Source organism: Esox lucius, chromosome 4 (assembly GCF_011004845.1).
Source record: "Esox lucius isolate fEsoLuc1 chromosome 4, fEsoLuc1.pri, whole genome shotgun sequence".
NCBI classification, from domain to species: Eukaryota; Metazoa; Chordata; class Actinopteri; order Esociformes; family Esocidae; genus Esox; species Esox lucius.
Window position 1 is genome coordinate 21,145,638 of NC_047572.1, and position 60,897 is coordinate 21,206,534.

The window sequence follows — 60,897 nt, forward strand, 5'->3', positions numbered from 1 at the left end:
ATACCAAGCATACCCAAATGATGAGGCTGCCACCACCTTAAAGATTAGTAGGTAGTTACTCAGTGATTTGTTTTTCTGGATTTGTCCCAAACATATAGGCACAAAGGTGTTTCCGTTGCCAGTATTGTAGTGGGAAGAATATTTTTTCAGTATATTCTTATAGTTATTTTCACTGCTTAGGTTGTTTTTGTGGTGTCACTCAAATGTTATTAATTCATCCTCAGCCTTCATCAATCACAGCATTTGAACACTGTAGCGGTTTTAAAATCTCCATGGTGACATGATGGTAAAGAGACCCACTTGTCCTACAGCCTAGAGCCAATTAAGACAACAACACTTGTTGTGACAACAATTTCATGTGAAATAAAATGCAGATAATATGTAAGGCGTAACACATACACAAACAGGGGATTTGCCAGACCGCTGACCTGGAAGAAATATGAACGCACAAACTATGTTATTTACCTGTTAATGAACATGGTGCTGTCTGTCGAATAAGTGCTGTTGGGGGTCTGACAGTAGAGGTTTTTAGATGCTCTCCCAGTGGCAAAATATATTTTTTCCTGATTCTGTTAATACATGGAGCAGAACCAGACTTCATACGCCATCGCTCATTCCACTCTAAAATAGACTGAGCGAGACATTGTCTTTGTGACAATGAACATAACCTCAGGAATGCAATGAGCAGCAATTAAAATGTTAATTTGTTTAAACAACAATGACTGCAAGTGTCATTCCTGCAGATACAACAAATGTAGTCTAAAAACAGTCTTGGCCTGGTGCGCACAAACTTTGGTCTAGACTGTAAAGTTGCAAGATCGAAACCACTGAGACAACAAGGTAAAAAAATTGAGCAAGGTCATTGAGCAAGGAAGAAAAGCCTAATTGTTTCTGAGTTGCAGTCAAAAATGGTTGATCCCCTGCTTGTGAACCCATTCACTGAGGGTCACGGATACATTTTCAATGTATGCGTACATAATACACCTGATGCATGAGTACATGGACCATGCTGACGTCGTTGCATTGAAGGGACAGTCATTTAAACCACCATGATACTGTGGAATATTTTGTTTTGAGTGAACATAAAAAAAAAAAATTCTATCATTTACACATTGACATGCAACAAATTTTCCAAAAACGTTCAAATGAGTCCTCATTATCCATTATACTGACTGTATGTAGGGGCTAGCCTGGCCTGGTTGTAATACATTAGGCCTGCTGGTCCCTAAGGTGCTCAGCCATGATACTTCAACTTGCAGATGAGGCTCCTCAACCTTATACAACCTGGCATGTTCTCTCACCGACTGACTGGAGCCTGGCCAGAATATTCCTCCATAACAAGAAGTTTCAGTCTATTGCATTTCACTGAATAGGGAGCATTGTTTACCATATACATATAGTCTCTCATAAACTTCAACTGGTTTATGAAAGAAAGGGTACCAATCCAGCAACATTCAACAACACTGTAAGCCACAAGTGGAGGCGGGTGGTTCCATTACAAACCTCTACTGCCTCCTTCTGGAAAATGATTGAATTTAGACTGTAACAGGGAAAGGAAATGAACCATCTGGACGAAAAACATGGACAAATTAATATTTCAGTGCTGTTGAAAATCTCAATATATCTTACATTTATATTTTCAAAGCTAATGAGTTTGAGTGTAACTTTAAGGTCTCTAGGTACATGTGTGGTATTTGTAAACTACGTCATAGTAATAAATGTGTACGGATGTATTGTTTAAATGAAACAATGACATGTGCTGTTACGTGCAGTCTGTGTTCATACATTACACTTAAACGTACCCCTAAGTTGCTATACACAGTCGATTACAGAGCGCGCTGGGTTTTCTGCATAACAAATGGATTGAGGTTCAGGCTAAGGAAGGGATGCTTCTACACAAAATACATAGAATCTCTTTTGACCACAACCTGAATGCCCTTGCGTACGGAACAGAGTGATGCACTGTAAGAAAACACCCCGCTAAGGGATAGTCTATTTGTCTTCAAATGTTCCATGAATATGAGCCATGCATGGTCAGTCAGACGACAGCTGTTTTCACTCCTGCAATCATTAAATAAATTATTAGGTCGGCATATTATTATAGAGGAAAAAAAAAACAAGATATGGATAAATTATAGCCACATGTCTTTTTTCCAAAGACCTCCACTAGGCCTTTTGCCGGGTCTGGAACATATTATTATGATTATACGCCATAGTCTATTTGATTATTATAAGAAAAAATTCAGGATGAAAAACCCATTTTGAAATAAGTACTGCAATTCGTTTTTTTTTTTTTACAATCCAGTCTGATCTGGGTGGCTACAGTTGTGGCTTCAATGGCCTGAGAGGACAATGGTGGTTTGGGCCCAATCAGGTCTGTGGTAGCCAACACTTTGTCATCCTTGAGAATCACTGACAAAAGAAAACACAATTCCTTTTAGCTAGCATAATGGACCATGACATAAAGGCTAAAGGTGCAGCCAAACTGGCACGTTGATTTTCTCTTGATTTCTAATGCTTTCTCAATGCGATTAATACATTGACTGACAGTGGGAGATTACTTTGACTGGCAGTGTAGCTGATGCATCAACATCCAGAAAACATCCACCCATTTTCATAGTGACCAAAAAGTCATAGATTCTCATTTGGTGTGAATTCTCTATTGATTAGTTTGGCTGTGGCCTAGCAGTTTCTATACTTTTCCATTTGTTCACAATGAAGTTGTGCAGCAATGACTGTGGGCAGACCAGCTCTGACCAAATGCCGTTGCAGTGAGTCTTCAAATAAAACATGTTAAACTCTTAGCATGTACACCTGCCAATGTGTTGTGTTTGAAAGGAAAAGATGTGTTCTTTATGAACGGCTTGGCTTGTTAACAGTAACTATAACATTGTCAGGTTTTGTGAGCTAGCTTAGAGTTAATGGTATCAAGGTGCTATTTCACACACAAATGCTTTACCTATTACAGAATATGGCCATATTCATACCCAAGTCTTTTTATAAAATGTGGTGTGAACACGGCCCTCGCTTGCTGCATCAGAGTCCCATATAGGCCCTCAAGAGAGAAAGCTGTTAAGTTCTGGAACATTCTGGAGGCAGACAGCAGGGCCTGCCCTGCACGTCAGCCTCCCATCAGGACTTTGTCAGAGGAGGTATATAAAGGCCCTTGCAGAGCAGCTATAGGCCCAAGCTGAGGAAGTAGAAGCTACAGAAGATGTAGTTGAAGCAGCTGGACCGGACTGGACCAGCTACAGAAGGCAAAAAATGAAATGTAATATATCATCTAACCCAGAGAGTGCAAATAGCAGTACAGATAGCCATCAGATGATGGGTACATGGTGGTCATAAAGGGATGGACATGGTCAGAATCAATGCTCAGGTAGGCTGTGGCATTTAAACGATGCCCAATTGGCACTAAGGGGCCTAAAGTGTGCCAAGAAAACATCCCCCACACCATTACACCACCACCACCAGCATGCACAGTGGTAACAAGGCATGATGGAGCCATGTTCTCATTCTGTTTACGGCAAATTCTGACTCTACCATCTGAATGTCTCAACAGAAATCAAGACTCATCAGACCAGGCAACATTCTTCTAGTCTTCAACTGTCCAATTTTGGTGAGCTTGTGCAACTTGTAGCCTCTTTTTGCTATTTGTAGTGGAGATGAGTGGTACCCGGTGGGGTCTTCTGCTTTTGTAGCCCATCCGCTTCAAGGTTGTGCGTGTTGTGGCTTCACAAATGCTTTGCGACATACCTCGGTTGTAACGAGTGGTTATTTCAGTCAAAGTTGCTTTTCTATCAGCTTGAATCAGTCGGCCCATTCTCCTCTGACCTCTAGCATCAACAAGGCATTTTCGCCCACAGGACTGCCGAATACTGGATGTTTTTCCCTTTTCACACCATTCTTTGTAAACCCTAGAAATGGTTGTGCGTGAAAATCCCAGAAACTGAGCAGATTGTGAAATACTCAGACCGGCCCTTCTGGCACCAACAACCATGCCACGCTCATTCTGACATTCAGTTTAGAGTTCAGGAGATTGTCTTGACCAGGACCACACCCCTAAATGCATTGAAGCAACTGCCATTGGTTGATTAGATAATTGCATTAATGAGAAATTGAACAGGTGTTCTTAATAATCCTTTAGGTGAGTGTATATACACACACACATATATACATATTTATGAAAAATGCCATGTCCAACATTATTCATACCCCTTGAAATTTTTTAGAAAATGCAAGTTTCTATACCATGAGAGAGCATTCTAATCACCTATACATTGTGAACAGCAGTAGTTCTCTATTACTAGTCAACAGCAAGTCAAAGATCAACCAGGTTATGCTCCCTCATCAGTGACCTGGTTAAACATTTCGAGGTTTAATGTTGGATATTTCACGGAAATTCTACTTTTAAAGTTGCATTTCGCCCTGGTGGACCCATATATGCTTTGCATCATGTTTCAAAGATTTCTGAAATTTGTTTCACATGTCACTGGCCACAAGAAATACTGGAATGGGATATGTGTGCTAAACAACACTATTACGGCAGGGTTTGTGTTGAAAGATCTGAGAAATAAATGTTGTCAGACTTCTCTATAAATCTTGTTTTGTTTTAAAATTTTCTAAAATTGCGAAGGGATCTCGTCTTTAGCTCAGTCCATAGATATTCTTGACAGAGTCCTGTTGTTAGCTCACGAAGTAAGACAGCAGGACTGTTGTTGCGGTTTTCTTAGCATTCTTACCTAGCAAAAATCTATACATGACCATTGTCCACGTAGATGTACCCTGATGAATACCCTGATAAAAAGGTAACCCACATGTAAAATATTTTGGCCTATGGTTTGTAGTGACTGAAACAATGAAATTCAGGATTTTTTTTTGGAAGATTAAGACAATAATGTGATGGAAAAAGACTTGAAGTGCTTTCAATTGTGATTTCATGGGTTTTAATGCCTAAGTTTTTTTGTGATCTGATTTAGTAAGAACTGCTTCGTTCACCTTAAGGCAGAGGTCTCAAACCGGTTCCACGGAGGGCCGAGTGTCTGCAGGTTTTCGCTCTCACTAATTGGTTCGTTTCTACCCCCACCTGGTTGTTTAGGTCTGAACTGGGAACCAATTTAAAGGAAAACCCAAAAACCTGCAGACACATGGCCCTCCGTGGAACCGGTTTGAGACCTCTGCCTTAAGGTGTTGGCTAATTTTGCTCCGGAACGGTTATTCGATTAAAATAAAAAGGCTTTTAAGCTGGAAAAGAAAAAGGCACAGACCACACACTATGGCAGGGAGGAATGAGCCACTAGATGTCACCATAGAACAAGTTATTGACCGACGTCCTTCTGTCAGGAGGTAAAGTTTCAACTTGCAACTTTATTTAGCATGTCTTACGAATAGCTACATTACAAACAATTCCTGATCCTAAATTTAAACACAACTCGTAATATAAATCACCTTATAAACACATTTAGTCTAATTGGATGACACTGACGTGACGTTTGCCTAGACTGGAGAACATATGTTCTTAGAAATGAGACAGGTAAAAGACGAACGGAAAGTGTCACGGTGCGCGTGGAATTGACATTTGTTAGTGCTGTAAAATGGAGAGGATTATTTGATCCTGTCAACATTTGGACTACATCTTGCTCAAGGAGGAATATAAAGGTCTGATGAACTATTTGTTTTGATATTTCATGTAATTCAGTTGATCTCACTGTGTAGTACAACGACGTAGCGTTTTGTAACCTGTCGCTGAGTTATTAACACATGTAAAATAATGTCAATATATATGTGGGTATCCATCTATTATATATGTATTATTTTTAAGCGACATACTAAAACAAGTGCGATAAGTTTCTTGTTCAAGGGCAAACATTTGTTTTCTTGGTCATGTCAGGCTCCTTGCCCAACATTGGCTGCTGCACTGTAGAATTAGATGATGTTTAGCCTGAAAAATATTTATATCCCTTTCATCAGCCATGCTGTATCCTTGAATCCAAGATTCCACCCCAAAGACAGCCCATGGAATATCTTAACACGTGGGTAAGATTATTTCTGTCATATTATAAAAAAATGCTGTGAACAGTATACAATTTAGTAAAATCATATATTCAAGCCTAGTTAACACAGGTTCAATGTTTTTCCTCAAACCAAGTAATTGGAATGTATAAATCAACTAAATAGTAAATGGTCCAGTTCTGCAGCATTCCTTGTCCCAAAGTTATCTATTCATCTTTATGTCTGAATCTTATACATTCCAGATTTTCATGACCCACCAATTTGTCTGACCTAAGTAGTTTGTGGTGAGAAGTTAATGTGCTATGTTTATCAGTCTATATATTACCTGTGGTGTAATGTAATGATCTCTTGCGTACACCTTTGACCATTATGCTTTGGATTTTATTCATGTGTAACTGAGTGTTGTCTACCAATTGTTATGCTTTTGGACGGGTTATCATTCTAAATGATAATTGGTTTTCAATTAGCACCTGGTTAAATAATGGTAAAATAAATAGAGTACATTTATCAACCAGTTAAAATATTGTTTCTTGTTGCCACTCAAATGTAGTCAGTGGATTGAATCCTCTGTAAATAACTGACAAATTATATTACCCTCAAGAATAACATTAGGGTTATTCCATATTATAGTTGTTTTCTTGTGCGATGATTTCCATATGTCCTACAGCCGGAAAATGTATCCAGTCACTTGGCCAGCGACTGCCATTGAATTCACTTGTAGCATTTAGTTTCCTTCGAGAAAACCTCAGCGGAGGAGCCGTGTCTCCACTGGCGGGCCAGCCTGTCATCTTGAATAGGAGCCAGTAAATGAGCTTCTGCCCGGGCAGGCGTCACTTCCTGTCGCCTGCTGCTGCTGCGGTCGAGCTGTGTATTCAGCGCACAGAGGGAATGTGCGCTCTGCTCTAACCCTTTTCACACCGCGATAGCCCCCCCTCCCATTTCCTTCCCCCTATTCCCCAAACAAACAGCCAAGCTTCCCCTCCCCTCCCCCACGAGCCTCTCCTCACACACACCCATGCTGCATGAGGCCCGGTTGAGTGCGTGAGTCAGTGAGTGGGGAAAGTTGCTCCAGTCATTTCTGTGTGTCGGTGTGTTTGCCAACCACTCGACTGAGGCAGCAGAAGCAGCAGCACGCCCCTCTGGAACACAAGCCCAGCCAGCCCTGCAGCATCTGATCCCAGGTCTCTTCGACAGGTAATAATGATCTTTAGCGCTTGTTTTTGTTTTGTTCCTCACCGCCGCTCTCAGTAAGAGCCTGTTATTTTCAGCCCGGAGGTGATCTTTTTGATGTCGCTACCCGCCTTCTGCTCTTCATTTTAATTGGATTTCTAAACTGGTAATCCTGTGAACATGAGTTGCTATTGTGGTGTGTCTTTATGTGGGCTCGTATATGTTGTTGTCGTTTTATCCAACTCATTCATTTACATGTTTGTTCTGAGTCACTGGATTCAGAGAACTTCTGCTCAGTTGTAAATCACAGCCAAGCCACAATTGAAAGTCAAATTTATGCTAAATGACTGCTGGTGTCCCCATGTTTCCCCATGATTCTTTTGGTTTGTTGGTATAGATCAGTTACTGTTTTGTTCGTAGTCTAGGCATATACATTCATTAATTGACTGCAAACACAATTCCAACCACCATAAAGTACCTTATGGATTTTCACCCTGCAAAATGTTCGGTCCTCTGTCAGTAAAATATATAACGCCAGACGGGTAACAAATATACTTATCCCTGCAAGAACAAGTGGTGGCAGGGTAGCCTTGCACCCTAGTGGTCAAGAGCCTTGGTTACTGGTTCTAATCCCAGACCAAACCCAGTTGTCCCCCCTGAGCAAGACCATTAACACTGACATTGCTCCCAGGTTGTTGAGGTAAATAAGGACGTGTCCTCAGCACATTTACCAGGTAAAAACCAATATATGACCATTGTCCATGTAGCTGTTCCCTGATTAAATCACTACTATTTGTTCTGTAGCTGCAACTTATTCAGAGTTGACCTCCACTAGTCCTCCAGTGTCCCTCCCACACGTCGCATCGTCCGCTTCCCTACCCCAGTTAACTTTTATAGAAGGGAATATTGTGACATTTTATTATTAATATGTCCAGTCTGACCACACATACAGTATGTGAGCCTGAGAGAACAAGATGGCACCAAGAACCCCACGCTCTGTGTTGAAGTTACATTCATTTTACCCACTATAACCATGACACAAATGACTCCCACAACGTAAGGATTTTTAGCGGCCAAATCTTATAACATTGATTGACATCTGTTAGAAAGTTGTTCAGTAGATGTGCCGGATCATGCTGTTTGAACGCATGGCGTTCCAGCTCAGAGGACAGACAACAGTGCTGAGAAGAGTGTCGCCTAATGTCCAAGCCATTCAGCCGCACGTTGATGGCCCTGCCATGGGCTTTTGCTGCTGGATGGGATAAAGACTCTGGGGCACTCAGAGGAGCTAACCCTCTGTTTCTCTGACAGACCACCCCGGCATGGAGAGACCCTAGGGGTCTGATCCTGCTTTCCCAATCCCAGCTCTGAGAACCTGCACCTCAAGTCCCAAAACTCAAGGCCCAAGGAGAGCGTGTGTGAATGGAGACTGGACAGCAGATGGCGAAGGATGGGGACACAGAGGAGGAACCTCTGCATCTCTCTGGGTGCTCGAACGAGTCCGTGTTCGAGGAGGAGCCAGCGGAGGATGCGGCCAAGGAGAAGGCAGAGAGGGAGGCTCAGAAACAGCTCATGGCCACAGAGGAACTGGTCTACACGGAGAAGAACTACCTGAGGCTCCTCCAGGTCTGCACCAGCACCATCAGGAGTAACCTGCAGGCGTTACAGGTACTGTCACTGCAACACTATATATGTGACCTGACCTGGAACAACTATGACCCCTGCCGGGGACCAAAGTCAAACCACCATTTTACAAGGAGTGGATCGTGAAGCACCACGCTTTATTTCCTTTTAGATCTCGGCGGGTATTACCATATAATTGAATGTCTTCGACAAGGTCATACTTAAAACGGGTCTCGTAAATATCGGATGGAATTCCGTTTTATGGGATTACAGGCAGGCCTGACTACGCATCAACCATTGGTAATGATGAGGGGGCTAATGTAATTGTACACGGAGAGGGGTGAGATGGAGGAGGGAGCCGGGTGGAGATGGAAAGAAATGGAGGGAGGAGGATAACGAGCCCGGCGAGGAATAGATAGTGGTGAATGAATGACGCCCTTTGTGGAGCAGTAAAGTCAGTATGATGTATGCCTTTCCCCCACCAACCCCACAGCTCCCTAACCTTGACAGCATGTTCCTGTACACTGAGGAGGTTATTGACGTTTCGGGGCGTCTCCTTAGTCTCCTGGACCAGAAGCAAGTGACTCCCCGTGATCCTCTCTTCGTGGAGACGCTGTGTAAGTAGCAGGACAGCACACACACAGACAGTAGTTTCACACCTAGCGATTCTCAGTCATGGCTACTTTGTAATGCATTCACGCCTACTAATACTACTGGAGTATTCAGGACTAGTTTCACATCTGCTTCTTCTCGTTACGTCTTCTACATGACTGTCTGTATTAATAGCCTATTGGCATATTTCCCAGCAAGGTGTTATAGACCAAATATTTCATACAGTAGTATCAATCAAATCAATCAAATGTATTTATAAAGCCTTTTTACAACAGCAGTTGTCACAAAGTGCTTTACAGAGACACTGGCCTTAAACCCCAAGGAGCAAACAACAGTAGTGTTGAATTTCAGTGGTTAGGAAAAACTCCCTAAGAAGGTCAAATTTTAGGAAGAAACCTAGAGAGGACCCAGGCTCAGAGGAGTGACCAGTCCTCTTCTGGCTGTGCCGGGTGAGATATTAAGAGTCGAATTGGAATAATAAATACATTTCTCCGGGCTAAATCCAGAGTCTATTTGATTTTAGACTAGGTCAGAAGTATGACCAGGTGGACAAGGACAGGGACAGCAACGGGCCCCCCTAACCAGGTAATCCGCAGGTGTGGACCAGGACCTCATCTCCTCCTAAAATGTAAAACTGGAGGAGACTGAGAAATGTTAGTAGTGCATTCCTCATATCCCCCAGCACAATAATATAGCAGTGTAACACCTTGGAACTGAGACGGGGGTCCGGCGACACTGTGGCCCTACCCGGGGGAGGCCCCAGACAGGGCCCAACAGGCAGGAAATCAATCCACCCACATTGCCAGGCATCAACCAAAGGGATACCCACCAACCGCAACCCCCCTGAATGAGGGCAGAGTATTGCCAGCAGAGTACAGCCCAATTGCACAAGTGCGCAACAGAGAGTCAACAACAAGCCAGTGACTCTTCCCCCGAAAGGCATTGGAGGGAGGGCATCCCAGTGGCGACGAGAGCCCACCTGGCAAGACAGCAAGGGTGGACAGTATCAAGCCTACTGGTCACCTTCACGCCCCTGGGCCAGGCTACACCTAATTATAAACCGTGCTGTAGAGATGAGTTTTTAGTAGACACCTGAAAGTTTGCATTTCTAACCTTAATTGGCAGGAAGGAATGGCAAATGATCAATTCTTTTTCTGAGGCCAATGTCCCAAATTCAAGCAGTGGATGATGCGGGCATCGATCCCACTACCTCTCGCATGCTAAGCGAGCGCTCTACCATTTGAGCTAATCCCCTCAGACTAGTACACCTGATCATTAAGGGACTAAAAGGATCACCCTGTAAACACTCCTTGGAGACTGATAAAAAAAATATATATATCTCACACACCCATGCCGCATATCATATAAAATCCCTATGTGATCTGCAAAGCCAGAATGATGGGTTTGGTTGCCATGACCGGCCTTAATAAAATGTGCAGTATGTACACAAGACTTTAAGGTGCTTTCAATAGAAGTGTCTACTGAATGACATACTGTGTATTAAATATGATCCCCCCCCCATCAGGTGATGCCTTCCTCAGTCTGTCAACAGACATCGAATCAGCCTACAAGGAGTACTTGGCCAACTACAGCAACGTCTCTGCGTTAGAAAATGTCTACAAGCAGAAAGAATCCCTGTGGACTGAGATAATTAAAGTCATCAAGTCATCAGCGTATGTTTGTGTCTCTCTACATTCCTCTTCCAGAAATACTTCCTGCCGTACTGCATTCCTGTTTCCACCCGGGTTTTAAATCGATGTTCATTTTCATGCCAAACACGCTCATGTCTCATGTTCTGCATTCCTGTTCTGGCCCGCGTTGTCTCGATTATACGATTGAAATACAATACGGAAATTGTCCTCAACATTGCATCCCATTTTCATGCTGTTATCACGAACCACCATGAACAGCTTTCTCACATTATACGTCAAGGAAGTTTAATGAACAATACTCTGTTGTGCAGGCCTGAGGTGAATGCCACCTCCCTGACCTTCTTCCTAGTGATGCCTGTCCAGAGGATAGCCCGCTACCCTCTGCACTTTCAGACCATCATGAAACACACAGACCCCGGCCATCCGGTATACCCTCTCCTGGAGAACACAGCCCACACCGCCATAGCCCTCAATTGCAGGATAAACGAGTACAAGCGCTTCAGAGAAGTTGGTGAGGACACGAGCTGGATGTCACGTCCTAAGCTGTCACGTTCTATGTAATCGCTCCTCACACTAGTTTTTTTCTCTGTTTAGATGTGGGATATGCAGTATATTGTTATATCGTACCAGAATAATTCCTAGATTCACTTAACCTTTTACTGAACGTCCAAATTGGAAATTGTTGTCTTGTCACCACAGCCGACAAGTACAAAAAGACAGAGACCCTGACCATACGAGATAAGATGAATCGGTTGAACAGCCACAGCATAGCAAAGAAGACGGCCAGACTGAGTCAGTTCATCAGACATGAGACTGGGATTTCTCCAAAGGTAAGGTGGTTTTCCACAGCACCTGTCCCTGTTGGAGCTGCATGCCTATTTGCATCCCCATTGGTTAATAATTAAACACAGGTTAGAAAAACCATGGTGAGATATGAACCTTGTTCACTTAAAGGTGCTGCTATATTAATCTTGCGTCACACCCTGGAATAGGCTTTTAAAACATGGACTAGTTAGAGAGGAGTTGGAGTTTTGAATTTTACTTACTCAATCATGTCTTGGACGAGGGTCTGCCTTGAATGATTGGGTTTGGGTTAGGGTTAAGTAGGTAAGGGTTAAGGTTTGGGTTTATGAGGGACAAGCATTAACCTTAGTCAAATGTCTACTATTTCTGCCTCAAAGAGTAAGTGAAACTCAAACGCAACTTTCATGGGGGTCGGAAACAAATAGGAATTGACCATGAGGGATCATTTTAATACCTTCTTTCTGTTCAAATACAGATAGTTGATGAGGAGTTTGATGCCTTGGAGGGCTTTTTCTATCTCCTTGAAGATGGTATAGCCACACTGCATGACAATGTGGAGATATATCTCCACCATCTACAGGTAAGCTTTTGTTGACCCATGCCCTTTGCTTTGGAGACCGGAATAGTCACTATGACAGTGCTGGAATGACTTTGTTTACGCTTGGCTTTCCGCTCAACCTACAATTAGTCCAATCCCTTTGGATTTCCTTGTGCAGCGGCAGTCCTCTACTCCGTAGATAACAGTCAGTGTTGGATCAGTGATCCTCCTCATAACTCTGATCGGTTGGACTCTAACGACTCGATCATGCGAGCCATTTAGAGGCCCTGGAACCGTAAAATAAGCTGTAGAAACTTTGCCGCTCATGGCCCCACCTATATTATGTGAATGCAGCCCCTTCCTACTGCCCGCAACCTGTGCCTTTCATTACCCGTGATTTACTGGCAGACCACTGCCTCTCTGAATTCTGTTTCTGTTTACCCGCTCTGGCTGAATATAGTTCATGTTCTAACTGTCCCTCCCTCCTTCTAATACAGAGGTTCCTTAGTTGTCGCCCGGAGGAGTTTGATCTGGACATGGACGGGGAGAAGCCTGCTATATGCTACAAGGAAATCACAACAGCATTGAGGCAATGGATACTTCCTACCTATGTGAGCAGGTTTCCGTGCCACTTTGTTGTCCATGCTGCACCGGTGGGCATAAGAATCCGGGTGGGCGCGGCTTCGTATCTGCAGTGAATTACGCCCCTGGATGTGTTACACTTCCCCCACGTCAGCTGTGTCTCTGAGGATTACGGTTACGCTGCCTGGACCTGACACTTCTATCCCTGTCCCCCACTCCCCCTTACTTCTCTTTCGCCCCTGTCTTTTTCTATCCGTGTCCCCCTCTCCCTCCAGGAAAAGAGGATGAGGTTGCTGGTCCACAAGCCCCTCTGTGGGCTGAGAGACCTGCTGGTGGGGCCTCGTAACCTGATCCGGAAGCGTCTGGACAAACTGCTAGACTACGAGCGGATTGAAGAGAAGCCCAGTCTGACTTACGACGACCAGGAAGTGGCCAACACCTATAAGACCATCAACACCCTTCTCCTCAATGAGCTGCCCAAGTTCAACGGCCTGGCCCTCAGCCTGCTCTGGGGCATGCTGGGAGCCTTCAGCAGCCTGCACAAAGACCTGGCTGAAGACATGGAGCAGCTATTCCAGGGCTTTGCCCAACAGGTACACAATGACCCCCCGTGCCACTGTTGAAGAGATTTGAGGGGACTGTGCTTCAGCAGCAGTTTTATATATATATATGAACTTGTCACTTTGCAGCTCCCGCACAGTTCCCTGGAGCCTAAGGCATTCTGGGAGTGGGCAGAGTGTTCGGTGCTGGAGGGTGCAGAGAGGCTGGAAAGACTGTGTCAGGATGTGGAGGAACAACTCAATGCTCCCATTGTCCAGGTCAGTCCCAACAAAAGCTGCATTATAATCTGTTGGTTGGTGGTGATGAGATTCGTTGTTGGGGGACATTGCTATGGATGGCGTGAGTATACGTCCACAACAGGTCTTGTTGTTAAGTAGTAGATGGACCATTATAGTATACCTATTCTGGTTGCCAGCTGATGTAGCCAACATTCCACTCCCTGTTCTCTAGGTCTTATGTCATGTGAGTACAGGGATTGGAATGTCAGTGAAAAAAGACAGGTAACCAGTGTGATGGCAATTTTGACACCAGACACTTTTACCCATTCAGTATGAATGTTTTTATTGCCGCATCATGTGTTTGGAGTAACATTAATTGGTGGTTGATGGCTGTTTAGACTGGTCTTGGGATTGTGGTACTACCTTTAGGTTCAGAGGAAGGTGTGCTGCCTGAGGAGAGCGTTTTTAACACATTAGTTAGTAAGACACTAGAACACGTCATATGACTAACAACAACCTGAATTTCTTGTTCAACAATGGCCTCATCAAATATAGCATTCAGTAAATTCCATTGCCTTTTTACCCCAGTCAAAACAGAAACTACGTATCATTTTGATTGTGTTTTGTTTGATGATACAATTCGTCACCACATTCCTACACTTCAACTGATGAGAATGTGAAGACCGAGAGGAGAGACCTTTTGTCATGTGACGTCTCTGACTAGTCAGACAGCTCTGTGAGGCCTAGTCAAAAGTAGTGGTTTCTGGAAACGGAGTGCCATTTTTGATGCCTCTGATGTTTGTATGTTTTCTACATGTCTACAAGATGGTTCAAATGCTGTTAGCTGTTGGTTTCCCAGATACATATTAAGTGTAGTCCAGGATTTAAAGTAAATTCCTGTGATTTTTTTAAGGTTAGGATTAACAACATTACGGTTTAGAATAGGGACACGTGTTTAACATGGTCAGAAGCTCTGTCAGAGCATTCAACAAATTTTAAATGTAAGCCAATCACAATTCAGTCTGCCGATCACAATTTCTGACTTCAGGGCAGATCCGCCTTATGCTTCAGTATGTAAAATGTCAAAAAGCACGGAGGCACAGTGAAGATTGTAATATGGAACTGTTAGCAGGTATAGTATTTGTTCTGATAGCTCTGTCAAGGTCCTGTTTACGAGGCCAAAACATTTTTAAATGTTATTGGATGATCCAGTCATCCCTCCCTATTTAAATCAATAATCTCCCATACCGTTTGAAATGAACACTGCCCTGTTCTGGTCATGTCTGCCCAGCCTTTAAGTCCTGGGTCTCAGAAGCGTCTGAAGGTCCTGTCTGACAAGCATGGGTCAGAGAAGATCTACCAGCTGACCGGTCCTGTTGTCGGTACCAGAGACCTAGAACTGAGCCTGAACAAAGGAGAGCTGGTCTCCGTCATCAGTGAGATGGATACACGAGGGGACAGACGACGCTGGCTGGTGGACGCAGGGGGTGAGACTTCAAAGACATTTCACCTCAATAGAGGGGCTGATCTGTACAATGACTTTCTAACAGTCAGTCCTCCAGTCTTTCAATGTGTTGTGTTTTCAGTTCAGTTTAGCATGAAACACTTTACTAGAAAGTGCAGAATTCTGGTTAAGCCAGAGGCATCCAGTGGTTGTTCAATTTAATTGATCAATTGTGATTTGAAGACTGGGGGGGGACTCTTTATGTCATTGCATGTCTAGGAATTAGTTTTGCCTATGGGGTCTGAAGAAACCTACTGGAGACCTTGCAGAATATTGGTAATCTCACCCAAATGTGACAGACTATTTTGACTCTGTTTTTGTCAATATCAGATTCTCAATGTCTTGAATCCACCACTAACTTACAGTGGATATAAAAAGTCTACACACACCGGTTAAAATGCCAGGCTTTTGTGATGTAAAAGAATGAGACAAAGAGAAATCATGTCAGAACCTTTTCCACTTTTAATGTGACCTATAAAGTGAACAATTCAATTGAAAAACAAACTGAAATCTTCGAGGGGGGAAAATAAATAAACAAAACAACCTGGTTGCATAAGTGTGCACACCCTTAAACTAACTCAGTCACTTCCTCTTCATCTTTCTAGTGGGTACAGATGCACATACTTCAGGCTTTCTTACCAGGAGGAAAATAGTCCTTAAAAAGCTTTCCTGTTTCTCCTGGTGTTGTGCTGCGCAGGTCATTCACCATGACAAATGCACTCATGTCAAAAACCTCTGTTTTGTTTTACTTTGGCCTAGCTGCTGTTCATTCAATAGGCCTGTTGGGAAGTTGCTAAAATATTTTGGTAGCCTGCAGACAAGCAGGAACCATTGCTTTCCATCTTGTCTTTTCCCGATATTGTATTTGAAAGTTTTTAATGCATGTTCCTGAGTGTAGGCTAAGGTTTGTGATTGGTCTACATTCAATTCACATTTAATCTATTTCATTAAAAGCTAGAGTGCCTTCTGTAAGTATTGGGACAGTATGTCCAAAAACAAATTTTTACGAAACACTCTTTGTTCGAAAATATGATTTTAAAAGGTGAATATGAGGCCAAAGTACAGAATGTCACCTTTTATTTCTGTCCATTTAAACATGTTAAACCAACTGAGAATAACAACACTGTCGAAGTTCCAATCCCCCCATTTTATATGAGGATATATACTGGGACAATTCAAATTGAAGTTTAAAAGCTAGTATTTTGTCACAAATCTGTTGCATGCAAAAACAGCAGTGAGTCTCTGATCAGTTTTTATTATCAGATCCTGGCAAACTGGTTTTAGAATAAAACATCCTAAAACTAAACTGTGCCAAAATGAATAGGAGTTTGTGTCCCCGAGTCTATTTGCCTGTCTATTGTTACCAGTGCCAGCCCTAGCCTTTTTGGGGGCCTAAGCAAAATTTGATTTGGGTGGTCAGGGGGCCCCCTAGTGGTTAGGGGGCCCTATGTCGCTTATGCATAAGGCCGGCCCTGATTGTTACTTCTCCAATCAAATCAAATTGATTGCATTTTCCATTTTATATCAGAATCCCCTTAATTCGCCAAGTACAATTTCACTTGGTGCTGCTTGTGCTAGATAAGATACTGTTCTCACACAATTATGGATGTAGTTACGATTTTTAATGGTCAATTTCCTTTGTCCAGGACCGAGAGGATACGTCCCTTCCTCCAAACTGGTCCATTACCAACCGGTGACCATGGACATGCCGCCTCAGCTGACTGCCACGACTACGGACCGAGCCGAGGGGTTCCGACGACACTCGTACACCCCTGACATCAGGCCACGCCCCTCCGACATGCCCAGAACTCAGCCTGTGAGGACCATGTCTGTGACCATGCCCCGCCTTCAGGTCAGCGACACGCCCTTGGGTTCAGAACAACCATCAGTTTCCTCTCCCCAGATCCTGTCACACCTCATAGATAGTCATGAAGTTTCAAGTTTAAATGGCCGTGACGTTGATGACATGGGGCGCATCTGCAAGTACATACGACAGATTGCAATGTTTGGTCTAAAACACATGTTATTTTAGTGACATGGAAATTAATGGTGGCTGTATGTCAGGAGGCGGTTCCACAAACCCTTTGGTCCCACACTGTGTCCGAGGTGTGTGTTAGGGCTTTAACGTAAAACCCCAATCCGCAGTTTACCATCACAATGGAAACGTCTTCAAACCCTCTAAAAGTTTGACTTGACATCAGTGTCAATTGTTGGAGGAGCCGAACATGCACACAAGTTCACATGCGCACCCGCCCGTGTGTTAGGAAGTGTGAAGTCACACGTTTATCTAGGCTGAGCCTGTGTGTGGCTGCGGTATTGAATTACAGCTCTCCTGGTTGTAAAATTGAAGGATTCTCATCCTGACCTTCAGGATACATTTATCATGCTCATATAGCCAGCCTTCTGCTCTGCTGGAATTACAATCACCTTTATAGGCTGCTGATATCCAATCCAGCTATGACGCTTAGGTGGTCTGTGTCCATTTGAGTTTCTACTTTCTGTCCGAAATCCGTCAAGAGGGGAGGTAACTAATAGTCCAGTACCATCTCAGGCCACAAGGAGGAGCCATTAAGCTACACTGAATGGATCAAAGCAGCAGTTCACAACTGGTTTTTCTTCAAGACCCTTATTTAACAACGATAGTTCAGTCACAACCCTATACTGCATGCTTTGAATGGTATTGCAATTTTCATTTTGTAATGTTGTATTGATTGTTGCTGCCTTTTTGACAATTCTCTTGCAACGAAAATGTCTAAGCTTTTTATTCTTTGATAAGGATAACATGAAGTATGAACTAACATGAATACAGTAAGTTATAATTCCGTTCTGAAAGGAAAAACCAAGAGATCCTTTTACTATCAGAAAACATGATTTGTTTGAGAGAAATGGCCTAGACCCTTTGAAAACCTCTGGAGAGACACAAATTATGAGGGACGGATTTGGTGTAATGTTGTTCAGAGTTTCGCTGGTTTAATAATAGCATTGACCAGCCTACTATGCTAAATACAGCAGTTGGCCATGATATGTTGCTAAGCTAAGGCATCAGTCTGTTACACCAGCTCAGTAATAACACCTGGTTTTGGTCTGTCTGTTCTGTCCACCAATGTCGTTGCAGGTGTTTGCTGGCTATGATTTCATGGCCCGAAGCAATCATGAGGTCTCTCTGAGGGCGGGGGAACCGGTCAAAGTCATTGAACCCCACGACAAAAAGGGCAGCCGTGATTGGAGCCTGGTGGAGGTGCGGGGGCAGAGGGGCTATGTACCCTCCAATTACCTGGTAGCGATGCCCACAACAACAATGGCCACCTCCCCCTACCACTAGGGTTGCCCGGGGCAACTAGCCACTAGCTGATCAACCTTTTGCTGCCCAGGCACCTTATCTCAACAGGATACATTCTGCCTCTCTCTAAAGACTACATCCACAGGAGGGAGAGGGCGGGAGTGTGTGATTATAATGGGTGACCGGTGTGGGAGTCTACGAGTGACATGGAGAACCTGAAGCTCTCGACTGCAGCTCCAGTTAAAGTCACGGAAGTGTGAAGTTGCCTCCGTCACTAGCAGATTTTATTTTTTATTATTCTTTTATTTTTTTTGGAGGGACTAGCATTGTCTCAGCACGGCGTTGGGGATGAAGGAAAGCGGGCTGTCAACCACCTTCTCTTAAAAGTTCATCCGTCTCTCCCTTGTCTCTCATCTGCTACGAAGTCTGGATTGCTTGCTGTTAAACGGACGGAAATATGTGCTAAACCCTGACGTGCTCTAACCGCTGACGTATCCCTCTCACAGTGAACCTGCCACAGAGGTTGTCGCCAACGCAACCGACGCTCTGGCAAAGTGGTGTCATGATTCTGAGGGTGAAAAATGTTGGATACAAGATGAACTGCTTGACTTCATTATCAAATGAATGAATCGAGCTGCTGTTCATCTGGATGGAAGCGTAGCTCGTTTGATTCCAGATATGAAATGGCAGCATAAAGGTCTGTTACTGAAGAGATGTCTCCGTTTGGTTGTCATGGCTTAACCGTTCTTGCATTGCTAAGTGGCACCTTCTCATTCACTCAGCTGTGAGTGCGTTGCTTAGAGACTAAATGGTGTTTACTGCTGCTGTGCCTGAGCTGATTGGGCCACAAACTGGCCACTAGGGGGAGTAGCACACCAGTTCTTAGCCAACAGACAGCTTTGTGTGCTTTAGCATCTTCATTATTACCTCAGTGAGTAATTGGTTCTAATGCCTGGTGGATGTCGCAAACCATAAACTCTCAACAGTGTTGTCACATCCATTTGACTAGCTGCTTTATAATACTGTATGATCTAAACAAAATATGTTGGCTCTGTGAGGTTGCTTTCAAAATATCTATTTCATCATTTTTTTTAATGTGTTCTTTGATTTAATGTATTTAACCCAGCTGGGCCTTGGGTCAGGCTTTTATAACGGCTCTTCTGATAGGAGATATGAAGAATGAAATGACTCAGTATTGCCAAAAATGGCTTCAAAGGAAACAGCTCTGTTCTGTTGGTGCAGCATTGTCATTGTTATGCTGATTGCTGCAGAATACTGTGTGCCCTGGATAATACAAAACTCGAGCTGGGTATGCAGCTTTACATGAAGTCACCTCCATTTTACTGTGTTGGCTCAGAAGAGGATCTGGTGCAGTTTCGGAATGTCTTTAAAGGAATGGCTGCAGATGGTGGGCCATTTGAAAAAGCTATTATATCAGATCTCTTATTCTGAGAGCACCATAATGGAGGGTAGTCAAGTGTAAACGGATGTCAGGGCTTTTAGTGTTGCACTTTACCAAACGACGTTATAACACGATGTGTGCCGTCCTTCAATGTGAACATACGTGTGTCGTGTTCCTGGTCTGCGGTTTCCAATGAATCAGCCAAGGATGGGGTTGTCTCCCTGCAGCTATAGTTAGTCTTAGCATGACAGAACCATACGCTGGTCTAAAAATACACTCTCTCTTATTCAGTGGTTCTATAAATAGCATGCAAAGGATCGACATAGGATCCCCTATTGGATCCCTGGGCCTCCCCCTGCTGGCCACTGTGGGAAATGCAGTCCTATGTCCTTTGGGTGGTACATCACATATCACAGCTACTGTTACGCTTGATGACGTAAGGTAGTATACATACTAGTTAGTCTGAGTCCTTACAGTCCTTGCAGTCAAAGGTTTTTTCTAAGCGCGGCTGAAACAAGGTTTCCCTTTTGTTTCTGTGAGCTGCAGGCAGTGTGAAGAAGCAGCTCGGCAGAAGCAATGTCTGTTTATCTAGCCGTTACTTCAGATGTACGTGCTGGACATATCGTCTGTTTTAAGGGGGGGGGGGGGCACCGTGACAAGGAAGCCCAGGAGGAAGCATCTGGGGCCGAGTGGCATAGTCCCTGGACTAGAATGTAAATGTTACCCTGGCTAATTGAAGCCAATGACTGGGGTATCGAAGACCGTGTGGGACTAAGGTGGTGCTGGGTGGAGCAGGCAAGGAAGTGGCTCCCCTAACCCCTAGGCCGCCAAGATAACCTCAACCACTGACTGTGTTTGTGTGTGTCACAGAGAGTAAGCCACAGTGTTCAAGCTTAACAGATTTCCTAGTCATCCGGGGGATTTACTTTGGTCGTCCGTAAATTCAGAACATCAGCTGTTCTTCCAGACCCTCTTAAGACTTAAAGACTGATGTAACCAGTGACATAAGAGATGCAATTTGTATGTAGTCCCTTGAAATTTGCAGTTGTTCAATCCATTATTTTGCTACTCACTGCCTGGAAACGGAAGAATAGATATATCCATTTGAATTAAGTTATGTAGCCTGCTAACGGACCTGTTTCCTGTCAAGGTGATGCTTTTACATCAAGCTGCATGGTGCTGGTGAAACACGTGGTCGACTGTTACCATACGGCTTCAAAATAGACTGCTTACCCGTGAATTTACTTATGTGGCCCTTTAAAGGAATTGCTTTGATGTTTAACAACTGTATGCGTTGAATTGGCCTTGAATTTGGTACCAAAGGGTAGTCAAGGGTTGTTTACACACTGATCTCAACTTTCCCCATTAGGGCAGTGACCTTTCCCTTGGTGTTAATTACATTGGCCCTTGTGTATGGTGACATTGGGACAGAATACCGTGAATGGTTTCCCCACACCTCCTGAGGGGGTTGAGAGTTGAGAGACCTGTTGGGGTCAGTGAGGATTCTAACTGGAAGGAGACTGTTGATCATTTACTGTGTGTTCCAGTTCAGAGCTAATAGACTCTGCTGTGTCTCAGGGGCATGTTTCCCTTCCGTTCTAACTTTCCTACCGAGATGCCACATTTTTGGTTTCTCTCTATTTGAACCCTCTGACATGAAGGCACGAACTGGCTACAAGGCAGCACGTGACTTGGCTGTGGTGGAAGGATGCTCGGGTCTGTCTTGTTTTTCAACAAACGGGACCGGGAACTCCCAGCCCAATTATATGAAGAGTCTGACTGTTGTGAACCAGGCAGGCAGGCGGTTATATGTAAGCCACACTATAGAGCCCCCCCCATCTCTCTCTCTTGTAAACAGTTGGGACTAGAATGTCAGTGATGTGATCTGTCATCACAAGGGTACAGGACTTAGGACTCACTATATAGTTCAGTGGGTGTGTACACTTCAAGGCATGGGTGGGGGGGGATTGTTTATGTTTGATATCAATGAGGAGCCCCTCGCCATCCCGGGACACACTATGGCATCCCCTCGAAACCTGATAAGACACTTTATAACACTTAAGTGACACCCTATAAGTGTCATGTATTACACATGCAGTTCAAATTCAAAGCCGCTAAACCAAATTTCTAAATTTAGCCGATACAGTGGCAGGCTATCAGATGTTTGTTTTTAATCAATTTGGTACTACTATTTTGAGCTTACACTTTAAACCGTCAATCAACTCATGCTCTGGTGTTGTATAGTACCGTGTACTTGCGGCTACAGTGAAAATGAAGTGTTTCTTGCTATGGAAGGAAAGGTTAAGTTTGTATGTTGCACATTTTTCCATCATGTTTAACATTAAACACATGTAAAAACACCCCACAGTGAGATGTCGTTAGTATGTTTTGTCCTTGTCTTTTTGGTCTTCAATGTTCCCTTAGACAGGAATCATAGTGATAGGAAGCCTGGGCACTTCTCTGTGAAGTGGAAGATAAAATAAAGGGATTGTTAGGACATATTTGTATCCTTTGACACATAGCCAGCAGCAAGCCTCTTCTCAGCCAATTGGACGGGTGCCGCACTCAAACCTCAAGGAGGAAAAATCCTCTTATAGGTTGTCCGTGCTTCGTTGTTGTGGAAACCACTTTGAATTTGGGCGGCTGCAATCTCGGCTAAGTGACACCTTGGTCGGAGACGTTGTCAATAATGTCAAAGGAAACACCCCTTCACTACCACCTCATGCAGCCACCAAGTCGTTTAACCTTCCTCTGCTCGATTCACCCCAATCCAACAATTCCTTCAAACTGCCATATTTTACAGATTTTCTCCCGCCCCTGCAGTCATAAAAAGAGTAAATGGTCCTATGTCTTTGGGAAGTGGGTATGGTTATGGGCATTCAATAAAAATTCTGTCTATAGTGTTCACATAATATGCTGCCCTCTACTCACAGTTATACTGCTGGCTGCTTTTCAATTTCACTACAGTGTCATAACCACCACATCCCAATACACACGGTTACATTCCCCCTTTATATTGTTTTAGCAACCTTTAAACACAACTTGTGTGAAGGACTGTTGCAATAGACATACTATAGAACTTTTGAGTTGGATTTTGAACCATACTTTAGAGCAGGGGTATTCAAATCTTACCCTACAAGGGCCGGAGCCTGCTGGTTTTTGGCTCTACCTCATTAATTGGACCCACCTGGTGTCTGATTAGAGGGTTACAATGAAGAAATGGAGTGGAACTGGCTTCGAGGGCCAGATTTGAATATCCCTGCCATAGAGTTGAACCGTTTTCAATATGCTGGAAGTCTGGCTAGTTGACTAAATCCCTAATAATGTTGATTCCTGTCAACAACACATCAGCATTTAAAAAGGCCTGGCCAAAGACAAACCTGCTTAGATCTCATGTCCATACAACAGAATCCCCTCCATATATACACACGCACACACGATTCAAGTCTCCATTCAGCTCCCTGTTATTCAATTAACAGCTCAACCATCTTCACAGGCCATACACTCTCTCTCCAATATCTGTTATATGACCCTCCACGGAGCACTCTGAAACACCATGGGTTCGATGAAGAAGCACAGTTTAATCAGCGAGGTGTAATTATGTGTGTGGTTAGCTAGGGGAGGGGGAATGCAGTGATTCGGCTTCTTGGTGTTGATGGGCTCCCAGCATTGTGAAACAGCCTGTGAGGAAGACCAGGGCAGACACCGGAGTGGAGTTGAGATGGTGGGGCTAAAATGTACACAGAGCAGACAAAGCACCCAACAAAGCCATGGAGACCGAGGTCTGCCTGACTGCCTCAGTCTGCTATGGCAACGTCGATTAGAAAAACAGACGACGCACAAGAGGTGGCGGAGTGTAGCTGGTGAAACTGATTTCGGGAGGCGTCTAATTCATCAATAGCGCACACGCACTGGTTACAGAAGCAGTATGATGAGGGAATGTGGTCGTAGTGGACCATGTTATCATGCAATGCCTTCATCTAGTAGAGTCCCTGTCTGGGTCTTAGACGTGTATATGGTCAGGGAAAAGGAAACCCCTCTTTTTCTCTCCTGTTTCTCTCCGTATCTACCCTTCTGTTTCCCACCTTTTATTTGCTTCTCCCCTCCCTTCCCCCTTTCTTTAATATGAGCACAGAGACAGCTGGCCCTGTCTCTGCCTCCCAGACCTAGACAGCCACCCAGTCAAGGTTGCCATGAACCTCAAGTTCATGTCAGTAATAAAGCTGACGTATAGTGAATGCTACTGTGATAAAAACCTAATAAGTCAGCACTGTGAGAATGGGACACCGAGCACTCAGGAGCCTAGAGAGGGGTCATCCAAAAGGTCAGGGAGGTCAGGAATGCCCAAGGCCCTTACTGAATGACTTGCGGTCACCCGCGTCCTGTTTGTATACACCGTCACCCTCTCTGTATCCCTACCAGAGAGACCCCGGTGAGCTCAAACATCTCCTTTACAAACTTGAAGAATTACATCATAAACACCTGTTTCACTTGCACTATAATCCCAATACAGATGAGGGGATTTTCAGACCTAATCCTGGAATTATGAGGCACTTGGTGGGACAGGTTCTCTGGATGCTGCTGGCCTGCTCTCTTGTTAGACGCACACACACGCAGACACACACACAGATCACTGGGTGTTATTGTTGTGAGTCCTCTGTAATATGTTTGCCATGTAAACACGCTGGCCACAGTGAACCATGTTGCCAGCCTGCAGTAAACCGTGTTGTCAGTGTAAACTGGAAACATGGTGGATCACTACACCCAAAACAGTCTAGTTCTGAGGGCCGATCTTGATAACAACGGATGTCATGTGAATCTTGGTTATTTTTCCAGCAAGCCATGCTGTATGGTGTAAACCCAACAATCAGTATGTTCTTACACTATACACTTGTTACAGAACCCAAATACAAGGCATGGTCATTACTGCTTAGCAGCAAAAAGCATTTAAGAGATACTTGGAAATCTTGACTGCCTTCCAGGCAAATATCTCCATGATTATATATAACCCAAACATTACCTTGCTTGGCTTGTTAGCGTTTCCTAAGGTGGAGGGGTTGTGTGTGTGTGTAAAACCAGAGTTCCTGGTTTTACTCTACATGTGTGAACAAGAAGTCCCCACAACTATAGTAAATATGACAAGTTAATCAACAATAGGCTTTTGCCAGTCCACAGAAGGATAATTTCCTGCTTAGGGTTACGTTTCAAGGTAAAACATAACATTAAAGTTGGGTTAGGTTTAGTGTTAAGAAGTAGGTTTGTCTTAAGTTTAGGTAATCGTGTTATTCTGTTGAGGTTAGGATTAGGGAAAATAGATAATCATTGTTCTGGCCTCAAAAAGGATAGAAAGCCAACATGGGTGTATTGCGTTTGTTTTACTATACTTGTGAGAAGCAAAAGCATATTAAACAGGGGTGGGTTGAATTCTGAAAGGTGATTGGCTGAAAGCAGTAATATATTACAACAACACAGCTACACATTTTGAAAATCATCAGTCTCATAATATTTCTATTTTTATGAAAGAAATAAAAATGATGAAATGCCTTTCAGTGATAAGAATTCAAACAATAGTTTTTACACATAATGATCATTATATGAAACAAAACCAGCCTATTTGATGCTGGACAGTTTGAAGCATTGACCGATTATATATTTTTGTATTGTCTTGATGGCTGTAGCTATTATTGTCTTGATGGCTGTAGCTATAATGTTAACAAGCTAACGTCAGTCAATTTATTTATTGTTGTTCAAGTTAGCATTTAGCGACTTTTTTCAAGTGTAACGTCAACGTAATTAATAAAAGCCTAGTTAGCTAGCAACTACAAAACGAGAAGATATTCGCGGTGAAAAGGAACGTTGCCAAGTCGGCTTGGTCGTGAGGTAATGATATACCGAAGTATTAATTGAATTTAACACTTTTTAAGCACTCTGCATTGTCCCCTACTATACAGTATGCTATTTTGGTGTTGTCAGTAGAGCAAACTTGGAATTCTTTTAGCAAAAAGGATGCAAGTATGGATTTTGGAACATTGCCGATACGATGGAAATGACCTCACATAACCCTTTGTTATGTCTGCTCGAAATAAGTTGGTAACATGTTTATAGTGTATTATAGCGCTAAGTTGGTAACATGTTTATAGCGTATTATAGCGCCAATATGCCACTGTCATATGTTGTCTAGTCACGCAACAATCCATCATGCCTCTTAACCATATAGGCCATGTAGCACACCCCCTTGTGCCTTATTACTAAAGTAATACTTTGGGGTTAAAGTTAGAGTTATACTGAGGTTTGGAAGTTGGATTAGGGTTATGGTTAGGTATTAAGAAATAGGGTTAAGAAGTTAGGTTTAGAGTTTAGGGGTTATGTTTAGGGTTAGGGTTAGCTTAAATAGGTCTTTTGCATGAGAATCCATTTTCGTCCCAAAAAGGTCCCAACAACTATGACTAAACAAGTGTGTTTCTGTGCAAACCAACTGAAGAAGATCCACCAAGTTAATTCTGGATGCAACTCTGAATCCTTTAGCTCCCTGGCCTAGTGTGCTGCTGGTGAATTAAGGTTAGTGTTACTGTCTGGCAACCTTTAAACCTAACAGATCACTGCCATCTGTCACCACTAGGCGGAGCGTTGGGTTGTTTTTCCTCCTCCCATCCTCCTGGAGAGATTACCATGAAGAAACAACTGCGTGCTATGCAGCTCGTCAGTCTTCATGTTATATGGCCCCCACGCATGGAGAAGACATTAATGGTGCTTAGGATTGCATCAACACATTCTTTTTTATAACGGTAATACACACACACACACACCCTCGATGGTAACCCCTGGTCTTGTTAATTTACAATACATTTATTTCATTTAGCAGATGCTCTAATCCGAAACGATACACAATTCAGGGAGCATACATTTTCATTCTGTGGGAATCGCATCGAAAAAAAACACAATGCTCTACCAAACTGAGCTACACAGGATTTATATTACTGTCTCATATCATGAGAGGGCAAGAACAGTTAGTAAATAACAAGCAGAAAAATCATTGAAACTGCATTTTAAAATTGACCTGGCTGTTCTGTGTGCACCGACCATCCTCTCTGGACTGGGAGGTTTGTGCAGATTACAGTGTTGCGTGGGCAAGTCTGTCACTACCTCCCCCATCCTCCCTCCCTTTTCTCAGTGCAGATTAGGCACCAGAGCTCACAGTCCGCTAGGATGTCCCTGTCTCTTGTCAATCTATGAGAGGGAATGCAATAGAGGAGTCCCAGTCACACAGCAAAGTCTCCATTAAGAGCTGTATTTCATTACATAATGATCGTCGGCAATCAAGGCCGACTAGCTGAAGGGTATTGTCCATCCTCCAATGTCCTCTAAACTCATGTCCATGAGAGTTTCAGTGGTAGCCCTGTCTTATACTGTATACTGTAGAATACTATACTAGGCTGAGCATTCTGAAAAGAACACAATTAGCAAAAAAAAAAAAAAGCTTTGGAAATGCATGTGTCCCATTTTCACTATAATCAAAGTGTAGCATTTACATACATACTACTCACCCTTTATGAACATTTGTATGAGTATTCATGAGAACATTTGATTGGTTTTAACTTTTGGGGCCTTCCTTTTACATAGCAGATTGTACTATATATGTACTGTACTATTAGCCTAAACTGGTTTGTGATACATTGTACTAACTTTGTTACCCACAAAAATATCCCACTCTAACTACGTTAAAAAACACCACAAATTAGTTGTGTAATTTTACTCTGTTGCTCAATTTCCCATCAATATTGGGAACTGAGTATTTTAGCCATGATGTCACTGATGAATCAACAACTAACAGCTGTCAATTTAAGGAAAAGAGGTAACTCATGGAATAGCTTTCATTTCTCATAACAAAAATAGTATAATAAGATTCAGAAGAAAGTTATTTGTTTCTGGCCATTTTTGAGCCTGTAATCAAACCCACAACTGCTGATGCTCCAGATACTCAGCTAGTGAAGAAGAGTAGTTGAGTATCTGTAAAGTATAAAAAAAAATGTTGTTGCTTTAATCAGCACTGTTTTCTGTTGTACTAATATCATTGCAGAAAGGTTTTCAAATGATCAATTAGCCCTTCAAAATTATAAACCTGGATTAACAAACACCTATGTAGATATTCCATAAAAAATCAGACGTTTCTTGCTACAATAGTAATTTATAACATTAACAATGTCTACACTCTATTTATAATCAATCTGATGTTATGGACAACAAATTTACCAAAAAAAACATGCTTTTCTTTCGAAAACCTTCTAGTGACCTCAAACTTTTGAAAGGTAGTGTATTTCATACTGCATTGTCCCTTATTGTACAGTCCTTTGTTTGTACAGTACCTTATTTTAATGCTGGTCTTACAACTTTATTAGGCTATGGCTAGTGACGGTCCCAGATTCCTATTGGATCAATATTGAATTACACCCTCTAATAAATAAGTTATTCCCTTATGTTCTTCAATGTTATTGAACACATAATGACTTGAACTAATGCTGACCCAAACTAGTAGTACTCAGTTGAACTGGGGATGTTTTTGTGCAGTAGTGTGGCTGGTACTTGGTTCAGAGGAACTGGGAAGGTTTTAAGCAGTTCTGATTAAGGTGATATCCACCCTCTCTAGGGTCCCTACTCTATTCTGTCCTCTGTGAGAGCAGGAGCTGGGAAATGCTCATCAGTTCTGAGCACCAAATCCCTGGAGGATGAAGCGGCTGCCCTCCGGAGCTCATCAATGGAGGGCTGACTGGCCACTTTACACCTCCATCACTGCCTGCCAGGTCACATGTCCCCTCCACAGAGGAATCAACCAACAACACAGACTCATCTTCCCCAGCCTCCCAATCTCAGGCTCCACGGCCACTTCCCTCCTGTCTCTGGCTTAAGGATGTTACTGTACATAGAGACTCACTGCTCTGACTGGGTCACGCCTACCCTGATGAATGACTTGCTAGGGGTTAAAAGGGCACACCATGGTGGTTGGTGTTTCTTTTGTTTTGTTGCTCAACACAGGACTCAGCTGTGAAATAGATTTATTTGTGTGTGGGGTTCATCAGCTAAACCCCTGCTGCAATGAGCATGAAATAAAATAACAATGTTTAACTAACCTATCATACCCACCCCCTTTGTAATGTCTTTCAACCAGCTGTAGATACTAATCGGATAAGCAAGTGTGCAGATGTTTCTCCTGCTTGGCTGTTTGGGTGACTGGCTGGCTGGCTGGTTGGCTGGTGGCTTGTGTTCCTGTGTGCCTGTCCTGTCCAGCTGACAACCAGTATAATCCCACACTGAGAGTCTCTTCTGTCATGAAACCAGAATACATTTCGTTTGAAATGTTCCTGAGGGCCAGTGTAATTAATGTAGCTATAGTATAAGCCCCCAATGCACATGGCAGGCCTGACATTATCACCATTGTAGGTTTTCAGTCAAGAGACAATTTCATTGCAAATGTGTTACCCGGGAAGATGAGAGTTAATGTTTAAACTTGTGCTGTTTTGCCTCGTCCCCTTGCTTTCTGTAACCCATTTGACTCTTGCACGCCCTTCATGGCAGTGGTTGTCAGTGTGATCTGTTTATTTGCTTACGGGTGCACTCTGGAAAAAAGCCAACCACTGACATGGTGGGAGAAGGTGTATCTTGTTTGGCCAGATAAAGAAATATTTTCCACAGAATTTGTCACAGATTATATCCTTGAGATAAGAGTGACCCCTAAGGATCAAAGTCAGAGAGGAGGAGAGTAGTTTACTATTAGCTACTCGCTGGTGTTTTTCCTATGTATCCTTTAACAGCACTTGAGGCAGAGTAAGGTCTAATGTCTAATTAGCATAACAACTGAGTTTGGGTGGAGTCATCGCTTAAAGCTTTGAGATTTTCTGCTGTTTTACTGCTCCTGTATTTTGAGCAGAGTTTGTTGTCTGCCATAGCTATCGATGTGATGACCTCAGTCTCTCGGCTGGAAGCTTGTCTGCTTAATAATACATCCGGCAGCTTTTATGAGGTACACTGAGCAGGATTTTGTGCTGTGGGAGGCAGGTAAAGTTTTGGTACCAGATGCATTTTTCAAAGCCTCCCTTTTTTAAAGAGGAGTGCTCCTCAGAGGCTCCATCAGTCACCCAGATTTGGGTTTGGATCCATTCTGCTTACGGGGACTCAGTCAGTACAGCTCTCCCTGACTGACTACCACTCCAAACACTCAGGTTCACCCATCTGTCCCCTTCAGACAATTTTTTAGAACTCGTTGTGGTTCACTTCCTTGTTTGAACTCCCCCCAAGTCCCCAAACAACTTAGACCCCTCAAAAAGGCCCAGAAGCAAAATGGAATTACAACATATTGAGAGGTAGGTTCATTTTGGTGCAACATGAACATGAAGCTCCCAGATGTGCCTATCAATATATCTACCAACGCCAAGCACTAGGCCCATGGGAAACCATTTCCCCCTTACTTCATCGTCATAACCGAAGAGAACTGATGTCCATGTTAGCGTTACACTTCAATTGTACAAAATCTTCTGCCAAGTATCCTGTAACCTGTTGTTGTTACATGCATGCTACATACTTGTATTATCATTTTGTAAGAAAAATAAGATTAAAGGTTGAAAGTAGTTACATACTTAGTTGTGTAAAAGTTCTGATGGCATGACCTGTCCCTCACTGCATTTACTCAGAGTGTTGTTGGGAAAAGATCTTGGTATCTAAGCATAGAAATGTGATTGCAATAAGGACAGAATTTGTTGAAGGGGTCCTGGCAAAAGATTCCTCATTCAGCGGCAAAGGCATTGTGAATACAATGGGTTCCGTTGCTTTGTCCAACACCAAAATTCACTCTACTACTCAAGTTTGCCGATGAGACCACGTTGGTCGCTAAAGGTTGGTCGCTAACGTCCCTGTTCCGTGGAGCGGTTGACCGGCTGATGGCCTGCTGCAGCCAAAGAACAATGTACTTAACACCGACAAAACCACTTGTGAGCTCAACACTGTGAGCTCAACTTCTAATTTGGCTGAATAATTGAAATTCCTACACACCATAACAGACCCACAACCTCAGGTGGGTGAACAACACCACACACCAGTCCCCCAATAACGGCCAATAACAGCAGATGGAGAACAAAAATCCTGCGAAGGCATGAATACTGATCTGGCTTTTATGTGGTTGTGGTGTCTGCGCACCTCCCCCATCAGTGTCTGCTTTAGGTTTGTTCAACTGCTTCCTATTGCACATTATATTGCCGCCACCAGCGCCCTACTGAGGCCCCGCATGATTGCAGGGCATGGAGACATGCAGGTAAGATCATGGCCGACCCTTCCACTGTCCCAGAAATGATCCAGAGGCAGATGAAGCGGAGCTGCGCAGTACAGGTCAATTGTGACCTGAGAATCCACCTGTTTTCCCACGGTTTCTTTCCCTGTGCTATGGCCCTCAGCAACCACCCATCTGTCCCACAGAGACTAGCAGGACTATGTTTACCCCATCAACACACCTAACTGCAAACTGATGAGCTGCATTCTGCCGCTTTAGAAACTATACTAACCTCTCTGGGTCTAGGTATAGTACACTAATACAGTACATTAGTATCTCAGTTGTAAATCCACAGTGAATGTACACTCACCTACAGGATTATTAGGAACATCACACTAATACTGTGTTTGACCCCCTTTTGCCTTCAGAACTGCCTTAATTCTATGTGGCATTGATTCAACAAGGTGCTGAAAGCATTCTTTAGAAATGTTGGCCCATATTGATAGGATAGCATCTTGCAGTTGATGGAGATTTGTGGGATGCACATCCAGGGCACGAAGCTCCCGTTCCACCACATCCCAAAGATGCTCTATTGGGTTGAGATCTGGTGACTGTAGGGGCCATTTCAGTACAGTGAACTCATTGTCATGTTCAAGAAACCAATTTGAAGTTATTCAAGCTTTGTGACATGGTGCATTATCCTGCTGGAAGCAGCCATCAGAGGATGGGTACATGGTGGTCATAAAGGGATGGACATGGTCAGAAACAATGCTCAGGTAGGCCGTGGCATTTAAACGATGCCCAATTGGCACTAAGGGGCCTAAAGTGTGCCAAGAAAACATCCCCCACACCATTACACCACCACCACCAGCCTGCACAGTGGTAACAAGGCATGATGGATCCATGTTCTCATTCTGTTTACGCCAAATTCTGACTCTACCATCTGAATGTCTCAACGGAAATCGAGAATCATCAGACCAGGCAACATTCTTCCAGTCTTCAACTGTCCAATTTTGGTGAGCTTGTGCAAATTGTAGCCTCTTTTTCCTATTTGTAGTGGAGATGAGTGGTACCCGGTGGGGTCTTCTGCTGTTGTAGCCCATCCGCCTCAAGGTTGTGCGTGTTGTGGCTTCACAAATGCTTTGCTGCATACCTCGGTTGTAACAAGTGGTTATTTCAGTCAAAGTTGCTCTTCTATCAGCTTGAATCAGTCGGCCCATTCTCCTCTGACCTCTAGCATCAACAAGGCATTTTCGCCCACAGGACTGCCACATACTGGATGTTTTTCCCTTTTCACACCATTCTTTGTAAACCCTAGAAATGGTTGTGCGTGAAAATCCCAGTAACTGAGCAGATTGTGAAATACTCAGACCGGCCCGTCTGGCACCAACAACCATGCCACGCTCAAAATTGCTTGAATCACCTTTCTTTTCCATTCTGACATTCAGTTTGGAGTTCAGGAGATTGTCTTGACCAGGACCACACCCCTAAATGCATTGAAGCAACTGCCATGTGATTGGTTGATTTGATAATTGCATTAATGAGAAATTGAACGGGTGTACCTAATAATCCTTTAGGTGAGTGTATGTTCACCACTCAGAGAAAGAGGTATGGAAGAGTAAGATAGGGACAGCGGGGAGAGGAGAAGAGACAGATATACGGACAGCACACAGAGCAAGACAGAGAGAGAGAGGAAAAGAGTGGGAGAGACACAGACGTGGACAGCATTCAGAGAAAGGGAGAGACAGAGGCAGATAGAGAAGCCTAGGGAGAGATGTGTGAGAGAATTCTGTGAGGGCAGAGGGGTGGAGAAGCTGAAGTATGAATCACAACTAAAACCACCAGACATTCTTTGGAAGTCTGTTATGTTTCAGTTATTAGTAATACACACGAAGCAGCCAACCTCGAAAACAGGAAGACAAGTAAAGTGTAGGTGGGTGGGGGCGTGAGTTCCTGTGTATACACAGGAAGGCACACTGTGTTTGGAAGTGGATGAGCCCATGTGTGTTATAGGTATGTGCTGGATATGTGTCTTACATGTGGATGATTTGATGCCAGGTCCCGACAGGTGTAAAGGTGGTGTTACATACATGTGCATGTTTTTTTTTGTACCCTTTACACCGCTGGCTTTAACCCCCTTCAATCTAAATGCATGAAATCTCCCTTGGAAGCCACACAGTAGCTATCCTACAAACACAATTTAACTTTACTGGCTGCTAGCCAGCTAAGATCCCCCTCTCCCCTCCAAGGAAAGCCTACAAAATATATTAATATGTAATTTGTGGGGTTTTTGGGAGCTGTTTTTGTTTTTTGGGGAGGGGGTGTATTCATTGTAAGATATGCTAAAAAAAAACACTGCTCTAGTCATTTAATAATTCAGAGTTATAACCACATTAACCCCATTTAATTATGTAATAGGTTATGTGTAATTACATTTGGTAGATTTCTACGGTAGTAAGTAACAACCAAAACTGGAAGGCACTGTCGGAAAGACAAGATTCTCAGATTTCAGCAGACACCCTGTCTACGCATATAGGCGCTACCGTTTTCATATCACACCAAATGTAATTAATTAACATAGGTACCCCAGATATGGGGTACGCAAGTTTGAAAGGTTGAAGTTGTGCCTTGTCAGTATGAGCTGTCAGTAATGAGGGAAGGAGACTGCTAATGTCCTTTGTGTGAGAACTGTTGTGAAGTACGTTCCTGAAAGCATTATGGATCTGGACTGGTTGACATTACTGCTACTGATTCTCACTGTGGCGCCTTTGACTGACAGGTGCAGTCACTGTACCCAATAACAATCAAGGTCAAATGGCAGAGGATGGCGGGGTCACAGCATTTCCTGCCAAGCTGGCTGTGACACGAGTCATGTAAGCTGATGCAGGGACACGGTGTTCTGCATAGGATCGCCAGGACTGTTGGTGTTTGCAGTCAATGGTGAGACGAGGTTGAAGGGGCTGTTCCTCATAAACCCCACAGCCCGCATGCGTCTGAATATCACTCCCCTCACAGTGTCAGCAGACGCTGCTGGTTTAACCACGTAACATTTTCGCCCATCCATGTTACAGGTAACAACAACATGATGTTCTCAGGTCTCTGGAATTTCGGCAGTGTTCCTGTTAGGCCAGTTTTCCAGTGTGTCTCCCTGTTATGTGTGTGTTTCGTGTTTTAGCAGTTAACATGCAACATGCTTGTCGAGCTGGTGTTGTAATTGTGTGTGTGCCTGCACGTGCGCGTGCATGTGTGACTTCTGGACTAATATGTTGGATCTCACAGGGATAATAAATCATTCAGCGGCCAAATCTATTCTTATCTCTAACCTTGCACCAACCTCTAGATTCTATAGCTGGATCCTCTCTCTCTCCAGTACTCTTCTCTCTATCTCTCTTTCCCCCCTCCCATCTCTCCTTTTCTCCCTCTCCCTCTCTCCGCTCCTCTCGTTTACCCGCTCTGCCCTTTTCACTTTCTCAACCCGCTCTCTTTCCACTTCCCTCTCTCTTATGAGTGAAGGCTGATGGTCAAGGCAATATATTCCAGAGCCAGGAATGATACTGATTAAAAGGGGCCTGAGGTTCACCTTTGAGAGTTGTATTTCCACCATGCCTGAGAGTGCAGTGGGATCTTTTTCACAAACACACATCTATTTCAGGCTTGGATCACAGGACGACAATGTGCCATGGTGTTCAAATCAAAACTGTTTTCATGACATGCCCAATATACAACAAGTGAAATGCTTAGTTACAGGCCGTATCTCAGGGATTTTCAACCCGCAGTCCTAGAGCCGCATCTTGCCCTAAGTTGCCCCCATTTTGTCTTTATATATGAGAAACACAACAATCTGTTCAGATAAAAATATTGTGAGCATTTTATTAAAACATGCAGACTAGCTCAATACCAACAATTTGACTAAAAGCTTTCCAAGAGGAACATCATGCAGTTTGTTGGTTTGGGAAACTTTGGGCCACAGAAGATTGTCTGGCTGGTTTTGCTCATCAAGCTAGTTGGGAAACTGTTTGCCATTCAGAAGTGCAAGATGAGGAATGTGGTAACTGCTGTTTGACCTGACATCAAACTTGAGTAGTTCATTCTGGTTTTAAACTAGTAGGTATGTCACAGATCTTCTCTGCTGCATGACACGTTTGTAGTATGTTAGTTCCCCAATCGACTGAGGTGAATAAAGCTACAGCAGCTGAGAAAATGACTGAAGTACATTTTTTAGGGTGTTTACATTTTAATAATAAAGAAACACAACAGTATATATTTAGCTTTATAATAAATATTGAGTACAGTCAAATATTCTTGTCAGGCTAGATGTCAGTTATCTGTTTTAATTTTAGAACGACAGAATTTCAGTTTGGTATGAATTATAAATGAATCATTTTGCATATTTTCTGTTTGCTCTCAAGATTCAATTCTCTCTGCAACAGACTCTTTGTCTTGTCTACTGCTCCGTGACCCTTATTGACAAATTTCATGCCATTTCATCCAACTGTCAGTTTGAACCACCTCATGGTGCAGAATATCAGATTGTCTGTCTATTACACATAAAAAGGCTCTAATTCTTTAATGTGGCTCCATTAACGTTATGTTTAGTAATCAAACAATTATCAGTCAGGTCATCAAGGTTGACGATCCTGGATGACAATAAAATATGATGACAATTATAATATACATTGACAATAAAATATTGACATAATATAATAACCAGGCTATGCACAAAGCAGAACAAAGGATATCAAATGCAGAAAATCATTAACCAGAGCAAGGCTATAACATGGAATTTGGGCATTCAGTAATCTAACGGCTTAGGGGTAGAAACTGCCCGGGGTACCCACACTGGTGGTCACCATTTTTATATGTTCTGGGACCTTTGAGTTATTTGGATAAATGCTATTTGTGTGTTATTAGTGGGTCAAATAAAGTATCTCAAATGTCCGGGTGTGTGTGGGAGGTTGGGCCTTTACACTTTGTACACAACAGAGTGCTTTCCAGATGATGGCAAAGATAAATAGCGGAGAGCTCTAGCACATGCCAAGCGTGCGGTGTCCCTTCTAGGAAAAGGGCCGTCCACACTACCAGGGTCAGGTCCTAGGGTTCCTCCAAGAGCCCAACCTGTAGAGAGGGTCGGCACACTGACCCAACACAAGCACAGCTGCCTGGGTCCCATGGAAGTCCCCTCACCGTCACTCAGCCCAGGGACCCAGCCTGCCACAACTGGAAAGGGTTAACAGTGGAAGGAGGGACTTTTGTTTTTCTCCATATCATCCTTGTGTGTATGTTAAACAAGCAATTCCGGATTTAACCTTCACACAGTGTTTAGAAAACAAAAGGCTGGCTGTGGCGTGGAGACTGAATGGAACTGGAGCTTTGGGAGGCGTGGCCCCTCTGTTCACTCAGTGAGAACGGAGAGCTCGTGTTTTGAATTCCTCTGATCCAACTGTCCAAATATCCCGGGAAGTAACGCTGTGACCTAGAGTCCTGGACAGAAAGGGCATTTAATAAGAAAACTACTGCGAGCCAGGAGTTGTTGAATGTTTCACGATGATGTTGAGTCCAAACCAGTGGGAGAGTATTGATTGAAATCGATGTGACGTCTCTGACAAATTCACTGGGGCCATAGGTGTCTAACTATCAGGAGAACAGAGTGTGTTGGTGTGGTCCAGTGAAGCCCTTCCTCCCACATCTCCATTCTTATTTCACAATATACCAGTGATGTGTGCGTTTATACCAGAGTTACTTCCCTGTACTCCCGTTTTACAGTGTTTCTGTGTTCTAAACGCCTAAGAATGTACAGTATATTGATCCTATGGGGATGTATCTCTGTACCACTGTGTAAGAGGCCTTGAAATGACCTTGCCATATAATTAGATGTGAGATTACAGTGTTACCACCAGTATCCGTGCTATAGTGGCCATCGATTGTTACTTCTGCCAGTCTCAAGTGGCTGGGGTAGGGGCTAGGGAACTTCCTATAACGACTGTAAGTGGCAACCCCCAACCTCCCTCCGTATCTGCCAGTGGCCCCCATGGGAGGTAATGCTGATCCTGGATCTGTTTCAAGGAGGTTTAGAGAGCAGCCAGCATTTACATCCATTCCCGGTCTCCTTGAAGCATGGTACAGCCACGCAGCATGCTTCCCTCCATGATGTCGTGCTGTGTCCGAATGTAAATGGTGCCTGGAGGTCAGTCTCCCCTCTACCCATTTGCCCTCTGTTGAGCAGCTGACTCTTAGATATGGAGCGACACTCCTGGAATGCTGGAACCAGCCACTCATGTGGAACTAACTTTCCTCCAATGGCAGTTGTCCTTGAGACGAAATAAAGAGAGAGAGAGAGAGAGAGAGGGGGGGGGGAGAGAGAAAGCAAGGGAAGAAGTGAGAAAGACAGATAGGAACAAGGGGGGATTGAAAGAGAGAGAGAGAGAGAGAGAGAGAAAGAGAGTGAGCGAGCGCAAGAGATGCTGACAGAAGCTTTTCTCACTCGGCTGTAGGAACGTGCTGGCTGACCCCTGACCACCTATTGCCCTGGAGGAATACTAAATGGATGAAGAGGGAAAATAACCTCTGTCCATCTCTTTTAAGCACGATTACACAGTTACTAGGCTTTGCCCTGTGACGATCTGTCACAAGTCAGTTGGGGTTATGGTAAAGACCAATCCAGTTGGAACAAAAAAAATAATGAATCTATATATCTGTATAATAATATCACAGCATAGTATGGAAGCAAGGTAATTCCGAACTGTAGATGCTGTATGTCATTTTTCACTCTTTCCCAGTACACAAATTAGATGATTTACAAGAGTTCATGCTTTCATTTTTACCATGTTTGAAGCTCCTTAATGAGCTCTATTTAACTTGTGAGAGATAAATCCAATACCCAATACATTCTCTAAATGCATCACTCTGCACTTTTAAATCTGATGCGCTCTACTTACAAATATCCCTGAATAAATACAGAAGGATTTGCATTCCTTTACAAGTTATTTGAAGTGCAATGTGCAGTGTGCCGATTTTCCTCAGTGCCCATGGTTTCAACAGTCTTATCCTTGGATTGATTTATAATAATGCCCTGATAAGATAACTGAAAACATTCATAGTCAACTCACAAGGTTCACCTTGTGGAGCAAGCGAGGGCAGGAGGGCTTGGTACAGCGATAAATATATACTGTATAATGGTTCAGGCTGAGTTATGCTGTGGCGCTTGTGACGTTGTTTGGGGTGGAGTTGAACTATGGTTCTAGAGCCCGGCTACGCTGCTGAAACACACCACATGCAATCTCTCGCTGCATCCATGTCTCTCACTCCCTCATCTGTCTTTCTTATGCACACTTACTAACACACAAATAACACCTGGCTACCCCTCCTCAGAGCAGGTGTTGGCTTATTTACTCTAGGTAGTGGGTGCTTGTTAAGCTCCAGTATGGCCACAAGGTTGGAAATGTGAAATGAAAGTGACCTGAAAAGTAGCCATTGACATTATGATAGGCTACTGTAGATGTATGCGTCTTACGCAATTGTTGGCTGCACCCTAACTACAAAGACTGAACAGATCAGACAGTACGACCAACACAGTGTGTAATATAGCCTAACAACTAGTTCACTAACAACAAGTTCACTACTCTCCTTGTAGTAATCATTCTAATTGTCCTGGTCTACTGGATGACGATCTGTAAGAAACCTCTAACACAATAAAAATCTATTATAGTCAGATGATTACATTTCTTGGGTAAATGTGTGTCTACAATAAGTGAACAGTGCTGTATGAATGTGAACTATGATAAGGAGTTTCATAGTGCCTGGCTAGATGCCTAAGGTGTGCAGAGGTACAGCTGTGCCAGTTTCCTGATGTGTGGCAGACTGACAGGGGAAGGAAGTGTCGTTATAGAACGTTTCTGGCACACGGTCTGTACTGCAGTTAAAACACGACCTTGTTTTTAGTCTCACACGGTCTGTACTGTTAAAACATGACCTTGTTTTTACTCTTACACAGTCTGTACTGCAGTTAAACATGGCCCTGTTTTTAGTCTCACATGGTCTGTACTGCAGTTAAAACATGACCTTGTTTTTACTCTTACGCAGTCTGTACTGCAGTTAAACATGGCCCTGTTTTTAGTCTCACCCGGTCTGTACTGCAGTTAAAACATGACCTTGTTTTTACTCTTACACAGTCTGTACTGCAGTTAAACATGGCCCTGTTTTTAGTCTCACCCGGTCTGTACTGCAGTTAAAACATGACCTTGTTTTTAGTCTCACATGGTCTGTACTGCAGTTAAAACATGACCGTGTTTTTAGTCTCACATGGTCTGTACTGCAGTTAAAACATGACCTTGTTTTTAGTCTCACATGGTCTGTACTGCAGTTAAAACATGACCGTGTTTTTAGTCTCACATGGTCTGTACTGCAGTTAAAACATGACCGTGTTTTTAGTCTCACATGGTCTATGCTGCTGTCACGTCCTGACTATGCCCCTAGCCATCTCTGCACTGGGCTAGGGCCATAGTCAGGACAGGACGGAAGGTGGTACCTCTAGCCACCTCCGATCCTTTTGGTCTCCCCAATTGGAGGCAGTTGTTGATCGTTGCCTCCAACTGGGGACCCTATTTATGTTCTGTGTGTGGCCACACCCGGTGTGGTTCATTGTGGTTTTGTCTTTCCACTGGATACCCTACGTCACTGGTTGCGGCGCTTGTTTTGTTTTTGTCTTTCCTTTTGGTTAAACATGGATTATTCCCATCATTTCGACTCTGCGCCTGTGTCCAACCACAACCGTGACAACTGCAGTTAAAACATGACTGTGTTTTTAGCCTCACGCAGTCTGCACTGCAGTTAAAACATTACCTTGTTTTTAGTCTCACATGGTCTGTACTGCAGTTAAAACATTACCTTGTTTTTAGTCTCACATGGTCTGTACTGCTGTTAAAATATGACTGTGTTTTTAGTCTCACATGGTCTGTACTGCAGTTAAAACATGACCATGTTTTTAGTCTCACACAGTCTGTACTGCAGTTAAAACATTACCTTGTTTTTAGTCTCACATGGTCTGTACTGCTGTTAAAACATGACTGTGTTTTTACTCTTACACAGTCTGTACTGCAGTTAAAACATGACCGTGTTTTTAGTCTCACACGGTCTGTACTGCAGTTAAAACATGACTGTGTTTTTAGTCTCACACGGTCTGTACTGCAGTTAAAACATGACTGTGTTTTTAGTCTCACACGGTCTGTACTGCAGTTAAAACATGACCGTGTTTTTAGTCTCACATGGTCTGTACTGCTGTTAAAACATGACTGTGTTTTTAGTCTCGCAAGGTCTGTACTGCAGTTAAAACATGACCGTGTTTTTAGTCTCACACGGTCTGTACTGCAGTTAAAACATGACTGTGTTTTTAGTCTCACACGGTCTGTACTGCAGTTAAAACATGACTGTGTTTTTAGTCTCACACGGTCTGTACTGCAGTTAAAACATGACCGTGTTTTTAGTCTCACATGGTCTGTACTGCTGTTAAAACATGACTGTGTTTTTAGTCTCGCAAGGTCTGTACTGCAGTTAAAACATGACCGTGTTTTTAGTCTCACACGGTCTGTACTGCAGTTAAAACATGACTGTGTTTTTAGTCTCACACGGTCTGTACTGCAGGAACCCGCTGAATGGTGAGCCGTACTGCGGAGGCAGCAGCAGTCTGGGAGTCAAATGCATTCCAACCCTCACAGATAAATCCCAAATAATATGATCCTATTTCCGAGTGCTGCCTGGTTCGGACTTTGAAAGGCTGTCTGTCCTCTTCATGGCCCAGTTGATGCCTGTTTAGAAGTATTCAGTTCGGAATCAGAGTCGTTTTCTGAGTACATTTTCATTTATCCAAAATGGTATTTGGTTCAAGGACAAAACTGTTGGTCAACTACATTCAGTATGTTACCAGACTGGAGCTGTCTCACTTGTCTGTATATGGGATTTGACAGCTGACACCAGCAGCCGAATACATTCTGAAGTGTACAACATCTTATCCACTCAGATCCAATGAAATTCCTCAGAACTCACTGGATGGCCCTTCATCTTGCAGTTGGACAATGACCCCAAACATACTGATAAGTGGTATTCAGATCTGGACCTTGATGCCAATTCCACTCAATTTTTTCATTGCAACCTTCTATTTATTTAGACCTGGGATGTCAGGTGGGCGCAATTAATGATGAGGTAGAACAGGAAACCAGCAGGCCCCAACCAACTCAGTCACCTGACCGGAATCCAACTAGGATTTGTTTCACTTGCTGAAGAGAAGACTGAAGGCAAACACGAGGATAACTGTAATACAAGCCTGGCAGAGTGTCACTAGGGAAGACAAGCAACGTGTTGTGAAATATATAGGTCACAGTTTTCAGGCATTAAATGTAAACGTTTTGCAACCAAGTACTAAATATTATGACATTATTTAAGATTGTTCCAATTTCCAATTATGTTTGTTCCCCCAAAATGGAAGAACTGTGATTCCTACACGGTACAAGGTTTATTGATGCAAATACACTCAAATTAAAGCTGTCAGTATGCACTTTAATAACTGAGTCATTATTTCATTTTAAATCCAATGCTGGAATACAGAGCCTAAACAACAACATTTGTCTCACTGCTTGGTTAATGTCTGTGTATAAATGCTGTGTAGATATCTGTGTGTGGGGGATTCCTTGATGTTGGTGTATAAGGGCTCAGTAGATATCTGTATATGAAGGCTTAGTTAATGTGTACATGCTCAGTGTATATTTGTGTGTGAGGGATAAGTTGATGTTGGTGTATAAGGGATTGGTAGATGACTGAAAGGACTCATTAGATGTCTGTGTATAAGGGATTGGTAGATGACTGAAAGGACTCATTAGATGTCTGTGTATAAGGGATTGGTAGATGACTGAAAGGACTCATTAGATGTCTGTGTATAAGGGATTGGTAGATGTCTGTGTATAAGGGATTGGTAGATGACTGAAAGGACTCATTAGATGTCTGTGTATAAGGGATTGGTAGATGTCTGTGTATAAGGGATTGGTAGATGTCTGTGTATAAGGGATTGGTAGATGTCTGTGTATAAGGGATTGGTAGATGTCTGTGTATAAGGGATTGGTAGATGCCTGTTTGAAAGGACTCATTAGATGTCTGTGTATAAGGGATTGGTAGATGCCTGTTTGAAAGGACTCATTAGATGTCTGTGTATAAGGGATTGGTAGATGTCTGTGTAAAAGGGATTGGTAGATGTCTGTGTAAAAGGGATTGGTAGATGTCTGTGTATAAGGGATTGGTAGATGTCTGTGTAAAAGGGATTGGTAGATGTCTGTGTATAAGGGATTGGTAGATGTCTGTGTATAAGGGATTGGTAGATGCCTGTTTGAAAGGACTCATTAGATGTCTGTGTATAAGGGATTGGTAGATGTCTGTGTATAAGGGATTGGTAGATGTCTGTGTATAAGGGATTGGTAGATGTCTGTGTATAAGGGATTGGTAGATGTCTGTATAAGGGATTGGTAGATGCCTGTTTGAAAGGACTCATTAGATGTCTGTGTATAAGGGATTGGTAGATGCCTGTTTGAAAGGACTCATTAGATGTCTGTGTATAAGGGATTGGTAGATGTCTGTGTAAAAGGGATTGGTAGATGTCTGTGTAAAAGGGATTGGTAGATGTCTGTGTATAAGGGATTGGTAGATGTCTGTGTATAAGGGATTGGTAGATGTCTGTGTAAAAGGGATTGGTAGATGTCTGTGTATAAGGGATTGGTAGATGCCTGTTTGAAAGGACTCATTAGATGTCTGTGTATAAGGGATTGGTAGATGCCTGTTTGAAAGGACTCATTAGATGTCTGTGTATAAGGGATTGGTAGATGTCTGTTTAAAAGGGATTGGTAGATGTCTGTGTAAAAGGGATTGGTAGATGTCTGTGTAAAAGGGATTGGTAGATGCCTGTTTGAAAGGACTCATTAGATGTCTGTGTATAAGGGATTGGTAGATGCCTGTTTGAAAGGACTCATTAGATGTCTGTGTATAAGGGATTGGTAGATGTCTGTGTATAAGGGATTGGTAGATGTCTGTGTATAAGGGATTGGTAGATGTCTGTGTATAAGGGATTGGTAGATGTCTGTGTAAAAGGGATTGGTAGATGTCTGTGTAAAAGGGATTGGTAGATGTCTGTGTAAAAGGGATTGGTAGATGCCTGTTTGAAAGGACTCATTAGATGTCTGTGTATAAGGGATTGGTAGATGTCTGTTTGAAAGGACTCATTAGATGTCTGTGTTTAAGGGATTGGTAGATGTCTGTGTATAAGGGATTGGTAGATGTCTGTGTATAAGGGATTGGTAGATGTCTGTGTATAAGGGATTGGTAGATGTCTGTGTAAAAGGGATTGGTAGATGCCTGTTTGAAAGGACTCATTAGATGTCTGTGTATAAGGGATTGGTAGATGCCTGTTTGAAAAGACTCATTAGATGTCTGTGTATAAGGGATTGGTAGATGCCTGTTTGAAAGGACTCATTAGATGTCTGTGTAAAAGGGATTGGTAGATGTCTGTGTATAAGGGATTGGTAGATGCCTGTTTGAAAGGACTCATTAGATGTCTGTGTATAAGGGATTGGTAGATGTCTGTGTATAAGGGATTGGTAGATGTCTGTGTATAAGGGATTGGTAGATGTCTGTGTATAAGGGATTGGTAGATGTCTGTGTATAAGGGATTGCTAGATGTCTGTGTATAAGGGATTGGTAGATGTCTGTGTATAAGGGATTGGTAGATGCCTGTTTGAAAGGACTCATTAGATGTCTGTGTATAAGGGATTGGTAGATGCCTGTTTGAAAGGACTCATTAGATGTCTGTGTATAAGGGATTGGTAGATGTCTGTGTATAAGGGATTGGTAGATGTCTGTGTATAAGGGATTGGTAGATGCCTGTTTGAAAGGACTCATTAGATGTCTGTGTATAAGGGATTGGTAGATGTCTGTGTATAAGGGATTGGTAGATGTCTGTGTATAAGGGATTGGTAGATGTCTGTGTATAAGGGATTGGTAGATGTCTGTGTATAAGGGATTGGTAGATGTCTGTGTATAAGGGATTGGTAGATGTATGTGTATAAGGGATTGCTAGATGTCTGTGTATAAGGGATTGGTAGATGTCTGTGTATAAGGGATTGCTAGATGTCTGTGTATAAGGGATTGGTAGATGTCTGTGTATAAGGGATTGGTAGATGTCTGTGTATAAGGGATTGGTAGATGTCTGTGTATAAGGGATTGGTAGATGTCTGTGTATAAGGGATTGGTAGATGTCTGTGTATAAGGGATTGGTAGATGTCTGTGTATAAGGACTAAGGTGAAATTCAGTGTGTCCATGTGAAATGACACCCTGTCCTATATATACCTGTATAGGAGCCCACTTTAAACCTGGGCCTATGGCTTGAAGTGTACGAAATAGGGTGTCATTTCATCCTGTTCATCGGAGCAAAAATTATTTTGTCATTTTCCCCCCTGTTAAAAGGATGGTAGTGTTTCCTAGAGCGTGCAGAGTTGCAGGATTTGTAGAGGTTATTTGGGGATTTTGCTGTGGTCATGTGATCTCTAATCTTGAATTAATTATGGAAAATGTCCCCATTTCAACTCCGGGCCACCAGGGGGAGTCAGCCCTGTCCTGTGTGTCCATGTGCCGCTGTGACAACGCCAAACGCCCAGGCGCACTCTGTTCACGTATCCTCCTGCTCATATCTTGGCCGTCTTTTCTTCTATCTTATTTTACTGTATTCTCTTCATCCCCACCAGCGGCCCCAGCCCATGTGGAGTGTGTGTTGCTGTGACGACAGACAGTGAAAGGTTGACACCAGCCCCCTCTCTTCTTTAACATCCACCCAGGCAGTCGCTGCCAGAATAAAACTGAAAGAACATATTCCCGTTCTTCTCTTCCAAACAGCCTGTCCCTACTCCTACGTCCCCAGCCACCTCTTGCTGGTGTGCTGATGACCAGCTTAACCTGGCCTCATCGTGGGATAAGAGGGCTCAGGGTCACCGGATCAACTTAGCCAGATTAGCATGAACACGTTCATTGTACTGTAATATCTGGCATCCTCAGTGCAAGGTGAATTGCCGGTCGTACGTGGTCTTTCCCCACCCCCTCTCCCTCCCCTCTCCTCCCCCTCCCATCTCCTCCCCCTCCCATCTCCTCTCCCTCCCATCTCCTCTCCCTGGCATCACTGGTCTCATGCAAAGAAGACCCAGTAAGCTGGTGTTCTGGTCCGACTCCAACAATGGAGGTTTCCAATGAGAGGGAGAAAGAAGTGGATGGGTTTTTGTTTGTTGCGAAAGGCAGAGTTAGAGCCCACTCTGGCTGTAACATGTCATGTAAACTCCATGTAACACTTTATCCACACTGAGGTAAAACCAGGAACGCCTTACAGGAGTTGCAGAATAACTTTGACCGGTGCGTTCGAGTCACTAGGTCTGATGTGCCTGCATGATTGGTTCTGACTGAAACCTAATTGGGTGTTATATTATGCAGTGCGGTGTGGAGTCATTTACTTCGATCTCCATGGCAAGAGTGAGTTTGGCAGGAAAAGTCTTTGCTCTGTCAATATATAATCACACACACACACACGCACGCACACAAACACACAGACGCAGAGTAAGACAGTATGATGTGCTCACGAATGATGCGCCCTTAAAACGTGCCAGTCTGGCTGAAAGGGTGGTATTATACAAACAGCTTTGTTTGTGTTCATGAAGATTATCCTGGGGCCAGACACATGGGAGGACATTTTGAAATGAATCTGGTTCCTTCTGAAGATGTTTTGAATGCCACTGTTAGCAACCTTAATGTATAGTAACTGATCTTAACATGTCTTATGAACTAGCTGACAGCCAGTATTTAGGAAAGGCCTGACTAAATGAACATGCTATTGTTAGGTTCTGACTTTGTTCTGTTTGTTTTTGCCTTTGTTTTCTGAATCTAGTCAGTCCTCATGTCATCATTGTTTACACCTATGTCTTGATAGCTCCCTCCATGGTCCACCCAGTTCTGTTCAGCCCTTTGTTGAGTTGTGTGTCATGCCTGCCATTGTGTTGTGCTTCTGCCTGCCTGCCTTGTTCCTGCGTTCCTGTGGAAAAGCTTCCACACAGTGTGTAGATTTGAAATGGATTCCCCATAGAACGTTACACATACAACACATTACTGTTAATGTGAAAAATACATTAACAGCCAAACATACTCGAACAACAAAAAATATCCTGCTTGTGATGAATCGGTCCCTTCCTGTGATAGTAACTGATCCCTGTGCTGTTATGTATGTATTTAGCTCTTCCCTCTGTTTGAACACAAAATGGATCCGGTAGGATGCCGTTGTTTAACCATGACTAACAGGGTTACTGAAGAGCAGACAGGCCGATGAGAACAGCGCCGGAGCTGTGAGACAGAGTCTGCTCATCTGTCCCTGAATTCCTTCCTTAATCGTGCAAATGGCTTCGTGCGCAACTCAGTTAATGCCACGGGCGGTGTTATTGGGTATGGTTCACTGAGATAAGACAGCTCTGTTAGTCTGGCTTTAATGTCTCTGCGTTTTGGTCCGCATGTATGCCTGAGCCGATGAGGTAGTGGTTCTCACACACCTGTCTTCCACACCATCATGGCACACTGGCCGGATGTTTGATCAGACGTTGTGTCTGTATGATTACAGATTCTATAGCTCTGTCATGTCCTCCATGTCGACCACTGCTTGGTCTTGCTTGGTTCTGACTCATTGCTCATTCATTAATCTCCCGTAGGCAGATTCTGCAACGCAATTATTTACTTCTGCGTTTCCGAGATTAGTAAGTCATTTGATTTATCGCTACCTCTTGCTTCACTGTATATTCCCATATATCGCTTTTCGTCTCTTGCTTCACTATCTATTGCTACACATCTCTATTTCTATCCCCTTTCACATTCTGTTTCGATACATCTCTATCTCTTGCCTCACTTTCTATTGCTGTATACCCCAATGCATCTCTGTCTTCCCTGTGTCTTTACTCTGGCAGGAGAGATTCCTCTGTTTGCATCTAGGTCCAGAGCAGTGGGAAAGTCACATGAGAAGGGTAAAGAGCAGGCTCCCCTGGTACTTGCTCTTTCCAGTAAAGCTGTGCCGTGACTGTGTACTCCTGATTGCTTAAATACCAAACATCTGAGATTCTCTCGAAATGTGCCTCTGGGTTTCCGTTGTGCCCAAAATTATCTCCTCACCTCTCCGTGGCTGTATTCCATGGCAAGAGAACCCACCACCACCCCACCCCATGGAATGACCCCATCTACAGAGCCCCCTCTAACCCCACCTTTTGGTATAACCCCCAGTGGTCCCCTGGCACTAACCATTGTGGCTGGACTATATTTACCAAGCTCCTGATGTCATTCAACATTCAATAAATACTGTACCTCTGCTGCTGTTCTCTCACTGGTTATTCTGACGTTTGTCTGTGATTGATATGTGTAGTGTACTGTGTATATCTCTGTATTTCTGTCTATTTGTGTGTGCGCGTGCGCATATAAACACATTAACCCATGTGTAGTTGTTTTTGTATATGTGTATATGAGTGTTTGTAGCTGTGACAGAACAATAGGCATTTGAGGACTTAAATCCATTGAATGCGATCAGTGTTTATTACTGCCATGGCTAAGCATTTCTTATATATTGCTAAACTTGTTTCCATGAGAGGGTTGTGAAACAAGGTTGCTGCGTGTCCCAGCTGGTACTCTCACTGATCAATCAGTCTTCCCTGGGGAGGCGTTGGATGGTAGAGGGAGGCTGTGGGGAGGCAGGGAGAGAGAGATGGAGGGGAAGGCAGGGGAGACAGCAGGCAGGCAGGAGGGAGGGCAGTGAAGCAGCATCCGGGACAGTAAGACTCAGCCTCCAATACTAATCTGGCCTAGTTTGCCTGCCTGGGCTACATCTGGCAGAACTGCAGTCAGTGTTACAGCAGGTGGGCTGTGAACATCAACACACAGGCTGACTCCATCAGTTTAGCCCCTTGCATGCGCTAATAATACTGCATTTCCCAGAAAACCAACACCGATCCAGTTGAAATTACTCCCAATGTTTTAAAATACAGAGGCAGCTACACCTTTAAAAGGTGGCCCATCTTCTACCTAGTCTTAACACATTCACATCAACACTTCCTATTTACCCAACTCACTGATTCAACTGCTTTGGTCTCCTGAAGGAGAAGAACCAAGTAAAAATGAAAGGAGAAATATCTCTCATTTCCCCAGTATGGGGTTGCACAACCTCTAATGTGAGCTTATCTTAATTATAGCCCTTTTGCCTCGCTGTCTTCCTGTCTAGCAGGCCCAGATTAATTGTGCATTCGTGGCCAAACCCAACTGGAATAAAGGGGAGGGGCAGGGCCCGGGTTCTGAGGCATTGGTGGAATACTGCATACTGGCACTATAAAGGGAGATAGAGAAAGAGACAGACAGACAGAGGGGGAGGGAGAGTAAAGGCTATCATGCCTGGAGACAGTGAAGGACATCTTCCTCAGATTCTTGGACAAGGAGATGACCTGCCCCCTCATGAACACCCATCAAGTAGCCACTCACACACACACAAATACACATTTGTTTATAGAATCTTGTGGGGATCAGAAAACCAAAAATACATTCTCTTTCCCCTAATCTTCACTTAATCTTAAAAACAAATCCTTCATGTGTATGCCTTATTGTCAGTTAAGCAAATGTCTGGTGGTTGATATGGATGGGATGAAAAAATATAACCCCCCCATTCTCTTTTCTACCCCCCAAAAAATGTATCATTATTCCAGGCATTAACATATTTTATAATTTACTGGTAATATCCAGGTACACTGATTCCATTAGATATGATTCTATAGTCCGTTGCCATAATATTTAAAAAAAATGTAAATCCTATGTTTTATTTCTGCGATCTACACTAGACTTAAACAGAGTTATATTTTTTGTATACAGATTAACTCTGTTATGTCCAACTTTGCTTATCGTATCCATTGGAATCCCACTTCGTGGTCTATTATCAAACAACTTCACCAGTTTCATCACATTTGGTGATAATAATTTTTACTGATGCAACTGGTTTAGTTATTTTCCCCAAAACCTAGGCTATATAAAAAAATCCCATTAAATTCACTTGTTTTTTTGCACCTGTCAGTTACTTAACACTGCAGTAATGGGTGATGGGGAGATTCCATAAACTAGCAAATGCTACTAAATTGAATGATATCCCCGTCATGTTTGCACTAAAAAGAATGTAAGTATTCTTCGATACCATTCAGAAAACATATTGTAGTGTTACAAGGCCCTTTCCTTGACTGAAAATGTGGGTGATTTCCTAACACCCCTCCATGGAATGCTACGTATCTCACAATGTACACACATACCCAGCACTGACAAAGACTCAATCACTCTCAATCCAGTGATCATGCTCTCACAGGTTAAAGAACAGACAGCTCCAGAGAAAGGCCCCTGTCCACTGTCTAGCCAGTTTGTTTAGGATTTGTCAAAGTTATTAACCATTTTCCTCAAAACCTTTATCTGCAGGCCATGTCAGCAACAGGGCAGTAATGAGACTGAGGAGAAACCAAAATCAGCTGGGTGAGTTGGGTAAGTAACCTGCATATGGCAACTAGGCATCACAATTCCTGGAAAGCAACATTTCGAACAGGTTACAGTGGATATAAAAAGTCTACAGACCCCTGTTAAAATGCTAGGTTCTTGTGATGTAAAAGAATGAGACAAGGATAAATCATGTCAGAACTCTTTCCACCTTTAATGTGACCTATAATGTGAAAAAAAACAAAAATAAATCTTTGAGAAAAAAATAAATTAAAAAAACCCTTACAATAACCTGGTTGCATAAGTGTGCACACCCTTAAACTAATATTTTGAAGCACCTTTAGATTTTTTTTACAGCATTCAGTCTTTTTGGGTAGGAGTCTATTAGCATGAAACATCTTGACGTGGTAATATTTGCCCACTCTTCTTTGCAAAAGCACTCCAAAATCTGTCAGATCTCCTGTGCACAGCCCTTTTCAGATCACCCCAAATATGTTAAATTGGATTCAGGTCTGGGCTCTGACTGGGCCATTCCAAAACATTAATCTTCTTCTGGTGAAGCCATGCTTTTGTGGATATGGATGTGTGCTTTGGGTCGTTGTTGAACTTCATCTTCATCTTTCTAACGAATGCCTGAAGGTTTTGTGCCAAAATTGCCTGGTATTTGGAACTGTTCATAATTCCCTCCACCCTGACTAAGGCCCTGGTTCCAGCTGAAGAAAAACAGCCCCAAAGCATTATGCTGCCACCACAATACTTCACTGCGGGTATGGTGTTCTTTGGGTGATGTGCAGTGTTGTTTTTGCACCAAACATACCTTTTGGAATTATGGCCAAAAAGTTCAACCTTGGTTTATTCAGACCATAATACATTTTCCCACATGCTTTTGGGGGACTTGATGTTTGTTTTTGCAAACTTCAGCCGGGCTTGGATGTTTGTCTTTGTAAGAAAAGGCTTCCATCTTGCCTTCCTACCCCATAGCCCATTCATATGAAGAATATTGGAGATTGTTGTCACATGTAGCACATAACCAGTACTTGCCAGACATTCCTGCAGTTCCTATTATGTTGCTGTAGGCCTCTTGGCCAGTTTTCTTCTCGTCTTTTCATAAATTTTGGAGGGAAGTCCAGTTCTTGATAATGTCTCTGTTGTGCCACATGTTCTCCACTTGATGATGACTGTCTTCACTGTGTTCCATGGTGTAACGGTCCCTGCCTGAAGGGACTGTTCCACTTCGTGTTTTCTGTTTGTCCTTGTCTTGTCCTTGTATGGGCTGTTCCTGTTCTTGTTTCGGTTGATTAGTATATTCCTTTCACCTGTGTTTAGCCCCCACCTGTTTCTGTTCTCCTCGTTTGTCTGTGTATTTAGTTTGGCCATTTTCTCCCTGTCAGTGTTGATCATTGTGCTTGTGTGCCTGTTGTGTTTTGTGTAACCCTGAACTCCTGAACTCCTGAACATTATTAAAAGAGAACCCAAACTCCTGCGCCTGCCTCCGTCTCCTTTTCTAAAATGTGACAGAATGACCAACCCAACCCAAAGGAGAAAGCAGAAGTGGACGGTAGGGGAACTCCTCGGATGGCCTGATTCAGACTGCGAGGAGGATGACCCCTACTGTCACCCCTTGGACCGCTGGTTCCCCCGGTGGCCATCACAGAGCACAGGCCTGCGTCAGCCACGGCGACGCCAACGCCGGCAACATACCACCATGGACTCATTCCGGTCTGCCCCCGGCCCCGTTCCTCAGCTTCCCTGACCCCGAGCGGGCTGGCCAGGTTGTAGGCTGGCCATTAGGCACACCCCGCTACCTACTCTGCGGCCTTCCGCCGCCCCCGTTCCAGCTCCGCGGCCTTCCGCCGCCCCCGTTCCAGCTCCACGGCCTTCCGCCGCCCCCGTTACAGCTCCGCGGCCTTCAGCCACCCCGTTCCAGCTCTGCGGCCTTCCCCAGTCCCTCCCCCAGTCCCTGCTCCAGCTCCGCGGCCTGCCCCAGTCCCTGCTCCAGCTCCGCGGCCTGCCCCAGTCCCTGCTCCAGCTCCGCGGCCTGCCCCTGTCCCTGCACCAGCTCCGCGGCCTGCCCCTGTCCCTGTTCCTCTCCGGCCCCGGCCGCAGCGGCACCTTCCTCTCCTCTCGCGGCCGCAGCGGCGCTTTCCTCTCCTCTACTGACCGGCTCCCTCTTCTGTCCCTGTCGCCCCGGCTCCTGTCCCTCAGCCGGCTCCTGACACTCCGCCGGCTCCAGCCCCTCGGCCGGCTCTCCCGGCTCCTGACACTCCGCCGGCTCCTGCCCCTCGGCCGGCTCTCCCGGCTCCTGACACTCCACCGGCTCCTGCCCCTCGGCCGGCTCTCCCGGCTCCTGACACTCCGCTGGCTCCTGCCCCTCGGCCGGCTCTCCCGGCTCCTGCTCCTCCACCGGCTCCTGACCCTCCGCTGGCACCTGACCCTCCATCGAGTCCTGACCCTCTGCCGGCTCCGCCTCCCCCGGCGCCTGGCCCTCCGCTGGCTTCTGACCCTCCGCCGGCGCCTGGCCCTCTGCCGGCTTCTGACCCTCCGCCGGCACCTGACCCTCCACCGGCTACGCCTCCCCCGGCTTCTGGCCCTCTGCAGTCTCCTGACTCCCCGCCGTCCTCCCCGGCTCCTGAACCTCCGCCGGCCATCCCAGCTCCCGACGCCCCGCCGGCCCTCCCGGCTCCCGACCCGCCTCCGGCCGTCCCGGCTCCCGACCCGCCTCCGGCCGTCCCTGCTCACGACCCGCCGCCGGCTCTCCCTGCTCCCGACCCGCCGCCGGCTCTCCCTGCTCCCGACCCACCGTCGGCTCTCCCTGCTCCCAAACCCGCCGCCGGCTGTCCCAGCTCCGGCTCCTGGTTCTTTGCGGGTACCTGGTCGATTCTCCGCTAGGGGGCTTCCGCCTGTTCCTGTCCCTGGTCCCCATCCCGGGGCTGAGCCTCCGCCTTCGTGCCCTGCCCGTCCTCCCCTTTGGTTGTTTTGGCGCGTCCGGGTGTCCGCGCCTTTGGGGGGGGGGGGGGTACTGTTCCACTTTGTGTTTTCTGTTTGTCCTTGTCTTGTCCTTGTATGGTTTTTCCTGTTTCGGTTGATTAGTATATTCCTTTCACCTGTGTTTAGCCCCCACCTGTTTCTGTGTATTTAGTTTGGCCATTTTCTCCCTGTCAGTGTTGGTCATTGTGCTTGTGTGCCTGTTTGTTTTGTGTATTCCTGAACATTATTAAAAGAAAACCCAAACTCCTGCACCTGCCTCCGTCTCCATTTCTAAAACGTGACACATGGTATATCTAATGCTTTGGAAATGATTTTGTACCCTTCTCCTGACTGATATCTTTCAACAATGAGATCCCTCTGATGCTTTGGAAGCTCTTTAGCTCCATGGCTTTTTGCCCCATGGCTTTTGCTCTGGGATGCAATTAAGAAAATGTCAGGAAAATCTTACTAGAACAGCTGAAATGTATTTGTGATTAATCAGAGTCACTTTAAATGATGGCAGGTGTGTAATGACTTCTATTTAACATGAGTTTGAATGTGATTGGTTAACACAGCCACATCCCCAGTTATAAGAGTGGGTTCACACTTATGTAACCAGGTTATTGTAAGGTTTTAATTATTCATTTTCCCCCTCATAGATTTCAGTTAGTTTTTCAAATGAACTGTTCACATTATAGATCACATTAAAAGTGGAAAAGTTCTGACACAAGTTCTTTGTCTCATTCTTTTACATCACAAATACCTGGCATTTTCATAGGGGTGTGTAGACTGTACATACCCAAAATACTTAGTTCCTGCATTCCTTCGTCTTATAGCTAATCATTATTTCTCTAATTATTGTCTTTTCAAGTTAACATATTGCTAGGAATTCTGGGATTAGCTGCCGCACTGTGTTTTCTTCTGATACATTTTCCGGGACACGCCAAGAGAGGCCTCTGACATTCACATTCAGTGTCTGCACTAAGGCAGGCTAACAGAATATCTATCCATTTACACCTGTCACTGTTCAAGTAAGTCCTAACATAGATGCTTGCAGTTCACATTTTTGCCATCATGTCTCTGTCCTCATTCCTCCTCAATATAGAAATATTAAAATTCCACACCTAAAGGGTAGATTATATTACAGAAGGATATATACTAGGAGAAGGTTAGACAACATAAAAATAGGGCCTTAGATGTCTAGCGCCCAGGCACCTGCTGACCATGTCCCTCCATCCTGTAGCCCCTAAATCACTGCATCTCTCCTTTGCCCCAGGGCAATGTCTGGGGGTCAGGGCTATGGGCAGGGGAGAGAAGGGGAGAGAAGGGAGGGTGGACTAGCCGAGAAATGTCCGGCATGTGACCACTCAGCCAGAGCAAACTTTGCACTCCCACTGTCTGTTTGTGTTAGTCAGACGACTTTTAAACCCTTTATCACCTGAGCTACTGGCCGCGGCAGTTTGTTTAATCAGCACGACAGTAAAGTGGTGAGGGAGAGCTGAGAGCGCCGGAGCTGAGCCTGCCTGCCAGAACTGTGCTGGATGAGAGGAGTCATGTGATGGAAAGGCACGTGTTGGCCAGGGGTATCGGGTCTCAAGCTCTCCCTCCTGCTTTTGCTCCATTATAGCTCACTACTGACTCACTGTCCTAGCTGCACCGCTCAGAGGCAAAAGTCCGGCCAGCCAATCACAGAAGGCAGAGCCCTGAACGCTTTGCATATCTGTCGAGTACCCTGCTTTCCTGCCAGTAGGAGAGAGGTTTAGTTGGGGGAGCGCTCAAGCAGTGTTCTGCTGTGCGTGTGGCAGACACGTAACATATCTTTGGGTCACATAGGCAATACTGCGTGGTATGCCTCCTTCATCTGTACATTGTATTTGACGCATGCCTAAGTGGATAGACATTTACTGTAAGTTGCAGAGCAAGTCTTGTGTCTACAGTTGTCTTTTCCGTGAATGAAAATAGATGGTGTCGAAAGAGACAGAATTTCCCACGCTTGTTGGCCAATGTGCTGTATATTGATTTATTAAAAGCATATAGTGGATTTGATATGTTACATCAACGTCCATCCCTCAGTATACAACACCCCCCCCCCCTTTTCCCAATGACATTTTAATTAAAAAAATGTATTATAAAGTGTGAAACCACAACAAAATACTTGGTTTAATTTCCTTACTGGATCACTCCAAACCATATATTACTGGTATAATGGCAAAAGGCATAGTTGAGGCAGATCCATTGACCATCTAACTAGACATTACACTTGCTAAGTATATTATACCATAGTAGACCACTTGACGGGTCCATCAGAGTTAATTTTTTGCCACATACATTTACATCCTACAGACAGTACGGACTATAAACAGATTATAACAATAACCATAATATACTGACAAAATATACTCACCTAAAGGATTATTAGGAACACCTGTTCAATTTCTCTTTAATGCAATTATCTAATCAACCAATTACATGGCAGTTGCTTCAATGCATTTAGGGGTGTGGTCCTGGTCAAGACAATCTCCTGAACTCCAAACTGAATGTCAGAATGGGAAAGAAAGGTTATTTAAGCAATTTTGAGCGTGGCATGGTTGTTGGTGCCAGACGGGTCGGTCTGAGTATTTCACAATCTGCTCAATTACTGGGATTTTCACGCACAACCATTTCTAGGGTTTACAAAGAATGGTGTGAAAAGGGAAAAACATCCTGTATGCGGCAGTCCTGTGGGCGAAAATGCCTTGTTGATGCTAGAGGTCAGAGGAGAATGGGCCGACTGATTCGAGCTAATAGAAGAGCAACGTTGACTGAAATAACCACTCGTTACAACCAAGGTATTCAGCAAAGCATTTGTGAAGCCACAACACGCACAACCTTGAGGCGGATGAGCTACAACAGCAGATGACCCCACCGGGTACCACTCATCTCCACTACAAATAGGAAAAAGAGGCTACAATTTGCACGAGCTCACCAAAATTGGACAGTTGAAGACTGGAAGAATGTTGCCTGGTCTGATGAGTCTCGATTTCCGTTGAGACATTCAGATGGTAGAGTCAGAATTTGGCGTAAACAGAATGAGAACATGGCTCCATCATGCCTTGTTACCACTCTGCAGGCTGGTGGTGGTGGTGTAATGGTGTGGGGAATGTTTTCTTGGCACACTTTAGGCCCCTTAGTGCCAATTGGGCATCGTTTAAATGCCACGGCCTACCTGAGCATTGTTTCTGACCATGTCCATCCCTTTATGACCACCATGTACCCATCCTCTGATGGCTACTTCCAGCAGGATAATGCACCATGTCACAAAGCTCGAATAATTTCAAATTGGTTTCTTGAACATGACAATGAGTTCACTGTACTGAAATGGCCCCCACAGTCACCAGATCTCAACCCAATAGAGCATCTTTGGGATGTGGTGGAACGGGAGCTTCGTGCCCTGGATGTGCATCCCACAAATCTCCATCAACTGCAAGATGTTATCCTATCAATATGGGCCAACATTTCTAAAGAATGCTTTCAGCACCTTGTTGAATCAATGCCACGTAGAATTAAGGCAGTTCTGAAGGTGAAAGGGGGTCAAACACAGTATTAGTATTGTGTTCCTAATAATCCGACTATACAGATAAACACTGCAACTCTTTCCATTTTGTAACTGAGCAACCAATAATTTGTCATCTAAAAGATATAACCACATTTTTACAGCGTCAAACATGGACAATCCAAACATATACTTTTATATTGTTCATTAATGTTACAAACCCCGACATCATTAAAGCTTTCGAATTCCCTTGGAATTGTCCCACTTCTTATCCCATCTTACCCTACAGTGTAAGCAACAGACACTGATTCCAAACAAAACTACAGAACAGACTATTTAGCACATTTTTACCATACATCCATGGGTGTCACCAGACCCATGGATGGTGCTTACCCTTGTTCAGGGAATACACTAATTTCATTCTTATTGATCACAGCTGAGGAAAATGCCTCTGTTCCAATTCAAACAATGGCGTGCAAGCCCCGTTTTCTGAAAACATTGTGTGAAACCTATTGATTAGTGTCCTAACTGAACATGCAGCAGGCAAAACCACTGTATTGACCTCCCATATCACATCAGGCCTTTCATCCTGACAGATCAATGCGATCGTATAATTGATTAAATGGAACACTACTGATTGACGACCAAAGACAGCCTAACCCTATCAGTAACTCACAACAACATTTCTACTAGCCTGGTGCTGGATGAATTTGTGCTATATAACTAACTCCCATAATACACAGTATTTGTAATTTACAGCAAACAAATACCGTAGCACCAGGCTATGTTACTATGTTATGTTACACCACTAGCAGATATGGGATGATGGCCAGTCTATTCACTGTGTAACCTCTACCCCAGTGAGCAGGTGGGCATTTAGCAGGCCCCTTAAAGCTGTAAAATAGAGCACTTGGCTTTTCAAAGTGTGTCGTGGCATAGTATGGTGAGTCTCTCGGAGTGGATAGTCCATACATGCTTTAATAAAAATGTATATGTCTGTGCTAATGCATTTTGTTTATGCACAGCTCTGCATCATTTAAAATATGGACAATACATTATTTTACCTTTGCACTTATTAGAATAACAAGAAGCATTAATTTTGGTAGTTAAAATGTATTTGGTAACTGATAGTTACTAAAAGCATTGTGTGATGTCAGAGTTAAACTGATGCTAATTGGTTAAAAGCCATGGTATATAAGACCATTAGTATGATATTACAGTGGATATAAAAAGTCTACACACTCCTGTTAAAATACCAGGTTTTTGTGATGTAAAAGAATGAGACAAAGATAAATCATGTCAGAACTTGAAAAGACAATAATTAGAGAAATAACGATTAGCTATTAGAAGATGGAATGCAGGAACTAAGTATTTTGGGTATGTACAGTTTACACACCCCTATGAAAATGGCAGGTATTTGTGATGTAAAAGAATGAGACAAAGAACTTGTGACAGAACCTTTTCCACCTTTAATGTGACCTATAATGTGAACAATTCAATTGAAAAATAACCAGAAATCATTGAGGGGGGAAAATAAAATCCTTACAATAACCTGGTTGCATAAGTGTGCACACCCTCTCATAACTGGGGATGTGGCTGTGTTCAGAATTAACCAGTCACATTCAAACTCATGTTAAATAGAATGTCATGGTCTGCAGAGAGCTTCCAAAGCATCAGAGGGATCTCATTGTTGAAAGATATCAGTCAGGAGAAGGGTACAAAATAATTTCCAAAGCATTAGATACACCATGGAACACAGTGAAGACAGTCATCATCAAGTGGAGAAAATATGGCACAACAGAGACATTACCAAGAACTGGACGTCCCTCCACAATTTATGAAAAGACAAGAAGAAAACTGGTCAGGGAGGCTTCCAAGAGGCCTACAGCAACATTAAAGGAACTGCAGGAATTTCTGGCAAGTGTTGGCTATGTGCTACATGACAACAATCTCCTGTATTCTTCATATGAATGGGCTATGGGGTGGGGTGGCAAGACGGAAGCCTTTGCTTACAAAGAAAAACATCCAAGCCCGGCTGAACATCAAGTCCCCCAAAAGCACGTGGGAAAATGTGTTATGGTCTGATGAAACCATGGCCATGATTCCAAAAGGTGTGTTTGGCGCAAAACCAACACTGCACATCACCCAAAGAACACCATACCCACAGGGAAGCATAGTGGTGGTAACATCATGCTTTGGGGCTGTTTTTCTTCAGCTGGAACTGGGGCCTTAGTCAGGGTGGAGGGAATTATGAACAGTTCCACCTTAGTCAGGGTTGAGGGAATCATGAACAGTTCCAAATACCAGGCAATTCTGGCACAAAACCTTCAGGCGTCCATTAGAAAGATGAAGATGAAGTTCACCTTTAAACACGACAACGACCCAAACTATACATCCAAGTTCACAAAAGCATGGCTTCACCAGAAGCAGATTAACGTTTTGAAATGTCCCAGCCAGAGCCCAGACCTGAATACAATTGAACATCTGTGGGGTGATCTGAAGAGGGCTGTGCACAGGAGATGTCCTCGCAATCTGACAGATTTGGAGCGCTTTTGCAAAGAAGAGTGGGCAAATATTACCACGTCAAGATGTGCCATGCTAGGAGACTCCTATCCAAAAAGACTGAGTGCTGTAATAAAATCAAAAGGTTCTTCAACCAAATATTAGTTTAAGGTTGTGCACACTTATCCAACCAGGTTATAGTTTTCCTATTTATTTTTTTTCCCCCTCAAAAATGTCAGTTTGTTTTTCAATTGAATTGTTCACGTTATAGGTCACATTAAAGGTGGAAAAAGTTCTGACATGATTTAACTTTGTCTCATTCTATTACATCACAAGAACCTGGCATTTTAACAAGGGTTGCGTAGACTTTTTATATCCACTGTACATATTTTTTTAATTGTGTTCATAACCGGTTCATAATTGAACCGGTTTGTGGTATGTTGCCAATACATAACAGCTAAGTACTCCACAATGTGTCGAGCATAACCCTTGGTATGTTGGCCATATATACAGTATACAACTGGTTCAGGAAATCAGTCAAATTTATTACGATAATAGTCAAACATTTTATTAATAAATCAGTATACTCTTCAACCCTAGAAAGGCTGTCTTCCACTGTACATGTTTCCTCCATTCCTTCCCTCGCTTAGAAAGTGCATTGAATGCATTGGAGCCTGAGGATAGGAACCTTCATTATTCCACCCGAATGTGTTATAAGATGGAGGTGAGAAATGAAGGAAACAAAGGGAGAATCTTAATCTTTGCATTTTCTTGATTCCTCACATCCTCTCATCTCACCTCTTTCTTGAAAACCTTTAGGTAAGAAGGTGTGGAGATGGACCTCTCACATCCTCATCCTGTGGCTGTTATTAAAGAGACGAGAGGATGTGACAAATCAGCGAAATGCAATTGACATTCTCGTAACGCCAGAGAAAGCAAGCACACCTACCCCCCTGAGTCCAGATCTGAGAGGGATTGGTACGTGGTGAAATCACTGTATCGCTTACAGCTCCAAGTATCTAGGGGGTAAGGGCTTGGGGTTCTTTGTAGACAGTAATGCACCTGAGGTTACAGAAAATATATATATTTATAAAAAGAGTGACTCTAATATGATTCTAATAAGCATTCATTAGATTGCAGTCCAGATTAATACTTAAATGTGTTTGAATAATGTTTAGTTTGCTTTTGATGGTATCCTTTGAATTTATATATAATTTTGTCACCACATTTATCTTTAGACATAAGATACTGTAGATATATTATTTTCAATGTGTGCCCAGGATTTATTTTTATTCTTAACATAGATTTAAAGAGGTTACAGTGCACTTCTGATTCATTTTAGAAGACCAAGTTCAATGTGTAATTCAGTTCAAATATAATGAGAAAAGACTATGAACAATGCTGTGTGAGTGAGGAGTATTCCCAGAGATCACCAATTTACAAAATCACACTGATTGGCAAGATGGGGGCGCAATAACAGGCAAATATTTTTTTACTTTGCACGGTCACACCCTTCATCCCGTTTGTTAAGAAATATAGTGCATATGTCTTTGCCCTGAGCAAGGACAATGTTTGCCTCTTGAACCCTTAAATTCTTCTAGGATGGATTATTTTATTTAAAAAGCAATATGTTGCCTCCCAATGACTGCATGTTTGACATGTTTGATATGTCACATCTATGGATTATTATTGTTCCACGCAGTAGTTTTTCACTTAGTGTCTAAAATAAAATGGCCGCTGTTGACCAATAAACATCCTTGTTTGCGTGGTCTGGCAGAATAATGTCAATAAGTCAGTCAATGATATTCACATTGTAACACAAATACATTGTCAAGATTCAGCATAAGAAGAGCAATTTTATCAATTACTGGTTGGCATATTTATAGCCCCATTTTCATGTATACTGAATCTTGATCTGTTTGACTTAGTGAGGACATTTTGCACGCATGCTCAGGGAAACCACTCACACAATATGTCTGGCACAATTATGAACCTAAATTTGGGTGAATTACGTGCCTTGTCATGGAGAGCCACCATTTCTAAAATGACACCCGGTTGGACCAGGGGGCACTGTGATATTTTAAGGGGGACAAACTGTTTATTGCTGATGCCTTTTTTATTTTCTTTG

General features: G+C 43.6%; 1 protein-coding gene and 1 long non-coding RNA gene across 7 annotated transcripts; both read left to right on the forward strand.

The window, feature by feature from the left end:
- Nucleotides 1-4,726: 4,726 nt before the first annotated feature.
- Nucleotides 4,727-49,808, forward strand: arhgef37 (Rho guanine nucleotide exchange factor (GEF) 37). 6 transcript variants are annotated; one of them, XM_010899002.5, is made up of 15 exons: nucleotides 4,727-4,808; nucleotides 5,971-6,036; nucleotides 6,680-7,206; nucleotides 8,494-8,850; nucleotides 9,299-9,422; nucleotides 10,943-11,090; nucleotides 11,381-11,580; nucleotides 11,769-11,899; nucleotides 12,349-12,453; nucleotides 12,909-13,022; nucleotides 13,269-13,586; nucleotides 13,683-13,811; nucleotides 15,064-15,259; nucleotides 16,923-17,128; nucleotides 18,392-22,318. In XM_010899002.5, exons 4-15 carry the CDS (start codon nucleotides 8,605-8,607, stop codon nucleotides 18,596-18,598), a joined length of 2,124 nt encoding a protein of 707 aa, XP_010897304.2. In that variant the 5' UTR covers nucleotides 4,727-4,808; nucleotides 5,971-6,036; nucleotides 6,680-7,206; nucleotides 8,494-8,604; the 3' UTR covers nucleotides 18,599-22,318. The 6 variants fall into 6 exon arrangements, with proteins under 6 accessions (XP_010897304.2, XP_010897281.2, XP_019901644.2 ...); XM_010898979.4 differs by lacking the exon at nucleotides 4,727-4,808 and adding an exon at nucleotides 5,166-5,346; XM_020046085.3 differs by lacking the exon at nucleotides 4,727-4,808 and adding an exon at nucleotides 5,166-5,346 and having other exon boundaries at nucleotides 5,971-6,032.
- LOC109615732 lies at nucleotides 25,649-30,519 on the forward strand. The gene is made up of 3 exons (XR_002196712.2): nucleotides 25,649-25,838; nucleotides 26,578-26,743; nucleotides 28,603-30,519. It is a non-coding gene; the product is annotated as an uncharacterized LOC109615732 (long non-coding RNA).
- Nucleotides 49,809-60,897: the final 11,089 nt, after the last annotated feature.

What these genes read in the sequence shown, in the direction of transcription:
- arhgef37 (XM_010899002.5), top strand. Translation starts at nt 8,605, where the DNA reads ATGGAGACTGGACAGCAGATGGCGAAGGATGGGGACACAGAGGAGGAA. An exon ending in GTAACCTGCAGGCGTTACAG is followed by an intron (nt 8,851 to 9,298) that starts GTACTGTCACTG and finishes CCAACCCCACAG; the next exon opens with CTCCCTAACCTTGACAGCAT. An exon ending in AGACTGGGATTTCTCCAAAG is followed by an intron (nt 11,900 to 12,348) that starts GTAAGGTGGTTT and finishes GTTCAAATACAG; the next exon opens with ATAGTTGATGAGGAGTTTGA.